This window comes from Emys orbicularis, chromosome 4 (genome assembly GCF_028017835.1).
Source record: "Emys orbicularis isolate rEmyOrb1 chromosome 4, rEmyOrb1.hap1, whole genome shotgun sequence".
In the NCBI taxonomy this organism is placed as follows: Eukaryota; Metazoa; Chordata; order Testudines; family Emydidae; genus Emys; species Emys orbicularis.
The window spans coordinates 141,296,663-141,358,217 of record NC_088686.1 but is presented as its reverse complement, the minus strand read 5'-3'; the positions used below and the strand labels follow the sequence as shown (position 1 = coordinate 141,358,217).

Here is a 61,555-nt window from a genome sequence, read left to right as displayed (position 1 = left end):
GGCCGACGTACCTCTTCCCTCCCTCTTCCCCCTCCCCCACCCGGCACTCTCCTCGGGCAGTGAGGAGAGCACGTAACTCGCTACAAAGCACAGCTGGTCCCAAGCTGCTAAGTTTAGATGTGAACTTTCCCTGAATTTGGGGAGAAAGGGAGCACGTTAGGAACTGGCGTTTGCTTAGCTCAGTAGAACCAGATCCCCGAATCTGGCCTGGGATCTCCCTTTAGCCCTACCCAGGGCGTGGTGTGTTTGGGGTGGGGTGCGCTGGGCAGTCAGCTTCCACTGGACCCCCAAATACTTTGCTAGGTGTGTGGTTTTGCACAAGCTTTTTCTTTTGCCTCAGATCTGTGGGGCCACATTCTCTGGTCTCCTCACAGTGTTTCCGCCAGCCAGGGACTGCTGTACCCCACAGCCTCCCCTGGCTCCCTGAGAACATGTAGCGAGTCTGCAGGAGACGCAGATGGAAAAGGTAGAACCCCTGCACTTTCCTTGGGGCTGCACTATTGTAGCCTAACTCCCTCCCCGCACATTCTCAGTGCCTGAGTCGTTCGTGCCCCGCACCTTCTTTATGCTGGCCTTGCTAGCAGAAAGGGGCCATAAGCCCCTGGCATACGGGAAGAGCACAACGGGGATCACAGCAGCAGCAGGGGTCACGCTGGCGGAACCAAAGCAATGGCCCTGGCTGTGCAGTGGGCCCGTAGGTCCAAGTGAGGGCACCTCTGCTTTGCACGGGTGGCTGGGACAGCCCCTGGCAGCGCTAGCATCGGGAATGTGGAGCTCAGTGAGAGCCAACCCGGGTATATCTCCGGGAGCTGGGAATCGCACTCCCAGTGTCATCATTGCCGGACACCAGCCCCCAAGCGCTGGGGAGCTATGCGGCCAGCACTGAACTTTGAGCCTTGTGCAGCAGCCGGGAGCACCCCCCGTTTTATTCTTGCAGAGGGTTAACCAGGGCAATATCCGCTCCTACTGCAGACCAGAGTCTACGATGGGTGCTATAACATGGCGGGGGAGGGTGTGCATTGCAAAATGGGCATGTTTCTCCCAGTTGGATGTCAAGCCAGCGTCCCACCTGCTGCTTAGTGGCTGGTTCGGCAAGGGTTAACCCTGCTCCCTTCATCGGGCCCACCGGCTGGCTGAGCACTCTGGCTGCATTCCCAACGTCAGCTCACGTTGTCAGGGCAGCCACAGACCGCTGGCGTAGGGCCCGTTCAGCCTGTTTGTCCCCGTGCCCTGCTCTGTCCTGCGCTTCGATACTTGTGGTTCAAATCTAGGATGATTGGTGTCACTGCAATTACCAGTGGTGTTAAACAGCTGTGCCTTCTGCCAGGAGAACGGGCGCGGAAGAACAAACCTCGCATCTTACCCTGCAAGAGCCAGTGTGTCCGGTGTTGTCTCAAATGGTGATAATAAAATGCTGCTACTGTCTGGATCTTAGTGGAAGGTGGCTCTTTAATAACTGACGTGGGACGGGAGTTACAGGACAGCAGAGGGCCTCTGTTTGCCGACAGTGACACCTGGGGGGGGTTGGTTTACAAAGAGGATGTCGATGTGGTGGTGGTTTGGATGTTCACCTGGGATGTTGGGGAAACAGGTTCAAATCCTTCCCTGTGTGTGTTGGGATGGTGCTGAGTAGCTGAAAACCTATTGAGCTGCTCAGACTAGGTAAGTAAGTGTGGTCAGGCCATGTGTGCCGTGCACAAGACAGAGTTGTGTCTTGAAAACGTTTTTGGCCAATGGCTCAGCTGCTCCACCAGCCAGCCCAGGGCACTCGAACCACACCGTAGGCCCGCTGCTCCGGGAGTAGGAATTTGAACCAGGCTCTATCACAGCCCACGCATGGGCCTTAACCAACAGACGAGAATCTTTTCTAAGCAGAGCCTCTCCATCTCTTCTGTTGAAGCTGTTGCACTTAGTAACCGTAGTTAACTGTGTTGGGCCAGTGGGCAAGCCTGAGCAGTTGACTCTCTTGCCGTGTGTGTGTGTGTGTGTGTGTGTGTGTGTGTGTACACACAATGTTGCCTGCAGTCTGGGGAGGCCTTGGTGCTGGACCCCTGGCGGTGCTCTCAGGCTCAGTATGTGTGTGCAGAGCTTTTTCTGTCACCTTAGACTTTTTCCAGCAGGCAGCACCATCCTTTCCAGAGGCTGGGATGCTCATCTAAGTCAGCTTAACTTCTGTCCCCAGAAAGAGAATGAAGCAAATAATTAAGAAATCAATTTGCAAGCACCTAGAAGATAATAAGGTGATAAATAACAGTCAGCTTGGATTTGTCAAGAACAAATCATGTCAGACCAACCTGATAGCTTGCTTTGACAGGGTAACAAGCCTTGTGGATGGGGTGAAGCGGTAGATGTGGTATATCTTGACTTTACTAAGGCTTTTGATACTGTCTCACATGATCTTCTCATAAACAAACTAGGGAAATACAACCTAGATGGAGCTACTATAAGGTGGTTGCATAACTGGTTGGAAAATTGTTCCTGAGAGTAGTTATCAGTGGTTCACAGTCATGCTGGAAGGGCATAATGAGTGGGGTCCCGCAGGGATTGGTTCTGGGTCCGGTTCTGTTCAATATCTTCATCAATGATTTAGATAATGGCATAGATCAGGGGTGGCCAACCTGTGGCTCTGGAGCCACATGTGGCTTTTCAGAAGTTAGTATGCGGCTCCTTGTATAGGCACCGACTCTGGGGCTGGAGCTACAGGCGCCAACTTTCCAATGTGCCAGGGGGTGCTCAGTGCTCAACCCCTGGCTCTGCCACAGGCCCTGCCCCTGCTCCACCCTTTCCCGCCCCCTCCCCTGAGCCTGCCGCGCCCTCGCTCCCCTCCAGAGCCTCCTGCACGCCACGGAACAGCTGATCTGGAGGGAGGGGGAGGTGCTGACCGGCAGGGCTGCCGGTGGGCGGGAGGTGCTGGAAGCGGGGTGCGGGGCGGAAGCTGATGGGGGGCTGCTGACATATTACTGTGGCTCTTTAGCAATGTACATTGGTAAATTCTGGCTCCTTCTCAGGCTCAGGTTGGCCACCCCTGGCATAGAGAGTACACTTATAAAGTTTGCGGACGATACCAAGCTGGGAGGGGTTGCAAGTGCTTTGGAGGATAGGATTAAAATTCAAAATGATCTGGACAAATTGGAGAAATGGTCTGAAGTAAATAGGATGAAATTCAATAAGGACAAACGCAAAGTACTCCACTTAGGAGGGAACAATCAGTTGCACACATACAAAATGGGAAATGACTGCCTATGAAGGAGTACTGTGGAAGGGGATCTGGGGCTCATAGTGGATCACAAGCTAAATATGAGTCAACAGTGTAACACTGTTGCAAAAAAACCAAACATCAGTCTGGGATGTATTAGCAGGAGTATTGTAAGCAAGACATGAGAAGTAATTCTTACGCTCTACTCTGCGCTGATTAGGCCTCAACTGGAGTATTGTGTCCAGTTCTGGGTGCCACATTTCAGGAAAGATGTGGACAAATTGGAGAAAGTCCAGAGAAGAGCAACAAAAATGATTAAAGGTCTAGAAAACATGACCTAGGAGGGAAGATTGAAAAAATTGGGTTTGCTTAGTCTGGAGAAGAGAAGACTGAGAGGGGACATGATAACAGTTTTCAAGTACATAAAAGGTTGTTACAAGGAGGAGGGAGAAAAATTGTTCCTCTTAACCTCTGAGGATAGGACAAGAAGCAATGGGCTTAAATTGCAGCAAGGGCGGTTTAGGCTGGGCATTGGGAAAAACTTCCTAATTGTCAGGGGGGTTAAGCACTGGAATAAATTTCCTAGGGAGGTTGTGAATCTCCATCATTGGGGATTTTTAAGAGCAGGTTGGACAAACACCTGTCAGGGGTGGTCTAGATAATACTTAGTCTTGCCACGAGTGCAGGGGACTGGAGTAGATGACCTCTCGAGGTCCCTTCCAGTCCTATGATTGTGTGATCTAGCAACACCATCAAATCACAGCCTCAAAACTGGACCTTCTCCCCTCCTTGGGTGCATAGCTTAACCACACCGCTTCAGTGGAACCCATAGGTAGGGGCCCTCCATCTCTCCTGTTGAAGCTGTTCCACTTCATATTTTTAACTAATTAACTATGCACTGGGCTAGAGAGAGAACAAAGGGAGAGCTGCTTGAGTGCCTTTCTAGCCCCCTGGTGGGGGTGTTTGCCTGGGGGGGTCAGTGAAGCAGGCTCTAATCCTTCCTATGTTGGTGGCTGTGTGCCCCCTTGGGTGCTGAGTGGCTGAAACGTGGGCTGTGTTCTCCAAGGGGGTCTGCTGTGCCTAAAATAGAGTTGCAGGTTATTAAAAATGTTTTAGTGCACAGCACTTCTGTCACACTTACACTCCAACCTGCCTGGTTAGGGACAAGCCCCCCACCATATCCTTCTGAGCATAGACTTGAACTAGGTTTTCCCACAGCCTATGTATGGGCCTTAACCAACACACTAGAGAGTCTTTCCTAGCTAAGGGCTCTCAATCTCTTCTGCTGAAGCTGCTCCACTGTGTAGCCATAGTTAACTATGTGTGGGGCCAGACAGCCAATCTCCGTAGATTACTCTAGCCCTGTGGTCTAAGCAGTCAGCTGAGCTGTATGAGTATCAGGTTCAAGTTCCTATCTTGGGTTTCTGCTGAAAACTGCCTATGGCCTTAGTACCAGAGCTGCCAGGATTCTCAAGCTAGGAATGTCTCTGCAAAGCTTTTTTGGCCCAGTACAAAATAGATGGTGCATTTGACTTTCCACAGCAAGCGCTGCCAGACCTCCAGTAACTAGCCACACTTTGAGGAAGGCCACCAACAAATGCTGGTTTGTGAGCAGCACCTCAAACCTGGGCTTCCCACACCCCAGGTGCACAGCCAACCACAGCTGGATTGTCTCAACCGTTCCTTGTGAAGGTGTTGCACTTTGTATTGAAATAATTAAATATGGATTGGGCCAGAGAGCAAAAAAAATGGTGTGGTGTTTGAGTGCCGCTGTAGCCCGGTGGTGTGGGTGTTTTGGGGAGGGGGAGTTCAATTCCTTTCACAGGTTTCCAGTGCTAAAGGTGCGTGTGTCCTGCTGGTGCTGAGTTCTGAGGAGCTAGCGAGCCTTTCAAACTAGGTAGGTATCTTTAGAGAATATTTGCTGTGTGCAAACTATGGTCACATAGTAGAAATGTTGTAGACAGCAGCACACTCCACCAGTCAGACAACAGGGGCAGATCCCCCACCACCACCTCTGAACCCCTTGAGAAGGGAACAGGGACTTGAATCAGGCTCTACCCTCATCCCACCATTGGGTCTTAACCAACAGGCTAGGGAATCTTTTCTAAGCAGAGCCTCTCAATCTCATCTGCTGAAGCTGTTGCACTTAGTAGCCATAGTTAACTATGTGTTGGGCCAGAGAGCACACTCTAGTTCTGTGGTGTGAGCACTCTGTTGGGCTGGCTGTCAGGTTCAAGTCTGTGCCTTGATAACTGGCGTTGGGTGTGTGAGGTTGTTGAGGCTTGCGGGAGGCTGGGCAGCGCTCTCACCTCTGGGTTCTGTGTGTAGAACTTTTCTTCCTGATGCAAAAGGGATGATGCCTTAGACTGTCCACAGTAGGCAGCACCACCCTGCCAGTACACTCACCAGGGAAAGCTACCACCACATCTCTGTCAGATCAGTCTCAAACTAGCATTTCCCACATCTTCAGGCCTATAGCCTAACCACAAGGCTACAGAGAAGCCACTAGTTAGCACCTCTCAAGCTCTCCTGTTGAAGCTGTTCCACTCTATCGTCATCACCAATTGACTATGTCTGGGACTAGAGATAGACAACAGGGCTAGTGCTTGAGTCCCTTTCTAGCCTGGTGGCTTGGGTGTTGGCCTGGGGTGTGTGTGAGGCAGGTTCAAATCCCACTTTGTGTTCCTAGCAGTGTAGCTGCACACATCTCCTGGGTGCTGAGTTACTCTTTGAAGAGGGAGTGCCCTCTAGTTTGCCTGTTGAAACTATTCCACTTATTAGCTGGGCCAAATAGGAACCCAGAAGCTGTGTCTAGTCAAGTGGATAGGCTGCCTACCAGGTGCATAGGAGACCTCTGTTCAAGTCCCTTAAACAGCTGGGAAATGTGGTGGTCCCCTTTGAAGAGGGAGCACCCTTAAGCTTTCCTGTTGAAACTGGTCCACTTTACTTAATTATTCATTGGGGCAGTCAAAGACCTAGGATCACTCTGTAGTCCAGTGGGTGGGTGCTTGCTTAAGAAGTGGGAGTTCCTTGAAATTTCTGGTTCAAATCCTGCCTTTGCCCCTTAAGAAGGGGTTGGAATGAGGACATCCTATCTCCCAGGTGACCAGTGAGGTGGGAAATTCCTGTTTAAGTCCCCTCTCCTTTGCAGGAGGCCCTTGTCTTCCAGGCAAAAGGAGGAGGCTTGAACAGGAGTCTCTCACCTCTTTGGGGGGAGCGGGGGGTTGGTGGGGTGGGAGGGAGGAGGGATGGTCCCTGGGATGTAGGAGGTCCTCGTTCCAGTCCCTTCATGGAGAACGCTGAAGTTGGATGATTCCATCTTTGCTGGATCTGACCCTAACTGGCCCCTCTATTCAGCCCTTTTAGGGTGACCATATTTCCCGATGCTGAATATGGGACACCTGGTAAAATTACTCTTATTCAAGCAAGTTCAACGGCAAACAAGCGTACAAATGTTCAAATTAACAACAAGTTGACTGAGCCCCAGTTTCAAAGAAATACTGTGTAGTTGGATTCTTTTTATTTCCCTTAGCTTTAAGGCTTTAGAGTTCACACGGGGAGGGGTGACACACACACCCTGCATCCTCGCTCTTTCTCTCACACACACACACACGGAGAGGTGTCACACATGCACTCCTGTACACCTCTCTCACATGGGGCACAAAGGGGTGACCAACCAACCAACCCTCCCCTCCCTGCCTAGCACGCTCTTCCCTCCATGCCTGGCTGGGCCCCCGGGACGGACCTGCCTCTCCTGATACCTGGCACCTTGTCTTCCCAAGGTAACACATGGGAGGCGGGGTGTGTGGTATGCAGGGTCACATGCCCCCCCAATTTCTGCCAGGATTCACACCAGAATGTAGCCAGCAGCAGCCTTTTGGCACTGTGCAGGAGGGAAAGGACAGTTTGGACTGACCAAGGGTATGTCTACACTGCAGAGTAAGCCCAGGGCTATAGAACTCAAGTTAGCAGACCCTGGATGGAACAGAAGCTGTGAAATGTAGGGACCCCTTTTGGAATCTTGGGGCAGCCGCCGGCCGTTGGGCACAGACTCACCCTGAAGGCTTCAGGTCGGACACCGGAGCTCTGGATCCTGTTGCGCCGGGCATCGAGCCGCACGACGCGGCCGGGCAATGCGGGCAGCGCCGTCAGCCTGTTCTCGGCGAGGATGAGCTCTTGCAGGGTGCTCAGCTGCCGGAAGGAGGCCTCGTCCACCCAGGAGATGAAGTTGCTAGTCAGGTCTATTCGCTTCAGCTTCTCTGATGGAGGAGAGGGGAGGGGAGGGGAGAGATTCCACCTTCACAAACGCTTGCCATCGCTCACAACGGTGCTGAGCAATAATTAGGGGCTAGGCCTGGCCAGAGCCCTAGGAGAAAAAGCCAGCACTCCAGCAAACAGAACTAGAATGAACCAGGTCCTCAGCTGGTGTAAATGAACACAGCTCCATTGAACTCAATGAAACGATGCCAGTCTATGCCAGCCAAGCCTAATCTCGCATCTAACACAACAGGCCAATAGCCTGACTATGGTGGCTGGATGCAGCTCCAATAGAAATGTGAAATACATTTATGTCTTTGTTATTATTATTCCTCCAAGGGCCAGATTTTCAAGCCCTCGGCATCCCCTCTCAGGGACAGGTTTCCAGAGGAGCTCAGCATCCATTTAAGGGCCAAAATCAGAGCAAGGTTTTCAAATATGCACAGCACCCAGCAGGTCCCATTTTAACAGAGCCCAGCCCCCACCCCCCACAACATGCACCTACTGTGTGGAGAGCCTCTGCGAGCCCCAGCTCACAGTTTTCTAGCTAGTCCTGCAATCTTAAAGCTCCATCTGCCTTGGCAGGGTGCATTTCATTGACTATCACCAGGTGCAATTCCTTCCTGCAGGGGAGAAGGGACTTTAAAGCCACAGGGCTCCTATTCCAGCCAGCCAAGGGGGAAGAATTGTGCAACACCACTGGCTTGCCTCTAGAGGGACCCGTTAGACGATCTCCAGAGCTGGGCAAAACCTAGCGAGTTTGCTTCACGGGGCATGAAGGGATGACTGTTTTCTCTGGGTTTTAACCTTGTGGTACAAAACTGCCACCCCCCACATTTTGAGTTCAAACAAGCATGGAAGGGAATGAAGTGCTGTAAACAGGGGCACCTGGCATGGCACTCATCGCACAGTCCTGCACTTACTCTAACCGGGATCTTTCATCTCCAACTTCTAGGAGCCCTGCCATGTTATGATGTTACAACCAGCGAGTTCTTGGCCCTTCCAGTTCCTAGAGCCGCCCAGGACTTGCTGTACCAGGACTTTAATAAAGAGCAGCATTGTTGCAGTGCAGTGTTAAGTGCTCCCATTCACCCTCCTGGGAACGGTCTGCTTTTGGCTCCCTGATTCTGCGCCAGGCTCTGTTGGGTATCATGGTTGGGTGGGGGCCATGTGTGCGAGATGCCGCCATGTCCCGGCCTGGCTCTTCCCCGCAGTGATGCCCTTACATGCCACTCAGCAGGAAGGCACAATGCAGGTCAGAGAGCTACAGCAGCGATAGACCTGAAATAGGCAGTGTCTAGGGTAGGCAGGCACCCAATCAGGGCTGTTCTTAAGCATATACAGCTGCGTAGGGCACCCGAAAATTTGGGGCACCCCTGGGTCTTAGTGTCTACCCCCTCCCGCACCCCACCTCGTCTCTTCCTATCCCTGTTCTAGGGTGACCAGACAGCAAGTGTGAAAAATCGGGACGGGGGTGGGGGGTAATAGGAGCCTATATAAGAAAAAGACCCAAAAATCGGGACTGTCCCTATAAAATCGGGACATCTGGTCACCCTACACTGTTCTGACCCTTCCTGCAGGCTCCCACCACAGCTGGCTGCTGCAGCCTGGTGAGTCTTCCTCCGGAGGGGATCTACCACTCCGAAACCTTCCTCCGGAGGGGATCTACCACTCTGAAACTTTCCTCCGGAGGGGATCTACCACTCTGAAACTTTCCTCCGGAGGGGATCTACCACTCTGAAACCTTCCTCCGGAGGGGATCTACCACTCCGAAACCTTCCTCCGGAGGGGATCTACCACTCCGAAACCTTCCTCCGGAGGGGATCTACCACTCCGAAACCTTCCTCCGGAGGGGATCTACCACTCCGAAACCTTCCTCCGGAGGGGATCTACCACTCCGAAACCTTCCTCCAGAGGGGATCTAGTACTTAGAAGTGAAAAAGCCTCCAGCCTGCCAGCCCTAGTAGGTCAACATTGAAACTGTTAAAGAGCCATTCAGGTGGTAATGAAGCCATCTAACAGACATTTGCCAACCCCCAGGTATATACTGTCAGTTTCTGAATTTACTGACACAAGCAGTTGTGTGTTACTGTAATATTTACTCAGAACATGTTAGTCTACAGGCCCTTAGTTTAAAATTTGCTTTAAAAATATTTCAGGCGTGTGTTGCTGAAGATTATAAAACCACATCACTAAAAAAAATCCTTGCATAGCTTTTTAGAGGCACAAGCTGAGTATTCATCTTTAGCCTTAACTGCTTGGATCTTCAGACGTATCGTTTTTTAAAATAAATCCTTCAAAAGACCACCCTTATTTAAAATATATGTGCGAGCCCGGGCTGCTGGCAGGCATAGGGGCACCAGTTTAATACTACTGCATAGGGCCCCATAAATCCTAAGGCCGGCCCTGCACCCAATCCCATTGAAATGCACTTAAGTTCCTTAGGCTCCTCTGAAGGACCCCCCCGCCAGCTGCAGTAGGTAACAGAGGGTTCCTAGACATGGCATGCTCCATGCAGCAGCAAAACCAGGCATGTCTTGCGTTCATACGGCGCCTTTCCTCTCCATGCCTGCCAAAGTGCGTGAACGGCTGTGAGCCAAGTTCAGTGGCGTTGGGTAAGGGGTGAAGGCAAGAGACACCAGGGCAAGTGGGTGTGTGTAAGGGAGGCTAACACTGTCTCATGGCAGCTCTTTGCGGACTCCAAGCTGATGTAATGTCTATGCTGCAGGGCCCTGGTGCACACGTCCTCAGTTTAGCCTCAGCCCTTATTTTGGCCCCGCTGATCAGCTCAGTGACGTCAGTGGGAGTTTTGCAGAGGACTCCAGCAAGAGCAGGGTTAGCCCCTGCACACTGGAACGACCGCACCGCTGCAGAAATGCAGCCACCCCCGTGAGGGAGCAGCCTGGCCTGGTCATCTGACACCCAGCAGCGAAACACAGCAGCACAGGGCAGGGAGTGAATTGAAGGCGAATGCCACGTGCAAGTGAACGTACAGGGACCAGGTCAGCTCCTCAGCTGGTGTCAATCCGCGTAGCTCTGTTAATGGCACTGGGATGCTGCTGACTGACGCCAGCGGAGACTCTGGCTCAGGACTTAGGGAAGCAGGGTGCCACGGATCTTTCCCAGTACCACTGCTTCACTCTGCCACAGCCTCTTGAAGCCAAGTACATTTGATAATGAAGCCTCACAACAACCCCTCTGTGAACATGATTATTACACAGGGGCAAGCTGAAGCAAGGAGAGGTTGATGTGACCTGCCCAAACCAGTATGGATCCATGTGTGTCCTACTGGCGCTGCGTTGCTCAGTGCCAGGATTTACTGAGGCTCTCAAATGAGGTAGGTGGATTCAGAGTGGGGCTGCTGTGCCCAAAATCTAGTTGTCTGGTAAAAATACTTTGGCAGCTGGAACATCTGCCACTCTTATGGCCTGGGAGGAAAGCACCCCCCCAACTCCAATGGGAGGGATTTGAACCAGCCACACTCTTAGGGTACGTCTACACCCAGCCGCTAGTTCGGCTGCTGGGGATCGAAGTTCCGAGTTCGATTTATCGCGTCTGGTCTGGACGCGATAAATCGAACCAGGAAGTGCTCGCCGTCGACTGCGGTACTCCAGCTCAACGAGAGGAGTACCGCGGAGTCGACGGGGAGCCTGCCTGCCGCGTGTGGACCGCGTCTGAACCGCGGTAAGTTCGAAGTAAGGTATGTCGAATTCAGCTACGTTATTCACGTAGCTGAATTTGCGTACCTTACTTCGACTTGGGGGGCAAGTGTAGACCAAGCCTTATAGTCCGGGGCTGGGCCTTAACCCACAAGCTAGAGCTTTCTCTTAGTGAAAATGCTCAATCGTTCCTGTTGAAGCTGTTGCACTTAGTAGCCATCGTTAACTATGTGTTGGGCCAGAGAGACACCTCAAGTAGGTCACTGTCTAGACCAGTGGTCAGTACGTTCAATTGGGCTAGCTAAGCCCCAGGTTCCAGTCCTGGTGTTCATTTCCCTGCAGGTGTGTGATGCTTCCCCATTAGACCTTGGTGGCAGGACTTTCAAGCTTAGGAGGCATTGCAGAGCTTTCTCTGCCCAGTACAAAATAGAGCTTTTTGCAGCAGCCAACCCCGCTCCTCCACCAAACAGCTCCAGGGATGGGACACTTGCCTTGGCTGGGGAACGCCCACCTGCACTCCCCTAATTTGGAGCAGGGCTTCACCCTGGGTCCCCCCCCCCGCAAAGCCTAACCAGGAGCCTATAGGGGACCCTCACATTCCTTGCGAAGCAGTGACACTTTGTGTGTAAATAACTAAATATGCCTGGGGCGACAGAAAGCAGCTGTGCTCCTCCTACACTACCCACAGGGTGGGCTAGGGCGTCCACCAGGGGGCAGCAACTGCTCCTGGTCCACTGTGTAATGGACGATGCACTGGGCTAGGTGCTTGCCTTGCCTGTGAGATTGATCGGGCCATTTCAGGTCCCTCCCCGTGTTTCGTTGTGTGTCCTGATTGTGCCAAGTTGCTCTGGGTTGAAGCCCTAGTGAGGCTCTCACCGGAAGGGTGTGTGTTCAGAGTGTGTCTGCCCTGCACAAAATACAGCTGCAGGTTAGCGTCTTTTTGTGGCCCACAGCTCAGCCTCTCCTCCACTCAGGTTCAAGTCCCTCCTTAAATGTCCACACATAGGAGTGTGCAGTGCCTGCTGTAGGGTGCCCACGGCCGGCAGGACTCTCACGCTAGGTGTGTACGTGTGCACAGAGCTTTTCTGCCTGTTCAAAAGAGAGCTGGACATTAGACTTTTTGCAGCCGGGTCCCTCACCTGAGCTGTGGGAAGCCTATGTTTGTATTCCTGCTTTGGACCAGGGACTTGAAGCCAGGTCCTCCACCTTTCAGCACAGAGCTCTAAGTACAAGGCTCCAGAGTAACCCAGAGCAAGGCCCCCTCAGTCCCTCCTGTTGAATGTGTTCCACTTGGTATTAAACAAACACATATACATATATTGGGGCAGAGAGAACATGAGAAACAGTTTGACTCTGTAGCCCTGTGGCTGGGGCCTCTCAGCTGTGAGGTATCTGAGTCAGGGTCAAGTCCGTGCCTAGGGATGTGTGAAGCCAGCTAGGGCTTGATGCTGCCGAACTCCCCAGGATTCTTGAGTTCGCTGTTTGCTGGTGGGGCCCACCACATAGGTGAGTGCATGGAGCTGACAGTAGGAGTTTTTAATGCACACACATCGATCTCTCCACCCCACACTTCAGGACACTCACCCGGGAGGATGGAAACCTCACCTCTGAATCCCTGATTTGGAGCAGAGCTCAAACCAAAGCCTCCTACATACTAGGGCCATGTACTAGCCATCAACCTTCATGATACTCCCCGTCCCTCAATCTTGCCTGTTTAATACACGATGGAACAGCTTTAACAAGGTAACATGTGTTGGGCTGGAGAGATTAACTGCCTCCCTAGCCCTACTGCTAAGGGTGCGTCAAGCCGCCTTCCTGACCCCACTGAGCTTCTTGGTGCCGGGGCTCTCACGCTAGGTGTTCAGAGCGCATCTACCATGCCGAGAATCCAGCTGGATGTTTGAATTCTTGTGTAGGCAGCTCCACGCCTCGTCCCAGCAGCTAGGCCCCTTTCCTTCAATGCGGGACACCGGCCTCCGAATCCCTGGTTTGGAGCTGGCGTTTTGTATGCAGGGAATTGGGGCAAGGAATGAAAGCTGACTCCTTCCGAGCCCCCAGAGAGTGCCCGAACCACTGGGCTAGAGCCGCCCTCTCTCTCGCTCTAGCCCAATAGAGCTTTTATTTATAAAAAGTGGAACAGTTTCCCCAGGAGAGGCCTACCCTGATTGCCCTAGCCCCGGTGATAGGGTTTCTCCTGAGAAGCGGGAAACCTAGGTTCAAAATCCCTGCTGCAAATCAGCCAGAGCAGGCATTGGGAAACAGGTCTCCCACCTCTCATGCAAGTGGCCTAACCACTGGGCAGGTGGCAATAGCAAGGTGGGCCTCTCTCTGCTCCTAGGGCACAGGCTGGGTCAGTCACACAACTCCAGGAGCCCGTTCATAGCTGAGAATCCCTGGGGGCTGGCGGTGGCTCTCCTTGGGCCAGCGTTAGGCACCTGCCCACCTTTGAGGCCCTGCCCCCCTCCTCCCTGTTTCCCGCAGGCTTAGCTCAGGGGCTCCCTGCGCAGCTTGCTGCTTTCTGAGAGTACCTTTCTGAGGAGCCTCACTCGCTCGCTTCATGGCCTTGGGGGGCCAGCTCAGGGCTGTGAATTCACAAGTCCCCTTTGTGAATCTTGCGCAAGGTCACCCAGCAGGCCAGCGGCAGAAAGAGGAATAGAGACTCAGGCCACAATTGTGAGAGTGGGCAACGCTGAATTTGGCCCCACTGAGAACAGCAGATATTACTTAGGAAGAGGTGGGTATGCCACCCTGCTTTTGGGGATGGGTGAGGAGCAGGGTCCACCTTTCCGCAAATTACTTCCTTTCCAAATAAAGACCTGCTGAGCCTGGTTCATAGGCCAGCAGCAGCAGCCAGGGCAAAGACCCTGGAGTGACTCAGCTCCACTCTGCCAAGGGACCAGAATTTCCACCGACATTTACATGCACGTAAAAAGCTTTAATACAAAGAGTGTTTCACACTGACACCTCCTCTGGGGCTCACACAGGCTGGGGCTAGTGCATTGCGTGTACCAGGGCTGCCATTCTTCCTTGCCAGTTCCCTATGTCTCCATAACCCCCCAATGTCTCCACAACCCCCCTACATCTCTACAACCTCCCTACCCACCTCCTCCCTAGCAGAGGCTCTTCATGCCTCCGCTGCCCTCTTTACCCATGCCAGACCCCTCCATTCTCCCTCTCATACCAGAGGATCTGTGCTTCCCCATCAACCTCCCACCCAAGCCAGGAGCTGTGTGTGTCCCTACACCTCTTTTCTCCCATACCAGGGTTCCCCCCCTTGCCTGGGATTATGTGGGACCCCATTCCCCCTTCTCCCTATACCAGGGTCCTGCATTCTCTCCCCCCTTTCCTCGCTGTTATTCCACACCGACTTCTCTTCAGCTGCTGCTTCTTCTATGCCATGTGGCTCACGAGTCCAAAACCAGACCAGTCCCCGCTCTCTCTCACCCCCAAAGAAAGACTTTTAAAGAAATCAGGCTGAGAAGCAGCTGGATTAATTGCCCACGGTGTGATGTAAAAACCAAGAGGAACACCACCCCCCCATGCCCAAGGGAATTAAACACTGGGTAACACCTTCCCCCACAGACACCCCTCCTTATCATTTGCTTTCATTTTTCAGACCCAGCTTGTGTTCCAGTCACACACTTACAAGCAGAAACAAGTGAAACTTAGTACTGTAAACAGCAGCAGTTCCCCCCCACTGCCACTAGAGGGCAGGGGGCCATAACGTTTGGTTTGCACACCCAGCACTGGGTTTCAAACTATGGGGCACGCCCCGGTGTGGGCGTGGGCAGAGCGCGAGGACCGATTCCGTTTATTAACAACCTCTCGGTGTCAAGTATCAGAGGGGTAGCCGTGTTAGTCTGAATCTGTAAAAAGCAACAGCAGCAACATGAATTTCCGAAGGGGGCCACAGCACAAAACGTTTGGGTTCCTCGGCTCCACTGCATCAGGCATCTGCTGCAGGGGACGGAAGCTCCCCCAATAGGGCCATCACATCCAGATGCTGGGCAGACCGGCGACATTTGGAGCAGACCCCTCTCAGATTCATCAGCACAAGGGCACCCTCGGAAACCCACTGCCACCCAAGGGGGCAGCAGGACACCAATTTCTCAGCCGGCGACCTGCGGTGAGCCTGCAGCCAGAGGCTTGATACGAGGGTGACGGGTGGGGAGAAAAGGAAAATGAGGTAGGCAGGCAAGAGGTAGGAAGAGCCAGGAGGAGACAGACTGCAGACAGGACTTTGCAATGATGTCACCTGTGCTGACCCATGAGGCTCTCTGTCCCGGATATTTACCAGCCAATGTCAGCTATGGAGCTCAGGGAGTCGAGACAGGTGCTTTTACAACCAAAGGTCGTGGGGTTGATCCTGGTGCTGACAACCAATCTAGACAAGGGGTGGAGGGGCGCAGTGAAGAGAGTGCTGAAAGTAAGACAAGCGAAGCCACAGCAGGAAAGAAAAAGCATTGGGAAGGACGAAAGTGAAGGAGAATGAGGGGGGGCGGGCAGGGAGGAAGAGAAGCTGCGTCCCTCTCCCCGACTGTGATCTGTTCCCCAAAGCAGAAGAGCCCAGATCTCTGCTCCAAAACAGCCTTTTTATTGTGCCAAGAGGGGGAAAACAAAAACAAAAACCCCACCGTTGTAAACAAGTATGTGAAATATACAGGTTAAGTTACTCATTGTCTTATTAACAAAATAAAGCTCTATCTATATTTACAGTGATAAAAAAAAACAGCTGGTCGCCTGGGCACATCTGGGGCAGATTTACAAAACGGGGGGTGATGCCTATTTCCAACGCATTCCTGCCTGTACAGTCCCCTTCCTCCCATCCCTTCCCCCCTAGCCCCACTAACCTGGACCCCAGGGGCTTGTCAAGGACACCACAGGAGGGACAGGGGTAATAAATAACAGAGAAAGGAACCCTTACAGGAGCTGAGCCCTGCCATGGAAAAGCCAGCACCGGCTGGGTGGGTGCTGAAGGGGCTATAGGGGTAGAGCAGATATGCCACCGGGCCTTTGAGGGGATCCTGAGGTTCAGCCTATATGCACACACACGTCCCCTCAGTTCCCAACAGTTCATTTTTGCCCCTAATCTGGGGACCACTATTCACTCTGTCTCGCATACATGCGCACCAGTTTCTGACATAGCAACCCGTGCTGCGCCTACCTCAGGGTGATGGGACCCCGTATCAATACAGAGGGTTACTAGACAGAACTCTAGAGAAGCCCTCCTTCTCCCAGCACTGCTGACCTGTGCAGTGTTTTAGGAAGGAGACACCTTGCTCAGCCTGGGGGTGCCTCCTGCCTGGAAGTTGTTGCACTGACATAGGAACAAGCAAAACAAACCACATGAGATTAGAGGTTGCGAGGAACCAAGACCAAGCCAGGAAAGGGGCCCATGCCCCAGGTCACAAGGGGAGTGCTGCGTATAGGTGACAGCAGTTGAAATAAGGACAGCAGCAGGTGAGAAAAGAAGAAGAAAGAGGGCCAGATCCTCAGCTGGTGTAAATCAGCAGAAGTCCATCGGCTTCAGTACAGCGATGCTGATTTAGATCATCTGAGGCTCTGGTGCACAGTTCTTAAACTAGATGCAAGATCGAGCCAACAAATCAGGTCAGCCGGTTGTTGCCATGTCTACCCCGGAGATTCAGGGACTCACCCCATTTAACCCAGGCCTGCCTGGGTCAGTAGTCGCTCCATACAGGAAACCAGTTACACCGAAGCAACCTTGGGCAGCTCTTCTCCACGGGCCGCGTGTTCCCTATCAAGCCCCCAGGCTGCACTCCTCTAGCAGCCACCAGCTGGGGCGCCAGTGTCCGGAGGTTTGTATGCAAAGCAAAACCCCCCTCCAATAACATGATCCGGACAACCTGAGGGGGAATCTTTGCACAGCAGCCAAGCAGCACTAAGGCCAGATCAGGGAAGGGGTGGAGAACATAAGCACCTGCAGAGGATCACCTCCCCTCGCCGCTATCCCCAGCACAGGCCAGGGGGACGTCCAGCAGCTCTCGCTGTTAGCAGCCACCTGACCTGCTGGGGTTCTTCACTCCCACTGCAGCCTGAGCCATGCTAGGGAAAGGAATCTGCAGGTGAGGAGGACCCCAGCTGTCAGAATGGACCTCTCCTTCCTGCAAGCCAGGACTAGCTCCCTGCCTGTGGGCTGTTGGCTTGTTTTGGATGCTGTTTTGGCTCCTGCCACCAGGGAGAGCCAGGGTCCCATGCTGGGACCTGGTTTCCAGCCCTGAGGCGTAGCCTGTACCATGCACACTCCACCCAGGAGGATTTGCTTGGGGAGGTGAAGGGAGCACAGCTGGCACGTTCGGTTGTGACAGTGGCTGGCAAAGTCTGTTGGCTCAAATGGATTTGCAAAGCTGTAGGAGACCCGCAAGAACAGCACAGGTGTAGTTGCCAACGGGGGGGAGCCGCAGGGGAATCCCAACCCAAGGGTCCCCGTCTGGTACAGGCACCGGTAGCCAATGCCGTGCCGCTGGGACAGGCTGGGGCTCCGTGCCCATCCCATGCCAGGAGCTGAGCCCCCTGCAGCAGAATGCCCCACCATGCCGCTGCAAGGAAACGGGCAGCAGCTTTATTTACAAACTGGGCCAGAGCTGTCAGGAGGATAAAAGGCTCCTCTGAGACCTTGGCTCTTACTCATGCTAGTCAAGAGCTAAAAACGGCTCCATGGGAATTTACTGGCAGGGTTCAGAGAGCAAGGGGGGGAACGAGAGAGAGAAAGAAAGGCCCGAGCGAAGGAGCGGGGGCGAGGGCGGGACGGGCTGGCACACGGACTGAATGAGGAACAAGTGTTCCACCCAGACATTTGCTTCGGAGAAATGAAAAGGCCCCAGAAAGCCTGGCTGAATGGTGGCGACTGTGTTGCTGCTGCTGCAGCCCCTGCAGCTGGCAGAGCCCCGAACAGGTGAGGATACTCCTCAGCTGGCTGCACAACAGGGCCGGGAGGGGGGGGGGGGGGGAGGGGGGGGGGGAGACAATGGACAAAGGTCTGCCCAGCCCCTGGGGTCTTTCCTTCTTTAACCCCTGCAGAGCCAGGGCTGCCAAGAGGCAAATGCATTTGTAATACTGGGGTGGGGGGCGGGTTACGTTTTCCAGCCCTTTTCCCCCATCTCCACATGTCCTGTTAGCTCAACGGCAGGAGAGTCTCGGGAGGCGTTTCCCATATGGGCTGTTTGTAGCTCACTTGGGACCCTCCACCAACTGCTCCGAGCCCCACGCTCCAAGCGGGCCTGGATCTGCAGCCCAGGAGGAGGTGGCGCCCGTCCCCACCGCAGTGAGGGACTCCGGATGGACCTTGGTGGCTAAGGATAAGAGGGAGTGGGAAGCCCACCCCTACCTGCATCTACTCTGTGCGGTGATTTCTCCCCCACCTTTCCCCAAAGGCCTGGCTCTCCGTGCACAACACAGCTCGGCCGAGGGGAGTTGGGCTCCTCCACATCCAACTAACCATGCAGCACCTCTCCCGCAAGCCAGTCTTGAAACCTCCTGTCGCTCACGCTGGCGAGAGGGCTGCACGGGAGGGAGCCAGTAACCCATGCCACTGCAACCTCCGGAGGGAGAAAGCTGGATTCCACAGGGGGCAGCTTCCGGATCCGCAGTGCAGTAGCTCCCCACATTCACAGCCCCACCATCCTAGATCTGCATCCCCTCCCCCTTTAGCTAGCTTTTACACGGCCTTGGGATTGCTCTGCCCCCATGCTGAGGGGCCAGGCACCTCCCACCTCTGTGCCACAAGGAAATATCCAGACGTCAGCTGGGTGGCCAGGACCCGCTCATGCCAAGCAGCATCCCCGTTGCTGCTTGGGTAGATGCACTGCACAGCGGAGCCGGCACCTCTTCTTTCCGGGCGTGCAAATGAGCCAAGGGCTGCCCCCATGCCGTGTGCGTTGGCACGCACACTTCCCATTGTCCCCCGCACACCACTATATCCGTCCAGCACAGCCCTGCATGCCAGGCCATTCGGGGGGCAGAGCTCTGCACGCAGAGGGATTCGCCAGCGACCCCCTGAGTCTAGTCACTTCCTAGATCAGGGAGCCATGCAGTGATGGCAGTTCTCCCCAAGCCCCCATTCCCACCTCCTCCCCACTCAGTCAGGTCTTCAGTTCCAGCCCCACGCGGGGGAACGCTGCAAAATCTGCTGCTGCAAAATCTGCTGCTGCTCCCCGCTTCACACACGCGCGCGCCCCACCCCACCCCCGCCCTCTGCTCAGTCCGTGAGCACCACCAGCTCCCCGTCGCTCTTGTCCTCGCCCTCGGAGTCCTCGTCCTCGCTGTACCGGTACATCTCGCCATCCGCCACCGAGTGCCCGTCCTCCCCGCCGTCACCCTCTTGCGACTTGAGGCTGCGCGTGTTGACGATGACGGGCATGTTGGGGTCCATGCTGCGGGGCAGGTAGTGCTCCACCAGCGGCGGCGCCAGCTGCATGCCCACCGGCCTCTGGTACAGGACATCCGATGAAGAGGCTTGCATCTGACTGCCCTGGGGCCTGCAAAGCAGGAGATCACAGTCACAGTCCCTGGGCATTAGAGCTGGTTGGGAAATGGACTCCCACCCTCCCTTGGAAAATTCCAATGAAAATGAAAACAAAAAAATTAGGCTTGTTGAAATTTTCACCAGAAGATTAGAGTTTTCAGTGGAAAAACCAAAACAGAAATACTTTGGCCAAACACAGAAATATTTCAATTAGGAAAGGCTGCCATGGTGTCTCACGGGAGTTGTAGTTCTGGTGTCTCATGACCCCATTTTCTTCTATAGGTTGGGCTCCCTGTTTGGACAATATCTGCCATGAGGCACCCTGGTCTCTCCTCATGGTGAGGGAGGCAATTGCCTCATGGGAGATGTAGTCCGGCTGAGGAGCCCAGCTCACAGGGGAAACTGAACTACATCTCCCATGAGGCACCATAGTGGCATTTTTGAACCAAAATATGTCAGTTTTCAAGTGTTCCGTTTTTTGACGAAAAATCCAAAATTTTCCTTGGAAAGCAGCAACTTTTCGTAAAAAATTTCACATAATTGAAAACTCTTATTTTCCATTAAAAACAGGTTTGAGGGGAAATTATTGACCAGCCTTACTGGGGATTCTCTCTTCCTTCTGGTCTTTCTGGCCCCCAGCCCCTTTGCAATATTGAATAACCGCCTTTTCTCTCAGCTACCGTATATACTGATAGATACAGTGCAATGAACTGGCTAGCATGTCTGTGTGCCACTACCCAATCAATACTGGATGGGCTCAGCTGTGTGTCATAGAACCCGTAACTGCTAATAGCTAATGGAGAGTCTCCTTTCCAACCAGTGGTGCTTCTAGGGTATGAGGATGTGGGGTTCCATCCTTACACTACACCCAAAATAAGTTCTTAGTGGCCAAAGTATGTAACACAATGATTACTGGGAGATCCTAAGGATCCCCATGCCCTGGACATATATTGACACAGCTAATCATGTCCTGCTGATCTAACCCCCACTGCGATTTCAACAGGATGCAGTATTGCTCTTCACTTCCTGTCCTAAACTTCTGCGCAGCACTGCTATGCCCTGTGTTCCACCCCAGCGTTCGTTGCAATTCAGCAGCTGGCAGCTACAGACAAAGGCACTTTTTCTGGGGGGGGGGAATGCAGACATACGGGGACCAAAAGAGATGGGAGCCTCACGCTATCAAGTAGCCCTGCCTGGTGTCTTGCCGTCTGTTCCTCATCAGCGCCTTGTACTCGCCCACGCGCAGCCGCTTCCCCTCCACGATGCAGGTGCGCTTTGGCCGCGGCTTGTATTTGTAGTCGGGATACTTCTCCAGGTGCTGCCGGCTCAGCCGGGCCTGCTCCTCATAATAGGGCTGCTTCTCTTGGTTCGTCATCGATTTCCACCGGGACCCTGGGAAGAGAGAACACAAGGCAGAGAGATTCACAGAACTGTTATGTTTGCCTTTTGAAGCTCCCCACCATCCGTGGCCATCACTAGGGACAAAATCCAGGTCCTCCAATGCCATAGCATGGGCCTCTAATATTCGAGCTGGAAGAATAACCATGTTAGCTGGTAGCAGTAGTAGGCTGTTATCCACTCAAGTGACCTGCCACTTGATGCAGCACAGATTTTGCAGCACAGTGTGTTACACCTTTAAAGCCCTCACTCCTGAAGCTGCACAGGCCAGGTGGAGCGGGGAAGGCATTAGATAAGGACTCTCACAATCTTCCCCAAACTACCAGAGCAGCAACAGGAGCAGCAGGGATATTTCTTCTCTCCACCTCTGAGCTTGAGCAACAACAAAGTGCCACACAGGATAAGCAATACTCCAGGAGTGCTCCCAATGCTTCATAAACATTAATGAAACCTCCCAATCCTCTTCAAAGGTAGGTCCATATCCCCCATTTTACAGATGGGGAAACCGAGGCACAGAGCTTCTGGAAAGTGATTTGCCCAAGGCTGCACAGTGAGTCTGTGTCAGAGCTTGGAAAAGAATCCAGGAGCCAGAATGCTTTAGCCTGCCACAGTATCAGTCCTTTCCTTAAAAACCCCTCGGCTAGTGGTCCAAGCAGCAGTCTGGGAGCAAGGCAGCCCAGGGTTCTATTCCCAAATCCCTCTAGAGCCTTAGGCAAGTCATAATTTTCCACTGCCCCAGTTTCTGCATCTGTAAAATGGAGAGAATACTTTGCACACAGCACTTCCCATCTGCGAGGTGCCTTGCACACTGCTGGCTCTGTAAAATTAACAGTGTATAATAAAGCATCTCCGCTTTCCTGGGAAGTTCCGAGTTTAGATAACCAACTAAATAAAATAAATAAATCCTTCTTTGGAGAAGGCTGCCATTAGGGATAAGGCACTGGGATGGAGACTCAGGAGATGGGGGTTCAATTCCTGGCTCTGCAACAGCCTCCACCTGTGACCTTGAGCACATCACTTAGGTCTTGTCTATGTGGGAAAGTTTTGCTGGTTATACCAGTATACTGTGGTTATACGAGTCTAACTCCCAAGTGGACACTTATTCCGGTATAAGAGTGGGTTTTTCCATTTAGCTTAAACCCATTCCTAACTAGCTTGAGTTAAACCAAAATAAGAGAATCCACACAGGACTTTGCACCAGTGTAACTGAATCCATTTAAATTAAACTGACGCAATTTTCCCATGTAGACAAGGCCTCAGTCAGGGTCTCTAGGAGCTACTGTGCTAACAATCCAATAGACGTTATGGAGGCAGGGGAAGAAAATGTCATTTGCCTACAACAACATCTGAAAACAAGAGGAGCCACCCAACTCAAGCGACTTGTGCAGGTCATTGTCCTTGATTGGCAGGTGCTGAGAGGTATGCCAAGCCTCAATGGGACAATGCAGTCACAGGGGACACAGGATATCAAGGGCACAGAGGAATGCAGGGCTATTCCACGGAGCCTGCTCCCATTTAAATGTGATTATCCAGGCCATTGTTAACAGCCAGTCCACCTGTCGTGAAAGAGAACGCCTCCCCCCGCCCTTCCCCGCCGCTGACCTTTCCGCGTCACCTCTCCGTCCTGCGCTTTTGATTCTTTTTCCTCACAAAAGGTATGGCAAGCAGGTGCTGCAGCTAAAATAGACAATCCTGCCATGTGACTCGAATTCCCCGGGCTCGCTGACCTTTATTGTCATCCCTGCCAAGGTCCAGGGCAGGCGGGGAAAAGAGGGGAGTGGTGCACAGAATGCAGGCCGGACAGAAAGGGAAGGTCACGCTCAACCAGCAAGTCTGGGGACGGAGCAGGAGGAGAGAAAAACCTCACTTTTGTCAGGGGAACGGGGCCTGCTCCCCAGAAAATTAATGGGGGCCTTTGGATCAGGCCTCAGGGTAAAAGTGGGTCAGTTCAGATACAAGACAGACCCCTGCTCAGAGCTAGACAAAATCAAACCTTACATCTGATGCCTCTTCTTTCTCCCTCCCCTTTGTCCCAGATGCTTTCATGTCCATCGTGCCACGGATGCTACGAATACACAGACATGCACAGCTAGCCTGCCCAGGAGCTTAGCTCTCACCTGCCGCACCGCGACCAAGTCTAAAGAATAAGGTCAGTGTAGGGGTTCCACGCTCCCGGCAAAGTACAGTCTCAGACTCGTCCTTTCTCTCCTGCCCCAGGAGCCCAGGGCACCACCTTCAATCACAGGAAGCAAGCAGGCCTTTTACACTCCACCCAGCTCTCCCTACTCCCACAACTGCCAGGGATTGGGGCAACAGCAAACTCTCCCTTCCAGTACAGCCATATGAACCTCACACTGTCCTGGAAGACTATTGTCTGTCCGGTCTAACCAATCCACAGCTGCAAGGCAGTGAAAAACAGCTGACAGCTAAGCCACTCACAGGAGACAGAACCCAGGTTCTATGGCTCCACAACCCCAGTCTGTCCCACTCAGTGGATGGAGCAACACACCCGCCAGCTGGAAAACACTCAAACCATCTCTACCTCTGCCTCTGCTCTTACATTTCATGTCAAAAAGCAATAGTAGGGTTCAAAAAGGATGGGTCCAGATCTCTGTTGCCTGTACAGTCATTTGCACAAGTGCAAACTGGGAGCTTTCCAATCCAAGTCCTTTGTACTGGTGTAAATTATGGTACAAGGCATAGGGCAAGGGAGAATTCAGCATAGCTCAGATCTGAAATATGCAGGAGAACAAGTGTTTTGGGAGTAGCCCCTAGTTGTGCAAACAGCATAGCACGGACGGTCTGTCACTCCGTATATTAGAGTAAAAAGCCTGCAAACGCATGTCACATTTGTTCAGATTACCAACCAATGGCATGGCATGTTTTACCCCAAGATCTCAAAGCACTTAAACCTAACACCCTCTCTGTGCAGTAGGGAAATATTATACCAATGGGAAACTGAGGCACAGGGGTGTTAAAACACTCCCATAGAAGTATCTTATGCATAGATCGCCAGGACCAGCCATGCATCCGGAAGATACACATGGACAACCACAGCTTGGGCAAGTACACCTCTACCCTGATATAACGCGACCCGCTATAACACGAATTCGGATATAACGCGGTAAAACAGTGCTCGGGGGAGGCGGGGCTGCGCACTCTGGTGGATCAAAGCAAGTTCGATATAACGCGGTTTCACCTATAACGCGGTAAGATTTTTTGGCTCCCAAGGACAGCGTTCTCTCGGGGTAGAGGTGTATCAGCTCCATGCCTCTGGTTACAAAGATACCCACCACTAGTCTTTTCCACCTCTGCTAAATGTGCAGAAATGAACACAGGCTGCCAAAACAAGAACCTCACCAGTTATTTAAAGCTACATAATTACATTAGCAGCCAGCACACCACAACCTGGCCGTTCCTGACACCCCCCCAAACGCTGTGGGTTGCCATAAGTAACAGATCAGATCCTAACATAGTGATTCTTCAGAGGGAGAAGCTTTGTTCATTTCAGAGCTGCTAAAAGGCGCAAGAGACCAAATTAAAAGCATGCACTGAGGGTAACCCACAAACCCCTGCATTGTGCTAATGCGCACTTGTTACTAACAGTCTGGATGGACTCCTCACAGACCACACCAGAGGCTTTAAATAGCAAGCCTACCGAAGCTAGGACAGAGCAATTCAACATGAGACCACGGCGCGGGGAGCACGGTGAGGTGAGGCCTTTGCAGAATGCTATAGCCCAGGGGGGTTGATACACGGAGCAGAAGAAAGGGTGTGAGGGTCTGACAGACACTCATGTGATATAAAATCTATATGAAATATTTACCCCCAACACTTAAAATTGTAAAACAAGACACGGTGACAGGAAAAGCTCAGAACTGAACCCTAATGTAGAGAGAGTCGTTACAATATTCTAGAAAGGTAAGATCTTATTGCTGTCACCTCTTAGTTGGTGACGGGCTCTGGGAGTCAGGACTCCTGGGTTCTGTCCCCAGCTCTGGGAGGAGAGTGTGGTTCAGAGCAGGGCACTGAGCGTCAGGACTCCTGGGTTCTATTTCCTAGCTCTGACAGTGTTATGATCTTGGGGAGGTCACTTAGGGGCTGACTGCTCTGAGATCCCTCTAACTTCAGCGGGATCAGACAGCAGCACCCAGCCCCTCTGCAGGTTGGATGAGTTTCCCCCCTCTGTGGAACAGGGTCAGGCTTAATGCACGTAAAGCGCTTTCAGATGTTCCGATGAAAGGCGCTGTAATGGCAAAATATTATTTGAATTAAAACTGAAGCGCACAGTGCCAGGTGTAAACAGGCCTGCGCTTCACCTCTGGATTTGTTGGGGAGGGGAGGTCACATCATGCTTATGCCACAAGTGCGATGAATTTGGTGGTATCAGACTACGCTCTCATAGACATTTCCCACACGCACGTCACAAGAATTGTCCCTGTTTGTCTCAGTCCAGGGGGAATTCTGCAGCTTCACAGCAGGGGAATGGCTGGCCAAGATTCGGGTGCATTGGCAGGGCAGCAGGCGTCTGGCTGGCCTGGAAGGAGATGCACTGGCAGAGCGGTTGGGGGACTCAGGACTGGACTAGCAGGGTTGGAGCAGATCGGGAATTAGGTACATGGGCAGAGCTGGGTGGGGGAAGTTTGCTTGTGCTATTAGCCCATCACTTTCATGAGCCCCATGCCATAGACCACCAGGGAAGAAGCTTCCTTTTATAGCTGCATTTGCACGGCCAGTTCTCTGACCCCTGGCCTCCCATCTGACTAGAGCCAGGATTTGATCTGGGTTCTGGTTTCTAGCCTGCGACACAGAGGATCATCTGAAAGAAGGAGTGGGGGAAGGAGGGAACATGGGTGGATAAAAATCAATGATTAAAAAAAAAAAAAACACAGATTTTTTTTATTTAAATCGGATTTTTTTGATAAAATGCTTTTTGAGGAAAAAACCTAATTAAAGATCATTTTAATTAAGATACATTATAGCTCAAAGATATCTCATCATGGAATAGGGATTATAAATTCTAATTCTATAGTATGCGACAATATATTCATGTAATGTTTAAGAAAAGTTTTGTAAATGAGTTCCAATAGGTCATGGATTAGGGACCCAAATTTATGGGGCTCCCGGGGCTTCTGTATAGATTATTTAGGTTAATCTTTCTATCTACCCAATGGGACTCAGTGCTTAGTCTAGAAGATACCATCAGAGATGCTTAATTTTGCAGTTCTCAAACTGTGGATTTGTGTCTCCAGAGATAACATGCGTGTTAACAGCAAAAATGTTTTTAAATAAATAAATAAATAAATTATACACAGAGGTGAGAAATAACAGACCTCAACCCTACTGTCCCTCTGCAAATTTGTGTACATGGAGTCAATACCTTACCTCTCTCTAAAAGTGCAAAATTTCAAAAAGTTTAATAAATAGAAGATTGTTGGGGGCGGAATAGATCTGGACCAGTAGAAGTCTGGAGATAAATGTGAGAAGGGAGGGACAGGCAGTAGAAACAAAAGTGAAATTGTTTGAGCGGCATATTCCAGAAGTCTTGAGGTCTTTCTGAGTGTAGTCTTCATTGATTTGAGATCTACCATACCATTCTCTCACTAGAAAGGAAAACCTATAATGGAAGCAGGCCGTAAAAGAGACCCAGTTTGGGAATAAAAACCATTCAAGAAATATATGTTTGCTGATGATGTTTTAAAGAAAGTCACACCAGTGAACTGGTAGAAATCACTTAAGCACTTGGATTCAGAGACTGTTGAAGTGATAATTTCACTTTTAACAGCAGCAGCTTCTTCTGCTGGTGTGGAAAGAATATTTTCTTCTTTTGGACTAATTCATTCCAAATTGAGAAATGGTTTGGGACCTGAAAAAGCAGGAAAGCTTGTTTTTCTTTTCCAGATTATGAACAAACAGGAAAAAGAGGGTGAAGATGACTGAGTTAGCTGCAGAAGCCAATATTTTAAGATTCTCATGTTGACCTGGCAGACATAGTAGATTTAATATTTTTTTTAATATTTCATTTAACTATTTTAGTTAAAAACAATTTTAACAAAAACAAACCTGATTTTAAAAAACTTGAATGTTTAATTAAATTCAAAAATTCATATGCTTGTTTTGTTAAGATATTATATGTTTGCTGTTGAAGAAAAGAATCCAAAATACATAACGTTGTTGTTTTAGTTAAAACAATTTAAATGTCTGTCTGGTGATGTTCCCCTCCTAATACAGCACAGCAAGAAAATCCTCCAAATATTAATGATTAGTGCTGAATTGGAGATAGTTCAGCTCCCAATGACTTCATAAATATCTGCTTCAATTACCTTTGGTAAATGAAATAACCAAACAATCATTCATTTTCTGATATAGCTGTAAAACTAATCTGAAAAGTTTTCAAAATTAATCACGTTAAAAATGTATAGTGTGTACCTTCTAAAAATGAAACCTACATCTATCTCTGAGTTGTGAAGAATATGTATTAAGGTTATAACAACCAACCAGAATGCACTTTTATGTAGAAAACCATGATTAAATCGAGTCTTCCTGACTAGTGATTTAAATCATGATTTAAATCAAATCCATCCTGGAGGGAACATTCGGGCTGCGGAGCTGAGATTACAATCCATCAACCAACGGGGCTGGGGGAAAGCCCAGCTGGTATGAGAAACATCCTGGGCTATCCTTCACCGTGGATCATTGTCAAAGTGAGCTAGACCCTAGCTGGCCAACACCTGCCATTCTGATTCCAGCTCGGACACCGGGGAAATAAAAGCCTGCTGCTCGCCATCATGTCCCACCACTGACCTCTCCACCAGGGAAGCTTTCCCCTCTGCAGTATTAGCTCATTCCCACAGCTCTAATGCTTCTCCACTAGTCAAATCATACCAGATACCAGTGCATCTCATTGGTGTCTTATCTCCCTCTCACCCCAGCTGAGACATGCTTAGATAAGCTCAGAAAAGATTAGATAAGGATGGACAGATAGCCTTGTCTTTTGAAGATTATCTCCTCACTACCAACCCTCTTTCCATAGCCAGGAACCACCCTGGGCTCTGAACCTCAGAGCTCACACGCTAAGCACATTTAGGCCTGGTTGATGGTTGGCATCAAGGGAAAGCACCAAGTGCTGCAGAAAATGGTGCAGCATGTGATGCTTTTCCCCGCAAAACAATGCACAGCCCCATGACCCAATGTGGTGCCAAGGGGCACTGTGCTGCTGGAGAGGCCGACTTTGGGGAGAGAAGCACAAAAGCGCGGTCCGGGCCAGTGAAGTGATATTGAGCACCAGCCTTTCCTTCCTCCTCTTGGTGCAGAATGGTTTGTTTTTATGGCCCTGCTGCTTTGCCGGTCAGTGCATCCATGTACCAGTTTGGAGGATCCAGACTCTTGCAACAAGCTGTCCCCGGAGAGAGGAGGGGGTTGCTTCTGTCATTTCAGCTTAGCTCAGAGCCCCTTGGCCAGCTGTAGGCTGCATGGCATTAGCAATAGACAGTGGCTGATGGCTGCATGGGTCAGCAAAACAGCTTGGCAGATTCCATGTCATTGGGAATAGCACAGCAGGGCAAGCCCACCCCACCCTCACTTGCTTGCGGGACACTCACCCAGGATCTTGCTGATACTGGAGTTGTGCATGTCCGGGAAGGCCTGCAAAATCTTCCGCCTCTCGTCCTTGGCCCACACCATGAAAGCATTCATGGGCCGCTTTATGTGGTTGTTGTTCCTGGACTCGGGGAAGTGTCGTGAGCCTGTTAGGGGCACAGCAAGGAAGAGCCAGTTAAAAGACAGGGAAAGGGAGGACCAAACACAAGATACAAAACGGTGACCAAGGTGATAAGAGTCTCCCCTGCAAGGGGGTTTTCCACATAAGAATAAGGGGCGCTTGATGGCGTAGGGATATGCTGCACTGGATTCTCACCATAGAGACTGAGGCTCAAATCCTTGGGAGCCTCCATTTTTAGCAGCCCAACGGGACAAATCCTGGGCTTGGTTTTCAAAGGCACGAGGAACCGGTTGCTTCCAGGTGGTGGGTTCTCAGACCCTCTGCAAAAATAAATCTCCCGTCTCTAGGACCCTGATTTTGCAAGCTGAGCACTTGCAGCTCCCCTTCACTTTTACTGGAGTTGCAGGTGCTCAGCACTTCTGAAAAGCAGGCCCTGGGTGTCTCCTGTCAGGCACTCAGAAGCTGGGGCATGCAAAGCTAACGGGCGCGTTGGGAAAGTCTGGCCTAAGGGAACTGGCTGGGTCTCAGCTCAGCCCCTAGTCGACGTGTAGCCCCTTTACCGTTAGGAAACGCTTAGCATCCACACCGAGGGGCCTCAGACGCACTGCGGGAGGGGGCCCAGACTAGAACAGCAAAGGGGAGCTGCCTGTCCGGACGGAGGTGCCGCAGCAGAGGTGGAGGTAAGAGCAGCGTGAACAGCCTGTCTGTACTGTGCACGTCTCGTGCCAGGACTTTTAGTCCATCACTTGCATTAGTCAAAGTCAGTCCACGCACAGGCACTCGGCCACCCCACTTGTGGGGCCAGAGACCCTCAAATGCTGGCTTCCCAAGCCATGGCCCATCCCTCAGGCCACCTGCCCGCCCGCTGGCTCTGTTGGACCAATCAAGAGCCAGGATTTGGCTGTAGCTGGCCAGCTGAGGACAAGAGCAGGGACTAGCTCCTGTCTATCATAAGCCCATCAGCAGCAGCTCCCGCACCCGTGGGCGTAGGGGCCATGCTGGCGGCGTTAGGGTGCAGCTCTGCTCCGTTGATTCTCTGTTGGCGTAGAGATCCCATGGTGCAGACCACCCCCAGAATCAAGGAGCCATAACCCGCTCCCTGATGGCCCCCGCCTCAATCTAGCTTTTTCTCATCGACTTTTTGCCACCCTTGTGGATGACACCCAGCTCCATCCACCTCCAGGACATCATTGTCTCCATAGTAACTAACGGGCTTTGACCAAAAGGATCACAAATTGACTTTTTTTTTTAAACGAAGATGAAACCAAGCAAAATAAAGTGGAATTAAGTGAACTATGCCATAGTGCAAGATGCCACGTTTCTACTGCCCCTTCTGAGCCCTCTGGGGGATGGCCCAGCCACAAGTGGTTAGTGTGGCCTTCCCTGGTTGCCTGCCTCCTCTCCTCATAGCTTCCCATGCCCTGGAGCATCACATGTTCACTCTGTATCGACAGCGCCATTTAAATACAGAAAGCGCTAATTTAGCTGTAACATTGAGCGTCCCCATCAGCTGGGGAGAACAGCAGAGCAGGGCTGCAGGAAGTCAACTGAGTGACCACAAATGAAATTCCCACCCATCTCAAATAAGCACTTCCCTTATATTAGGTCTTTGCTATTCTCTTCTGGCTGTTTATTTCAACTCATGTAGCGCAACCCAAAGAGAGACACGGGGCTAGGTAGCCAGGTCAAGAAAGAAGAAGGGGTGGGGGAAGAATGGAAAAGGAAAAAATAAGAGAAGAACAGAAGAAAAGAGAAGAAGGAAAAGTGATGCATTTTCTCCCACTCAGCCCAGCCCCAGGGAATCTCCCCTTCAATGGACGTCCAAAGTGCTTAGCACCTCTCAGGATCAGGCCCAGAGTTGGCTTTGGAGAAAGCCTCACACAGAGAATGTGTCCTTACCATCCATATCGCAGGTTAACATGGACTCGTCCAGTCTGTGCATGCACGTCTCCTCCATCCGCTCCTTCGTGGGTGAGGAATCCAAGCCCATTTGGTCCTGCAGGCCCGTGGAGAGCAGAAGTTACGGCCAGTTACCAACACAAGTCAGGTCACTGGTGGCAGAGTGACCGGCAATGAACCATCCCCCATGGGCTTCCAGCGCTTCCTCGTCTCATGGGCAGGCAATCCAGCTAGCAGCTCTTGGCTGGGTAACTCTGTCAGGCAAGGACTTCAGCCATGTGCACAACACAGGGACGAGTTTCAGACAGGATTGCCTGAGTTCTAGTGTGTGGTAGACAGTCCCTGAGATCCACTCCCCGGGTCTCCAGTATACACCACACTCAGCATCATCTACCTGGGAAGGATGCAATCCATTCCCAACCCCAGTGCCCTTATGGAAAAGGGACCTATATGCAGGGCCGGCTCCAGCATTTCTGCCGCCCCAAGCAAAAAAAAAAAAAAAAAAGCCGCGATCGGCGGTGGCAGTTCAGCGGCAGGTCCTTCGCTCCTAGAGGGAGTGAGGGACCTGCCGCCCCCGAATTGCCGCAGGTGCCGCCCCTCTCCCTTGGCCACCCCAAGCACCTGCTTGTTAAGCTGGTGCCTGGAGCCGGCCCTGCCTATATGGTATAACAGGAGAGACAACCAATAACACTTTGCAGAAACGCCTCGGAACCTCAATAGGGTTTCATAAGGGATGCGGTCCTTTCTCCAGAGGGTGTTTCTCAACCAACCTACAGAATGCTACAGCCTGGAGACAATTCTCCATTCAATTCTATAAGATGGTCTGAAGGAACCTATAGAAAAGGGATTTTCTATTACATTCTATAGGGCTCTTCCTAAGGCCCCCCCTTTATATCCATTCACAGCCTCCCCCTGAGAATCCTTGGTCTCTCTGGCTCCTCTCAGATCTCCCCATTCGATCAGGGACCAGCCCCTCGACACTCCCAGTCCCAGTGTCGCTCACCTTCCGGTAGGGATTATTCAGAGAGCTCTCCGTCGCCCCGCTGTGGCAGTGCAGGAGCTGCCGTGCATCCTGGAGCGCTTTAGTGATGGCGTCCCCCTCTCCCAGAAATCCTGAGGATAAACCACCCAGTGCAGAATATGTCACAGCCAGCACCTTGTCCTTGCATAGGCCCCATACCCCCAAGAAAGAAGGGGTTACTCCCAGCCACAGGAGCCATGCATCTAGCTAAGAGACAGCTAGAGCCTCTAGTTTCTTATTGCTGACACATTCCCTATTAGCATCGAGCAAGGGAAGCAGAGGGTTCAAATCAGAAAGCTTGGTCTCCCACTATTCCATCCGCACCACACAGGAGTCCAGCTACTCCACCCAGGGAGCCCTCCAGCCTTCCCCCCACAGCAATACTTCTTCCCTGTAGGTGGTTTTCTTCTTCCCCTGGGCGGGGAGCACATTTCTTCTTCCAACCTGGATCTCTCTTTGGGTGGGTGGGGTTTGAGAAGGCTGCCTAGGGACCCTTCCATCTCCCAGCACCAGCACAGACTCTCGGTTTCTCCCAAAAAGAGTCGCCCATCTTGCTTTCCCCAGAACCGTCCTGAACATCAGAGCAGGCAAGTCCCTGAACAATGGATCAGCTCCCATGGACTAGGGAGAGATTCTTCATCTCCCTCCTCCCCATGGGGAGAGAACTGCCAGGATCCCACGAGTGTGTTTCCTCTCTAAGCGACACACCCGAACGACAAAGCAGGCTGGGGATGAAGGCAAGGGACGCCCAGCAGAGAGCACGTCTGAGGATACCTACCCAGAGGCAGACTGGGAGGGCTGGACTGAAGGTCTCTCGTGACCCCGTGGTTAGGAGTATGGGATCGGCAGCTGCTCATCTTCAGGCTGGGTGAGCTGGAGGCACTGGAGAGCTCAGAGCTTTTGGGTTTGGCCGTTAGGTTCAGTGGCTGTGAAGACTCCTGGTGGGGGGGGGGGGGGAGAGACAGGGAGAAGGGAAGAGTGAGGCACATCCCTGGGTTACGCTGGGTCCCCAGGAGGACGGCAGATTCGGGACGGTACCTGCATCTGGAGGTGGCCTGAGCCGGCGGGTCTCTTCAGCGTCGGAGGGGGAGGGCTGTGCAGCAGCTGCATGGGGTACTCCACTGCAGAGAGGACAGCGAGAGGGAAGTTGGCGAATGAGGTCACAACAGGTGCTTCGCACGCAGCCTGCTGCCAGAACCAAAGGGCAGGTGGGATCTACTTAGGCCTTGTCTGTGCCTGGAACCGGCCCCGATTTCCAGCCCAGCACAGTGGCACTGCACGAGAGATTTGCACCGGGGGAGCTAACCCCTGCTAGAAACCAGCCTGCCATCGGGGCTAGTTCCAAGTGCAGACCAGGGGCTAGAGACCCATGGTATGGCAAGGATTCAAGTATATTACTATTATTTCTATTACGGTTGCACCTAGAGGTCCCAACTGACCTAGAGATGGGAAGGGCAGCGGCAGAGCGAGTTCCACACTCTGCATGTCACCACCCCGCCAGAGTGGCGCCACAGACCGCCAGCAGCGAGGTGGCCGGACCAGCTAATCCAGCAGCCATTCTGCGCTCAGCTGTCGGCTCACACAGAACCAGGGACTCTGCAGCCAGATTCAATGACAACAGGAAAGCCGGCTCGCATTGCCAGGGCTTTCAGGAGCGGTTTCACTCCCATCCGGATGGCCAGCCAGAGATGGGCCAAGGTGACCTCAGTCAGATCATCAGAAACCTGCCAGGGAAAGCGATTTGCCTCCCCACTGCTGGCCAAAAAAGGTCACAGTTTCTCCCCCCTCCACCCCAATCTCAGCTTTTTAGACAACTTTCCTCGGCTCTCCCTGAGCTTCCAAACCCCGAGATCGCTGCCCAAGGAACGGCAGGAAAGGGAGAATGCCCGGATTATGTAGAGGGTATTTCTGAGGGGAGGCCACGCTCCCACCCACACCTCTCCCCCTTTCTGCTCACCGCTGTCCCTTTCCCTGCCCCGATCCCCGCAATACTGTACCCCCTCTGCCTCCCTTACCTGGTTTGCAAGGGATGGGCTGGATGGGAAGCGCTAGCTGGGAGTCTGGGGTCACGGGGAGAGGCTGGTGGCTGGGAGGAAAGGCTGGAATCATGACATAGGGCATATTGACCTGCTGGAGAGAGAGAGAGACCAAATCACCTTTGCGGAACAGAGCGGCTAGGCCGCGGGGGGCTAATCCCCACTCACAATGGTAAAGGAGTTTCCTGTGCAGGCAAGAGCCAAGGTTGTGGGGTCAAGAGGAAGGGGGGGCGTTAGCCCTTCGAAGGGGGACCAGAGTATGGACTGCGCAAGGGGGCGGGGCTGGAAAGCTCCCCCTTACCTGGATCTGTTGCTGCAGCAGGTTAATCTTGTGCTGCTGCTGAATGAGCTGCTGCTGCTGCTTGGCAATCTGTCAGAGGGGGAAACAGCAATGATACGGTGGCTGGAAAACGCCGGCTAACCGAGCCTTCCAAGGGCCATTAGCCTGGCTTGCCTCCGAGGGGCTACGGGAGGGGCGCAAAGCACCGAGCTCTAGCAAAACAAGCCACAAACACAACTGGTCTGCGGAGACGCCAAAGACACAAGGGCAATGGAGGGCTCGGCGTCTCTGACGGGCGGGTTCACGGGACTGGCAGCATCCCACCGGTTAGAATGTATCCCCCATCCCCTCTGTGTGTGATCCACAGAAGTGGGGGAAAGCTACAGCTGCCGGCAAGGGGCCTGCGTCCATTTAACTCAAGGCGTAATGGTGCTGCACCAGTGCAACCGGCTGTGTGGATGCTCTAGTTTGGGTAGCTTAAGTCGAGCAGGTTTAAACTAAGCTAAAACGCACTGCTCTTTAACTGCACTGAGAGGGTCCACACAGGTCTTCGCACCGGTTTAACTCAATTGGGGTACGTCAGGGTGTAGACAAGGCCTTGGGCCTTTAGCTCAAGCTGTAGTACCTCAGGTTTAGAGCTGAAGGAACCAGTGATGACCAAGATGATGGTCAGGATCCTTCCACAGTGAAAGAGAAACACCCCAGCAAGCTCTCCCGTCCTGACTGATAGACGCACCCTGCCTCGCTACCCCAGAAGCCCTGTATCACCTGAACAAGGCAACCATCAGCCAAATCCAGGAGCAAGCTGTTTGGTACCTAGGGGTAGCCTCAAAAATTATCCCCTACCTTCCACCTGAGAAGAGTCCCTGGGCCAAGATGATCCCAGCTTGAAAGGACAGAATTATGGTAATATTTTTTTTTAAATCATGAGAAAACATAAAAAGGAGCCTTCAGCCATTTAAAAGCTACATTTGAACTTCCCTCTGGAGGAAATAGTATCAAAAGAGAGACAACAGCTGGGATAAAGGAAGGATTATTCACCCCATTTACAGATTGGGAAACTGAGGCACGGAGAGATGCAGTGACCCACGCAAGGTCATGCAGGGAGTCTGTGGCAGCGCCAGGAATTGAAGCCAAATCTCCTGAGTCCCAGCCCAGTGACTTACTCACAAAACCGTCCTTCCTGGCACATGTCCCAAGTTTCCACCTGAAATTAGCTTTTATCTAATTTCATAAAACATGAAACACTGCAGCTTCATGCCCTGGAATGGATCAAGCGCCGCAGCCCTGGTACTAACTGTTGCACTAGCCCCTGGGTGCTTCATTTAGCCTTAATTCGGAAAAAGTCAAAACATTTCCTCATTTTGTAAACTTTATATTTTATTCCCTGCTCGGTCCTCGTGCTCCACCCGGTTCTGAGGTGCGGCTCAAGTGGAGCCAAGACGGTGGGCAGCCCTACCAATGTGTGCTCGCTGGGCTGCCTGCCCTGGTTCTGAAACTCACCCCTAGGGATGGGAGACAGGGCAGGGGAAACAGATACCCCAGAGCACTGGCCGAATACCTGCTCCTGCTGCTGCCGAGCCAGCTCCATCTGCTGCTGCTGCTTCTCAAACAGCATGGCTGCCATGTTCTTCTGCTCCGAATGGGCCGTCAGAAGCTGGTCCCGCAAGGTGGAGAGCTGGTTGATCATGACAAGCAACTGCAGCTCCTTCTCCGCTAAGCTCTCCTGGGTTCCTGGGCCAAGCAAGTAACCAAACAGCAGAGGGTGGGTAAACAAGGGTTGGCGGCTTAATAGATGATACCCCAATTATTCTACAAGGCTTAGGGTACGTCTACACTGGTGTCAGAGGTGTGACATCAGCACATGTAGACATACTTGAGCTAGCTGTGAACTGGCTACCTTGGGTACCTGGGGCAGCACCAGACGTACAGTCCCATCCAGGACCCTGGGTATGTACTTGAGTGGCTAGCCCATGCTGTCACGGCTTCACTGCTATTGTTAATCAAAGCTAGCTGGGGTCAATACATGCTGCAGTCACACCTCGGACTGCAGCACAGACATACCCTTAAAGCAGCGGTTCTCAAACTGTGGGTCGGGACTCCAAAGTGGGTCGCGACCCTGTTTTAATGGGGTTGCCAGGGCTGGCATTAGACTTGCTGGGGCCAGGGCTAAAGCCTGGAGCCAAAGCCCAAGCCCCACCACCCAGGGCTGAAACTTGAGTGCTTCAGCCTTGGGTTGCGGGGCTCAAGTTACAGGCCCCCTGCCTGGGGCTAAAGCCTTGCTATTTGGTTCCCCCCCCGCCCCCCGCACCCTCATCAGGGCAGCAGGCTCGGGCTTTGGCCCCCCTCTCCTGGGGTCATGTAATTTTTGTTGTCAGAAGGGGATCGCAGTGCAATGAAGTTTGAGAACCCCTGCCTTACAGCAAGCAGAAAGCTTAGCTGGAACTTGGACACAAATTCTCTAGATACTTTATTGGCGGGGTTGCTTTGTATTTCATCCCTTTAGCATACGCTCCAGAGACTCACATAGTCGAGTTCTGACCAGATGAATATTCACTAGGACTGGTCAGATCTTTTCTCCAAAATTCCAATGAAAATCGTTACTGACATTTCCAATTTTGAGCAAAACCAAAAACGGGGGAGGGAGGATGTATGCAAAACTCACCCCCCATTCACACCCCCTTTTCATACACACAAGACAAAGGAGAAAAAGGGCAGGGGGCAGATGGAAAGGTAAGGGCACAGGAGGGGATGGTAGTTACTCTACTGCTCACCTTTCACCTCTTTGGATTCCATGGTGTTTCTACCCAGAAGCCTTTCTTTCCAGTCACTGGAGAGTAACTTCTCAATGGTTGGCATAACTGTCACCATAGGAGTGTACAAGGTGAGGCCAGAGAGATTGGAGAGAGACAGAAAGAGAGAAGTAGGAGAAACAATTTTAGTCATGGCCACTGATTGTCATCACTGTCTATGAGTAGGGCCCTACCAAATTCACAGACCATGAAATCTGGTGTCTTCCATGAAATCTTATCTTTTATGTTATTTTTATCCTACAATACAGATTTCACAGGGGAGACCAGCATTTCTCAAATTGGGGGTCACAACCCAAAAGGGGGTTGCGGGAGGGGGGTGTCACAAGGTTATTTTAGGGGGGAGGGGTCGCAGTATTGCCACCCTTACTTCTGTGCTGCCTTCAGAGCTGGGTGGCCAGAGAGCGGTGGCTACTGGCCAGGTGCCCAGATCTAAAGGCATCGCCCTGCCAGCATCAGCACAGAAGTAAGGGTAGCAATACCACAACCCCCCTACAATAAACTTGTGACACCCCCCCCCCTTTTGTGTCAGGATCCCTACAGTTACAACACCATGACATTTCAGATTTAAATAGCTGAAATCATGAAATTTACGATTTTGTAAATCCTATGACCATGACGTTGAGCAAAATGGACTGTGCATTTGATAGGGCCCTATCTATGAGGCTACATTGCTTATCACCAGTTCAGGATCTTGTTCAAAGTACGTTTATTTGTATATCTGTAGATCAGGGGGATTTCAATGGAGATGGATGTTCAGAAACCCTTCTTACCCTCTTTCAAGTTTCTGTTGAAATCTAACTTTTCCTGGCTGCTGACAGCAGGCTCAAACGCAGACCTCCTGGAATCTAACGCATTGCTCACAGGAGACCGGGATTCCTGCAATGTACAAAAAGTGACTCTCAGTTTCCCACCTATCACCACAAACCTCCAAAGGGGGAAGATTCACAGGTTCTAAGGACAGATTGGACCACTGCGAACGTCTAATCTCCTATGTAACACAGGCCAGAGAACCACATGCAGTAGCTCCTGTGATGCGGTGAAGCAGGGAGGAGAGAAAATACACTGAAGGGTATAAAATACCATCCCGAGCTCTGCTCTCCAAGAAATATCCCTGCACACTCCTGACATAGACCCTCTCAGAGGATCTCAAAGCACTTTACAAAGAAGCAGCTTCACAACCTTTCTAAAAGGCAGGCTACTCACAGATGGAGAAACCATGGGAGAGGTTGAGTACCTTACCCAGTCTCTAGGGAAGGGCCTGAGGCAATGTAAGGCCTCCTATTGTCCTTAATGGACTATTGAACAGGTCCTGGGAGAGTAGGAGAGGTAGGAACAGAGCCTAGGAGTGCTGGCTGGCATTTCCAAGGAGAAGTCAATGGGAATTGGGTGCCTAACTTCTCTGGGCTCCTTTGAAAAGCGCAGCCTGCCTCTGAGCTCTGACCACTAGGCAGCACTTCTCAACTGGAGACTCCTTACTCCTGACCGACGCCAGCCCCTTGAGCCTCTAATGCACTGAAGGCGACTTATTTTTTTTCATGCTGCAAACGCTTGTTTGCAATAGTTTTCAATTATTTATTTAGACTGCTATGCCTCTCTGCAAATGCGACCACCTCCGGGAAGGCAGGAATGGAAAGCAGCAGGGTCTGAGGCTATGCAAGCGGGAGTGGCTCAGCGGGGGAAAACCCAAGAGCAATTATAAAGGGAAAATGAAAGCATAGCTACAGGTTTCCCCAGAGGAACCGGAGCAGCTTCTAAGGCAGCACATCTGTGTGCTGCTACAGCGGGGCTGCTGGCTCTGTTCTGAAGGCCGTTGTTCAAATCCCAAGACGGACTCGATAATATCAGCAATGGACAGAAAGCCTGGGGGAGCCTCAAATTTCAGCTTTATTTCCTATCAATGAGGAGTAAATGCAGGCAGTGGACAGGATAACAACCATTTTCTCTTGCCTACCGACTACATTGCTGCATGGCCCAGGGGTCTACGTTGGAATGTGGCATTACCCTCTCAAGTTTAGGAGAACAAGTTGGCTTCTGTCTCCACCTACTGGCAGGAAAGGGTAAACCTCATAGTGCCGGACAGTGCAGAAAGGTGGGAAGAAAGATGGTTTAGTGGTTAGGGTGCTAGCCAGTAATTCAGGAGGCAGTCACACCTCTGACATACCCTTAATATGCTTGAAGACTTGGTAGGCCAAAGGAGCTTGGTTACCAGAGTGATGAGTGCATTAGAGATTCCTGGGTTAGACAGAAGAATTAAATAGACAGACCTGGGGTCAGCAGGTGCAACTGCATTCAAGGCACAGACTTATACCACATGGAATCCCATTGACTTCATAAATCAGCACCGAATTTGGCTCTATGGAACTGCACCTGCTTACAACAGGCTGGGATTGGGCCCTGTGAGTTGGGTGGGAAGTGGGAGACCCCAAGCCTGTAGGCAATGAGGAGAGAAGGGACCCAGGAGACTTAGGCCCACCTGTGGAAGAGTCCGGGGGTCAGCACACTCTCTCAGCGACAGCGGCACTCCATGCAAATCGCTGGAGTGGGGATCGGAGCCAGTGGGTGCTCCCTGGGGGGACTCATGGCAGCTATCTGTCTTCTCTTCCGTCTTGATGGTGCAGTTCACCATGTTCCCGGCTCCATCGAGTTCCAGGTGGGGAGAAACAGGGCTCCTCATGGACATCCTAGGGGAGGAGAGAGAGGTCAACATGGTGACAGGGTCAGAGTGGTTGTGCTGGCCATACAGCAACGGTACCCAAGTTCTGGACGCAGAACTGCTAGGAGCATGTTTCAAGAGGGAACCGCCCAGGAATAAATCAATCCGTGCCCCCTTCCTCCCAGCCTGTACATTCCAAGAGCTTGGGTCTCTGCACTGTTTAAATGCACGTTCAGCACTGTTGGCAGGAAGCTTGTCCCCACAGAGGGACATCTATGTAACTGTGTAACAGCTATTACTCCTTCCCTCTGGCTCCTAACAGACTACACTGCAGCACCCTTTTGCTCCCAATTCCTCCAACAGCCCTGCAGCACAGTCATCCGCCTGGAGCAAGCACGGGAACCCACTGGTTTCACTCTGTCTGGCTGGTTTGTGGTGCCACCAGGAGCGGGACAATGGTCTTGAGTTTTGCTGCCGTTTGCAAACCCCATTGTTTGTAGTTTCCTCAATGTTCCCTGCTGTGGGTACTGGCTCCAGAGACCAGAAGCTCCCAGGAGAACAAACCCAACCCCCATCCTGTGTGTGATGCCATGCGGTGATGTTGGTCTAGTAAAAACCAAAACACACAGAGTCATGGGATTTGGGGCCAAAACAAGCGCGTGAACTCCTGAAGAAACGACTGTACTTTGCATTTACCTAGCCGCTTTCTGGAAAGGATCCGGCACCACTTTATGAAGTCTCACAACCCGCCAGAGCACGAGTGAGAAGAACAGCGGTACCCATTGCATAGATGAGCAATCTGAGGTGCAACAAGTCATCGACAAAGCTGAAAACAGAGCCCGGGAGCTCTGGCTCCTATTCAGTATGGGTCAGAGGACAGGATACAAGGAGTCAGGAGACCCGGGCTCTGCACCCAAGCTCTACCACTGAGCTGCCCACAGTTATATAGAGAGTCGCTTTTCCCCCAGCTGTACATGAGAATGCTTCAACATGCTCTACAAAGATTCACTCATTATCTTCCACACGTACACCCCCAGGAAGTAGGCAAGTGTTCTTATCCCCACGTTCCAGATGAGGCTTGGACAGGTCAAGGGCCTGACTTTTCAAAAGGTGCTGGGTGCCCACAACTCCAGCGGAAGTCACGGGAGCTGCAGGGACTCAGCTCCTTTGAAGAACTGGGCCCAAGGTGACATGCCTAAGGATATGTTAAACCTGCAGGAGACCTGAGGAGCTCCTGGCTCCTGGTCTTGTGGCCAGACCAGCCTGTACATCTACAGAAAGGGCTCCCAACTACCAGACAGCAGCACCAAGAAAAGTCCCCAAAACACCAAAAGTCAGACATGTTTCCTGTTGAAAAGAGAAGGTAAAATACCAGTCCTACTCAAGTCAATGGCAAAGTTCCCATTGACTTCAACAAGGCCAGGATTTCAACCAGATTAATTAGAAAAAGCTTCTTTTACCACAAGAGTCTCTCTCCCTCTCTCTTGGAAGTCCCCAGACCAGGGTCCCTTGAACCCAGTCTCCTGTCTTTGCCACTAGCCAGTGCCAGCTGCTTCAGAGTAAGGTTTAAGAGCAGCCCGCCCAAAAGGAAGTTTTTTCCTAACTTCCATCAGCTGAAGTTTAGCTGGAGCCAGGCTAACCCCCACCCTTCATCCAAGTTTACTATAAAAGGTCAGATTCTCCAGAGGAACACTTGGCAAGCAGAACGCCAGGAGAGCCCTCTGCAGGTGCTCTGCTTAGGGGGTCAGGAAGCAGAAATAACCACAAAATATTACAAGGGATTTAAAAAAAAAATCCCATTTGCGCTGCAGCAGCTGCTTGTGGTGCCACAGGCCACAGAGTCAATGCTTCCAGGTGAATATACGACCATCTAGGATATCACCACTGCTGGTCTCATAAGCCAGGTATGAACCCAGTGCTCACTCGTTCTACCGAGGCAGAGTCCCAGAAAGGATTAGACACGTTTGTGGGGAAAGAGATCATCTACAACTGCTCTAGCAGGGATTTGTCTTATAAGGGCCACCAACCCTGATGCCCCAGAGCATGAATTGGTCAGCAGCAGGGGACCAGGAAAAAAATTACCCCTTCCCTCACCTCTCCCTCCAGAGGGAAATAATGAAAATATTGGGGCATTAAGGAGGGGATTTACACTCTCCCTGAAATATCCGACATAGGCCACTGTTGGGGACGGGATCCCAGGCTAGACAGATCACTGGGTCTTCTGCCACGGCAGGAGGAGGAATACTGGACTAAATGGACCATTAAGGTCTGTTGCTGCATGGCAGGTGGAGAGATACCAGAGTAGACAGACCATTGGGTCTGTTGTGGTGTGGCGGGTGCAGGGATACCAGACCAGACAGACCATTGGGTCTGTTGTGGCGCGGCAGGCGGAGGGATACCAGACCAGACAGACCGTTGGGTCTGTTGTGGTGCGGCAGGCGGAGGGATACCAGACCAGACGGATGGTTGGGTCTGTTGTGGCGCGGCAGGCGGAGGGATACCAGACCAGACGGATCATTGGGTCTGTTGTGGCGCAGCAGGCGGAAGGATACCAGACCAGACAGACCATTGGGTCTGTTGTGGTGCGGCAGGCGGAGGGATACCAGACCAGACGGATCATTGGGTCTGTTGTGGCGCAGCAGGCGGAAGGATACCAGACTAGACGGATTGTTGGGTCTGTTGTGGCACGGCAGGCGGAGGGATAGCAGACCAGACAGACCATTGGGTCTGTTGTGGCGCGGCAGGCGGAGGGATACCAGACCAGACGGATCGCTGGGTCTGTTGTGGCGCGGCAGGCGGAAGGATACCAGACCAGACAGACCATTGGGTCTGTTGTGGCACGGCAGGCGGAGGGATACCGGACCAGACGGACGGTTGGGTCTGTTGTGGCGTGGCAGGCGGAGGGATACCAGACCAGACGGACGGTTGGGTCTGTTGTGGCGCGGCAGGCGGAGGGATACCAGACCAGACGGATCATTGGGTCTGTTGTGACGCGTCAGGCGGAGGGATACCAGACCAGACAGACTGTTGGGTCTGTTGTGGCGCGGCAGGCAGCAGGACACTGGGCTGGACAAACGGCTAGTTATGCTCTGAAGTGGCAATGCTTACGTTCTAAAACATGACTTGATGGAGACCCCCAAAGACCCCATAGAAAGAACACGCACCTGGAATGATGCTGCACACTCCAGGCCATTTCAAGCCAAAGGAGGAGGGGAGTGGGGCCAGAGCAGCGGCTGCGCCGAGGCTCTGGGAGCTCTGGAAAAGCGCAGGGCAGCAATTACATAACAAACAAAGCCCAGCTCAAGCTGTGAATTAATCAAACCGCTGAAAATAAAACCTTCCTCTCAGGAACTTCAAACAAAAGAAACGAAAACAACAAGGCCGGCTGGGTAATGAAAAGCCAGTGCTCTGAATAGGGGACAAAAGGAAGTGGAACAATAGGGTGTTGGACAAAAGCAATAAAGTAAAGGGAAGTGTGACAGCTCAACAATGGGGCACTGTGCGCGCCAGAGTTTCTGATCTTAGCAGGGCTTTTTTATCTCAGTTCCCTGCCCTTCTCTGAACAAATCATTGCGCTTTCCAGGCTATTGGGTTTCCTTTTGGCTTGTACAGTAACTCCAGTCGGAGACCTACGTCTTTTAATTCTCATCCCTAGCACAGTCCTGCTTCTCTCTGGCCCCACAGCTCTCCTACCCTATCCCATCCCCAGAGACTGAACAGACTCATCCCCCGTGTGTTGGAGAGGAAGGTCCTGAGAGACTGATCAGGAGACTGATCAAGTGCCCCACACAAGGACCCGTGATAAAACACATCAATTGCATTCGCTAGACTTCAGCCATGGCAAAAATGAATGTGTCTGAGGACAGCTCAACGGAGGAGGATTTTAGCCTTTGGTAAGCCCCATCTAGACCATCCTTGATGAGGGAGGGTCTCTACCTGTCTGAGCCACTTTGGATCATGTTCACAGGTGTTGGCTTACACAGGTCAGGTAATCTCTAGACTCCTCATGACCACACCATCTCTTTGCTCTTAGCCTTCCCCAAGTTAGCTACGTTGACTTGCCTGCAACTGACTAGGATGGAGTCTTTCAGGTTAGACTTGCTCATCGGTGGCCATTAAAGATCCCATGGCATTTTCTGAGAGAGTAGGGATTGGCCCCAGTGTTCCAGGTGAAAATTCTCCCCACCTCCCAGTGGTGCAGCACAATGGGCATCTGTTGGTTTCTACCCCAGAAGGGGCTTCATTCCAACTGAGCTGTCACTCTGTGACACTCTGGAGTCCTTGAGGAGAAAGGTACAATTTAAATGCACATTATTAGTTAGCTCCTTTCTTCTTCGGCTCTCAGAGCAGGTCAATTAAGCCTCAAATCCTCTGTCCACCTCCCACGCTGTGGTTATTATTAGTCCTGTTTTACAGATAGGAAAACAAAGGCAGAGGAGTGTGGGCATTTAAGCAACTTGCCCAAGTTCACACAGCAAGGGTGAGGGAATAAAAGCCAGGAGTCCAACTCGCCATCCCTACTCTAACCACTAGACACCCTAACCGCTCCCTGCCTCTGAGAGCATTCCAGGGATGGTAAAGGAATCCAAACTCTGGGGTTTCCTTGCTTTCTGCTCATGCATGGTCAATGCACTGGTCCAGTCAGGTTACCTTACATCGGCACTAAGTGCCAAGCCAGTATCTCCTAGCATGGGGCAAGCGAGTGTTTCAGTGAGAACTCGAGGCCCCCGTCCATCCATCAGAGGGTATTTAGTGCGGTGCATGACCTGCTTCTTTAGGCTTTTAGCTAGAGAAAGAAACTCGGATGACAACATCCTGAAGGCCGCACAGGAAAAAACGATATTCTTTGAGACTAATGACCCCCGCTGAGTCTCTGGCGGATCTACACCACACGGGCACACTCAGCACTGATGGAAGCCTGTGACTCAATCACGTTCCCTGTAGTGCTTCTTGGGTTCACTTGCAGCTAAACCGCAAGCCACCCATTGCACGGGAGGATGGACGGGTCTTTGGTTAAGGGGCCAAGCTGGGACTCGGGAGAGCTGGGTTCCATGCCCTGTGCCCTTGGGCAAGTCACGTAGTCTCCTTGTGCCTCAGTTCCCCAGCAGGAGCATGGGTGGGTATAATAGCCCGGGGGGATGAGGATAAATACTCCAAAGACTGAGATTCCTGGATAATGGAGGCCATTTGCACCTTAGACTGATAGAAGTGGAAACTTTCCCAAGCCTGGAGAAGTTCCCGAGGGGGCCCCCTAGGCTCAGGCAGGAGCTGCACTGGCAGTGGATGCTTGCTTTGCCAGGGCCCATGATGCCGCAGTCCGGCTGAGAAAGAGATTCCACCCCCAGGGCTGTCAATCCAGCATCGATCCCCCCACCCCCACAAGATTCTCCTGTGCACACACACACACACACAGACTACAATTCATTTTCAGAAGCCCTTAACTAACCTACAAAGGTCAGCCTGAGAGAACTGGGATGGGATCATCTAGGCGACCTGCCCTGCGGATTCACAAGAGATCAGGAATGGAAATTAACTGAGCAAGGGGGAAAAAAAATATTCATGGTCTCATTCTAGCTCTTATTACTGCAAAAAACAAAAAAAAAACCCAGCAACCCTGCTCCATGCACAACCCCATTGTGCAGAGGAGAGGGGAGATAAAGACTAGCCTGTTCTTGTCACAGGTCTCTCTCCTTCTCACTGGTATGTAGCCCTGTAAGAGGGCTGCCTTGTCGCCTGGACAATGGGGGAACCAGGAACAATCGGTTTGTGGCGCAGTGAAAATGTATTCATTTTTAAAGAGCACACAAAAGGAAAGTTCCATTCCGCCAGCAGGTCAGATTTCCATTGTACTTAACCTTTCGGAGCCACTGGAAGTTTACTCTTAAAATGGGCTTGTTACTTTGATAAGTGTCTGTTTGAAAAGGGCCTCATTGTATTTTTATTATACAGTTTGCCGAACAGGAAAAAAAAAATAAAGAGAAAAGAAACCCAGTTATCTTGTTACAGGGCTTGTTCCACTAACAGGCCTCTTCTAACAGTCTCAGCTACTCTGCTCAAGAGGCTCTTCTGTTCAGCAGACAATGGGAACAGGAACAATTGGCTTGGCACATGGAAAATGTCTTCATGTAACAGATCTTCTCCTTTAATGATTCCTCTTTTGTGGTGGGGAGGGGAGTGAACTTAGTATCAGGGAAAGATGCCAGTCTGAAAGGCTGAAGTCTTCCACTCCCAATGGCAGGTCCAGAACCATGGCTTTTTTGGTGCTTGGCCTAGGAGGAATGACCTCTGATGGGTAGAGGAGAGTTTGGTCTACAGGGCCTGTAGTTCTTGGATACCCTGCCGAGAATCCTAACAAGAGCTGTTCCAAGGCTGAGTTTGTTTGGGTGATGTGGACACTTAATCATAGAATATCAGGTTTGGAAGGGACCTCAGGAGATCATCTAGTCCAACCCCCCGCTCAAAGCAGGACCAATCCCCAGACAGATTTTTACCCCATTTCCCTAAAAGGCCCCCTCAAGGATTGAACTCACAGCCCAATGCTCAAACCACTGAGCTATCCCTCCCTCCCTTATCCACTAGCAATGTATGGGGCCAGATCCTTCACTGGTATAAGCAGGCTGCCTCATTGCAGGGAGGAGGCCTAGGCGAGGAGTGTGCAGCTAAACCCCTCCTTAGCATGGTGAGGATCATACTTAATCCCATGTCAGCTCAGACACGCGGCTGGGCCTTGTGACTCACCCCTGCTCCGTGCAGAGGGCTAGAGCGGGTGCTTCACATCAGCTCATGCAGCCCTCACTTGCACGGCAGCGCCATGCCCTCCTAGAGATGATCTCAGCAACCCCGTGGTGGGAGAGCTTTGGGAGACACCCCCAACGACTGCCTGTCTCCAATGGCTCGCTGCGTCGACTCCCTAGGGAATTTCTCCCCTTCAGGCCCGTATGCTCGTTGACGTCAGTGGAGTAGGCTGAGGAGCTGGCTCCATACGATCAAGGACTGAAAGATCTTGGGATGGTGATAAAATTTCCCAACAGTAGCTGTGCGGTTTTTCTTTCTGAATTATTATTTCTATATGGCACATCCTGCAATTCTCCCCCTGGGTTGTGCCACCCTTCCTGGCTAAAACTTGATCCTATCTCTCCTGTTTATTCTGTAACAGGATGGCTCAAAATGCCAGGGCAGACTCGTTAACAATATCCACCCCTGGACTAGCACCACATGAACTTTTGGAGGCCTTGTATTCAGGGAGTAGCAAACTTCACTGGGACCAGGGCCTTCACCAAAGCTACTCTGTGGCCATATATGGAGTTTCTCTCTGTAGTTACTGGTCAGCAAATGTTCACTTGCTTGCATTAAGACCGGCTTGGCTCAGCTACACAGGACGGGGCCTCACACAGACCTGGTTAGAAGTAGGCCCAGGATGTTCTTGTTCCAGCAGGGAAAAGAGGGTGGTGCATGATTGCTGCCCTTCTTCTTCATCCCCTGGGTAAAACACACTCTTGCTGATTGCCTGGTGTGAAATGCTCTGCTGACACTAGTGCTGGCTACAAGACTCTCTTATTCCTGTTCACAGGCACATGATGAAACCAGCGTGGTGAATAGAAATCTCCAGATTTCTGCCCCAGACACCTAGGCAGAGACTGGAGGGTGATTTCCAGCCTCACTTCAGCTGAGGCACTGAACCATGTGATAAGACCAGGGAGACTGTGTCCCACACAATGTTTCCTGTGATTGCAGGGAGTTAAGCTGTCTCTCCCTAAGTGACATAAAATAAAACCCGTTGAGGAGGAAGAGAAGCAGGGTTGGGTGGGACAATGTAATAAAAGAACTTCAGTGGATACTTCCATGTCTATTGCACCTTTCCACTGGAGGGTCTCCAAGTGCAACAGATCCCGTGTGCTGGCCAAGGAGTGCCTCACAGTGGCAATACAACAGCACCGAACCATGGGGACAAATGCTGCTCTTAACTCGTAAAATGGGTCAAATGTTTCCCATTATTTATCCCACAGGAAAAACAACTGGCAATGAAAGAAACGGGCCTTTGAGCGTCCAGCCCCAGTAGGTCCGACGTGGTCTTGCCAAGAGGATGTTCCATGGAGAAGCTGTGTGCTTTGGCAGCACACGCAGAAACATCTGAGGAGCTTCCAAACCACATGTGTTCGAGGAGAGGTCAGTCAAGGCAACTACGCACCTGCATCAAGTGCTATGGGGTGGGACGGAATGAAGGACATAGTCTAGCAAGGCATCTAAGAGCAGTTGGGCCCTTCCGCTCCCTGCAGCAGAGAGGATATGCTCCCAAGTGCTTGTTCGAGTCCTACTGCAGCGAACATGGTTCTGGCTGCAGCGTGCATGGAGAGAATGGCGCATGCACACACACTATCTCCGAGACAGGACAATACATTCCAGCGATGTCCAGCTTCCCCAACCATGCACAGGAGTTTCTGCAGCTAACTCAGAAGGGAATGCACCACGCTCATTGAGGCTAATTGGGCCTTTTGAAACCCAGCTTTAAAAAAAAAAATGGGGGGAGTTGGGAGGGGGAAGAAAGCCACATCCAAGCAAACCCTCTCAAACAGCCAAAGCACAGGATGAGCAATAAAAAGGCTCCAATTAGAGGCAATCACAGCTATTTGTTACCCTGGCAATTCCAGCCCTCCGTGTCTCAGAAAGAGAGGACAAGTAAGTACTCTGCTATGCCAACTGGTTCCAGTATTGTTTGAGGTTAAAAATAACTCCCTTCTCTGGCAACTGTAGTGCTCTCAACTAGGTGCTAAACCTACACCAAGGGGACTTGATTTGAAAGGGCTCTTGCAACGGCCGAAGATGGGGAGAGCCTCGGAACAGTGAAGGCCGGGAGTCGGCATGTGATGCTAGCTCCCCTCGGTAACTCACGTGGAGCCTGGTTTTTAAAAGAGCTCAGGGCCTAATCTGCCAACTCAGCGCCCGCAACCGGGGCCAGATTTTCAAAAGAGTTCAGCATCCCGTGTGCACAGGTCTTCTTATTCAGGTGCCCAAAAGGGAGCCACGTTGTTCTGATATCAAATGAAAGGGATACTACTTACCTACCGCTGCAAAGAAGCTGGTCATTCACACTTCAAGAGACTCGGATGGAAGGGGTTAACCATGCAAAATATTATACCCCCCCCAAAAAAAAAGAAAGAAAGAAAAAAGGCAAAAAAAAGTTCAAAGCAAGAGCTGGGCGGGGGGAGCTGAGCTGGGTGGGAGAATCCTCTTTAGAGCATGTTCTTTATTAAAATGGTTTAAGAGCCTGACCCAAAACCCAATGGAGTCAAAGGCTACACCTAGATGGCCCAGCCACGCGGCTAACAGGGCCATGTAGACGTCGCACGGCCTACGGGGTGTGAACCACAGTGTGAGTTGACGTGCGGTGCTTTAACTGCCCCGTGTGGACACTGCTGGTGTGACCTAAAAGGTACCTAGTTCACGTTAACGTAGTCCTGTTTCAACTAGGGTGACCAGACAGCAAGTGTGAAAAATCGGGATGGGGGTGGGGGGTAATAGGAGCCTATATAAGAAAAAGACCCAAAAATCGGGACTGTCCCTATAAAATCGGGACATCTGGTCACCCTAGTTTCAACCCCTGTAGTCCAAACTGAGGGGCCATGTAGACACAACCTTTGACTCCACTGGGTTTTAGACCAGCCCTTGAGAATTCAACAGGCTCACGCATCAGGCCCTGGATGCTTTCACTCTGCTCTGTTCTCTATTTACTCTCCTCTGAAAGGCCGCAGTCTCCAGAGCCAGTGGACCAAAAGAGTTACCTAGTCTTGCCCAGTGCTCCTCCATGCATCAACACTTTCAGGAGAAGGGCAGTCAGTCATTCCTGGATAAAGCACAACACCAAGCCCTTTCCAGATGATAGCAATTGTTCCCCATACATAACGGCCGTCTGCCGAAAGGGAATCGGATGGCTCTGGGGATTGGCATTGGCATAGGGAAAAGGCACTTCTCACCTCTGGACACTGGGTCAAATCCAGCCCAGGTTTGCATTGAAAATGACGAATGATTAGATACCCCTATGACCCCTGATTCCTGAAACCACTCAACTTGGAAGTGCCAGTTCCTGATGGAAAATACATCTATCAGATCCTTCCCAGAGCTGCAGTGTTCATCCTGAGAGAGCTAGAGTCTCCTCCACTTGGAGACAAGCCAGAACTGAAATCCTGGTTTGGTGTAGCAGAGCACTGGGGAAAATCACAGCTCTAGAGAGGGCCCTGCTGGGGAAACCCTCAGGCACAAGGATGAGCCCTTGGAAATCAAAAAGCCCCAGGAGCAAACTCCACAGCTGGGGAACTGCTCCCATGGACACCCTGCCCGCAGTCCCTGCTACAGCCCAGCCAAAGCACCATGGCCCTCACATAGGAGGGACTTTTGCAAGGTACTTTTGCTACCATGTGTCAAGGCAGAGAGAAATACAAATATATTCCTGCATTTGAGCAGGGTACCTAGTGAGCTCCCTACATGAGCCCACCCCCAATCCTGACAACCAGGTTATAAACGCAGTAGCTGCAGGATCCTCCCTCCAGCAGCAACTCCTACCATGGAAGACCAGGACGGCAGTCGCCACAGGCAGTGAAAACCTAAGTGTCAGTCTCCCTCACCCTCCCGTGTTGCATAACACCCATCTCCCCATCTGCACACCGCACAGTTAACACTAAGCGCCACGGGGTGGCTGTAAAATACCAGCGGTCTTTGCACATTCCACGCTGCAAAAGCTGCAGCCTACATGCACCCTCGAGACAGGGGAGAGAGAGGAAAAAATAAGAACACACATACATTTCTTCTTCCAAACACAACTCGAGGAATCCCTGCTGGCCACAAGAGGAGACAATAGCACATATCCTGCCAGGCAAACATATTGCTTTCCTGCTAGACTTGGAATGTCCTTTCAGGGCATTTTGCAACCATTTCCACCCAGCATAGCTTAATAAGCAAAAGAATAGACAGCTTCCCTCTGACACCCATCCCTCACACCCACAGAGGGGATATAACATCCCCGGACTCTGGAGAAGTACCCATCATTTTATTGCAAGTCTTGCAATGTTTTGCTTAGATCCCCAGCTGCCGGAGTCATGTGATTACATTCATTTAAAGGAAAAGGAAGTTTCTAGCCCATGTGGTTGCAGAGAAATTCTCCAACAGCAGAAGGCAAATAAAAAGAACCCAAAGTTTATATACATATTAAATCTCATGATGTTTATATAAATCTCGTGATTTCGGGGAGCGTGACCTCCTGATTTTTGAGCACTTGGGACTGGCAATTCTGAGTTCTGATTTTAGACTCCCTGGAACAGGCCCATCTATCTGTATGGTACTTATATCTCTAGCAAGGTTAGAGTAAATTACAATCTTTGGTGAAAACAGCAGAGACCTCAAAGACTTAGCAAGCAGGGTTCTGTGTTTTATAGACCCGAGACCTTGTAAGACTGAATTATGGACCCTGGTAGGACATTACATAGATAGGCCCATTCAGAAATATACATCAACCACTACTAAGCATGCTCGGGGGTTAATTTCCAATCAACAGGAGACTCCGTACTGAGAAAAGTCATAGGTGGCAGACTGGACAGATCTGTGTTCTGTAGAGAGCAGGCTGTGGCCATCCATCTGTGACTGAGCAGAGGCTGCTGTCTCTCACAACACACACTCAGAGCGCAGACAGAGCTAGCTGCCTCCAGCATTGGTCTGCAGCCAGTCACTGGAATCTAGGGAAGCATTTGTTAGCTCCAAACAATGGAGAGCACATTCCATGGGTCACTGCAGTAATCCAAAGATGGAAGGCAGGAGTTGGATGGGGAGAGAACAGGAACAGTGCATAGATGGGTAACTGTAACCAGAGACAGCTGAGAAGATGACATGGGGCTACCCCATCCAAAATAGCTTTAGACTGAGGATCAACAGCCCAGCAATCTCATCAGCTGGCTTTGCAAAATTTTGGCCCAAAGTAGCAACCACCTCATGGAATCATTTCCCCTCTCCCACAAGTCAAACCTCAGCAAAGCTGAGCACAATTCCTTAGCCAGGTCATGGTGCAAGGCTACCCCCGAGTTATAACGCAGTCTGAATTTGTTGCTGAAGCAGGGTTGCATTTCCAGTAGGGCCAGTCAATGAAATGTGAAATTTTGAAATGGAAAAAAGGGGACACATTTCACCAAAAAAAATCCACAAAAGATTTTTTTTTTTGGACCCACTCCAGTTCACAACGCAGACAATGAGACACAAGGACTTCAGGCAACTGGCCACAGCCTTTGGTTTGCATCCATGGCAATTTACAAACAAGGCTTTGCCCATTGGAGGACTCCCATATTGTGGAGACAGTCTATTAAAGCATACAGTCCCATCCTTCCTGCACGCCCAGGATGGAAGTCCCTCATCCACCTTTAAAAAGATGCTAAACCAATTCTGTAACAAACCAGTAGACACACAGACCACACGTGCCAGCTAATCCACACACATCAGGAACAGAACCAACCTACAACTCCAAGAACACAGGCCTTCACCACTGGAAGGGAAAATCTCTACCCACTGTTGGTAGGAGGAGTAGGGCTTTTATTCTCTGTGTCGGATTCAATCTCTCATATGCTCACGTATCATCTTCGTAACCCTGGGTATTATAGCAATAGAAGCCTCTTGCATTTATTTACCTGGAACTGGACTCTTCACTGCAATGAACCGGTCAGCCTTAAAACACACACAGACGCCTCGCATTTAAAACCTTACACTGGCACCTGTGTGATCCAGAAGGGAAAACCACCCCATCTGCTTTCATGAAAAGCCACCAGGTAAGGAGGTTGCTGGAGATGCTGCAAATTCAGCACCGGGAAGAAGGAAGGTAGGGAAGCGATGGTAGCGTTCCAGCACGTATGGCGACAACTGTGTCTTCGCAGCCAGCTAGGCCCTGCCTTTGGCAAGATGGTGCCCAGGGCAAATCAGAATTTGGCAGCCCCCCCCCAAAATGGCAAGTGAGAAAATATTCACTGCCAGTTCCAACATTAGCCACTTGTTGTTCTGCTGCCTAGTTCAAAAGACCCCCTAAGGCAGACCTACAGCTCGGGATCTGCATCCATGTCTCTTCTCAGCTGGCACTTTAGGGAACTCTCTGCCTGCACCTGCCTTAGGAAACCTGCTGTTCTTTGCATAAAACCTCCCACCCTGAAAAATCCCACACTACTTTACAGCTATAGGCCTGATCCTGCCAGGGGCTGAGCACTCGGGCCCCGATCCAGCATGCTTGACTTCAAGCACATGAATATCCTGAGGACTTCAGCACTCCAGCACCAGTGGATACAGCAGCAATGACAGGCAGCAGCCTGGGGGCGGGGGGGAGTGTACTCCCCCAACGGTGTGAACAGGATTGTGTGCAGCAGCCCGTGCAGGGGAAGGAAGAGCAGTTTTGGCTGGGACCTGACTCTTGGGAAGGACCATACAGAACAGACAGGTCTCTTCCCAAACCTCCACCAACTGCACGGAGCACCAGTTATCTCCCCAAGAAGGGGAAACTCTGCCAGAATCTGAACCCGTGGTTCCAGAGAGCCTGCATATTTCCAGCCTGAGCCATCCCCCTGGCCTCACTCCCTGAATGCAACAGGCTCCCCTGTCCAGTCCGGTGAAACAGAATCATACCAAAACGTGTTAGCAACGAGTCCCCTTTCAGCCACCCCCATGCACCTGCTAAAACTTTCCGACAGGGTCAGATGGAAACAGCCATGCTTTGCTTCAGTGCAAATGTCACCGAGACTCAAGGGAAAACAGACTAAGGAAGATGCACTGACTGTATTCAGGGACCTTCCCCCCTGCCATTCCTGCCCTCTCCTGAGAAGTGGCCGTACTATGGAATAGCCTATCTGTCCTAGGTACTTGCATGGTCCCTATTAGTGGCTTACAGTCTTCAGTGTATTGGGCCTCATGACACTGCTGTAAGGAAAGGCACTACCGGTATCCCCCTTTCATAGATGGGGAACTAAGGCACAGTTAGACTAAGTGACTTCCTCACAGTCACACAGGAAATCTGTGGTAGAGCAGAGAACTCAACCCCGGTCTCTCAAAGTCTTCCATGAGCACCCTACCCGCTGGGGCGTCCTCCCTCTCTAATGAACCTTTCTAAGAATCACTTAGGGAGGAATCTGCATTTCTCGTCCGTTGCCGTGTACCCCTTTATTCACCCAGCGTCGATCTGTTTCCCCTATTTGCCCACGTACTTCCTCCCAATGAGGAGGAAATGGGTCACAAACGTTGATGGGAAGGAATAGTCCCTTGGCCTCTTCTCAAGGGGGAGGAGGTGTTGTTTCCATCACTTAGTCAGTGGCATGTTCGAATGCACTTTGGAAAAGAGCACGGTTTCCCCCACCCATTCAGAGGCCAAGACTGAAACACTGGAAAATAGGAACAGCCAACATTGAAACAATTAAATAATTCAGAGGTGGGACTTAATCAATACCGCAGACCTGGGGAGGGGGAAAAATCAGGTCAGTCACTAAGTTAAATTAAGTGTTTGCAGGATAGGGAGAAAAATTAATTATGGGATTTCTACAGATGTGAGGTAAAGGAGCTGGGAGGAGCTGGGGGAAGACTGACCAATAAGCTTTAGCATATGTCTGCACTGCAATAAAAGATCCACTTGGCATGGCCCCGGCTGACCCGGGTCAGCTGACTAGGGCTTGCGGGGCTAAAAATTGCAGCATCAATGTTTGGACTTGGGCTGGAGTCCGGATTCTGAAACCCCACAATGGGGATGGGTCTTGGAGCCCAGGATCCAGCCCGATCCCCAACGTCTACACAGCAGTTTTGTATTTGAGGCAGACATACTCTCAGTGACATTTTCTGTACCATCATCAGCATCACTACGTATTTAGAGCCAAATACTGCTCTTGCTTACTCCAGTGTAAATCCAGACTAACTCCGCTGAAATCTCCTGGGCAGATCCTCAGCTGCTGTAAATTCACCCAGTTCCATGGTATAAATTGTCATAGCTGCACGGAGCTAAGATCGCTTACACCAGCTCAAGATTTTCCCCTTGGATTTATGCCATTGTGATACAGCAGAATCTGGCCCTTAAAGAGAAGAATTAATGTCTTAGAATATGCAAGTCCTATTTTTCAAACAGGTGTGCGGAATATTTTCTCTCATTCCTACCTACCCAAATTCAAACATCAAATAGTGTTTGCGCCCACCTTTCCTCCCCAACTCTGTGGTACAATGTGGAATAAGCTTGTCTCTCCCGCCAACAGAAGTTGGTCCAATAAAAGTTATTACCTAACCCACCTTGTCTATTTAATTTCCTTTCCACTTCCTACACTGAGCCGGGGGTGGAGGGAGAAGGAGAAAAGGGAAAGAACAGATGGGGCAACCCTCACATTTCCAATTTGAGTCGATAGGAAAATTTTCAGTTTGAAACAAAATTTTCACGTTCACTCATTTCATCGAAAAATTCTGCTTTTTTTTTTGTTTGTTTGTGGGAAATACCATTTTTCAACCCGCTGTGCACCTGTCTATGTGACACTGAATCTATTCCTTCTTCAGTAAAAAGATGAGTCCTATTTTTTTTAATACAAAGAAAATAGTAAATAAAGAGAAGGGTGGGAAACACAGAAATCACAGAAATTCAGAGTTGGAAGGGACCTCAAGAGGTCATCTACTCCATCCGCCTACATTGAGACAGGATTAAGTACACCCTAGACCATCTGTGACTGATATTTGTCTAACCTATTCTTAAAAACTTCCAATGACAGTAACCTGTGGACTCACACAACCCATTTCAAGCTCATTTAAGGTTCTTTTTCAGGACACAAATTCCACAAACTAGGGTTTAAACAAAGAAAAATTAGAATAAATGGCATTTTTCCTTCATATGCTATCTACCTGCTTTCACCTCTGGAAAGCCACCATTTACCAATTTAGAAGCCTGGTTCCATGAAGGTGCTAAGATCGGATTGAAAAAAAAATTGACAAAAAATTTTCAGTGAAAAGGAAATGATTTTTTTTTGGCAAAAAGCATTGTTTTGTTGTAAAACTTTGAAGGAAATTAACATTTTTGTGAACATATTTTCCCCCCCAATTTTCAACAAATGATTCAATTTGAACATTTTTGTTCTGTTTCAACTTGAAAAAGTGGTGTTGCATTTCATTCTTTGCAACTTTCCCCCTCTCCCTTTTCCCCCCACCGAGAAGGGGAGAAAAAAAACCCAAAACTGAAAGTTACAACAAAGCAAAAAATGTCATTTCTCCAAAAAAAATCCTCGAAAACATTTTGAACGAACCAAATTTTTTTCCGTTGCGTCCCACGTTTTTCAAGGGAAATATCTGCCATTTTCAAGCAGCCCCAGTGCTGAGCGCCTCCTGCAGCGTGAAACTACTTCCAGTGGCAATGGAGGGCACCCAGCATGTATAGGGCGACGTCCTGGCCCCATTCAAGTCAATGGGAGTTTTGTCACTGATTTCAACGGGGCTGGGATTTCACCCTCAGCATGTTACAGATTGGACCCTAAATGAGGAGATTGCTGGCCTATGCAAACCAGAATCCATTTTACACTCCATGTGCTCTTTACCAGCATTCAGCAGGACGACGTATTGGGGTCCTAGGTGGTGGTAACAATCAAGATTCTTTCCAAAGCCAACATCTCCACGCAGATTTTCATTGCAGTAAAAGCAGACCTTGACACAGCACATGTGACTGTTTTACAATCCGTGTACTGCCAAGGTATCTTGGATTGTAAAGCATGTGAATTTCACTTACATTGGGATCCAGTTACACAGAACTCAGATCTAGTGACTGCGGTGTCGGCAACTCTTTCAATTTTATCGCAAGTCTTGCAATTTTCAGTGTTTTTCCTCAAAGCCCCAGCTGCTGGAATCAAGGCATTGCATAAGAATCTCAGCTTTTTTTTTTTTTTTTTTTAAATAAGTTTCTAGCCCTTGTAGTTACAGAGAAAAGCTAGAAAACATGAAGCAAGTTTGACATAAAGGCTGAAAAAAACAGAAGGCCAATAAGACGAGCCCATTATTTATTATTTTTAAAAATCTCACAAGGTTTAAGCCAATCTCATGATTTTTGAATGTTCGGTGTTGGCAATACAGAAACTGCGATGCTACTTAAAGATGGAAGCCCCTGCTTAGACTTAGGGCTTGTCTACACAGGGAACCTCAGGAATGTTTAATTCATTTCAAAAATGAATTAAGCTAAACCGAATTAAGGTCACTTCAATGCCGAATAAGAGCACCCAGGACCGGCTCCAGGGTTTTTGCCGCCCCAAGCGGCGGGGGGGGGGAAAAAAGTCGCAATCGCAATCGGCGGCACTCCAGCGCAGCTCCACCATGCCGCTTTCTTCTTCGGCAGGAATTCGGCGGCAGGTGCTTCCCTCCGAGAGGGACCCGCCGCCGAATTGCCGCCGAACAGCCCGATGTGCCACCCCCGCCCCTTGGCCGCCCCAAGCACCTGCTTGCTGGGCTGGTGCCTGGAGCCGGCCCTGAGAGCACCCACACAGGAGTTTAAATGCAGTTTAACGAATCCACTTTAAATTCACATCTCTATTTAATTCGGATTAATTTTCCTGAGTGACTGTGTAATCAAGCCCTCAGCACAGAATAAAATCATCCACATGGAGGGTGGTGAGGAATATCTACTGTGCTTTAAATTCACACCCTAGCTATTTCGCACTAACTTCCCTGTGTAGCCAAGAATGACTTTGCTGCAAGAGGTTTCCCTGTACAAAAGAGCCATAAGACAACAAACAAAAAGCAAGCTATTTTTGGTGTCACACTTGTGCAATGTTTTTATAAAATCTGTCTGAAGAATTCAAGCAAATCCACCCACAGGCCAGATCCCTCAACTGGTGTAAACTGGCGCAGCTCCACTGACTTAAGGGGTAGGACCCAGACTTTCCTTTACTGGGACTGAGTGATGGACCGGTTTTAAGAAGAGGAAAATTTAGGCTTAACATCAGGCAAAGCTCCCTGACACTGAGATTTATTCAGCTGTGGAATGATCTCATGAGGAAAGTGATGAAGCTCCTCATTGAAAATTGGACAATGCCCTGAGGAATACACCACAAGGAACAGCCTTGTGCTGACTCTACATATAGTGAGGTGACCTAATTGGTCTTTTCCAACTCCTAGCTTTATGATTAAACAATCAGCTTGTTTCTTTTGGCCATGAAGATGCCTTCGTAACGACAAGAACTTAAGACGTCACTCAAATCGGTCAAGTGACAACTTTGGATTTAGTAAATGTCCAGAGATGTTTTACCAAGAGAAGGCTATGTAAAAAATTTACAACTTCTTGTTACATAATGGCAAGAGATAACTCTTTATATTAAGGGTACATCTATGCAGAGTTAGTACGTGAATAAGGATGTTTTAATATATGGTTATTCAGTTGCTAGCATCCAACAGATTAATGGTTTGCTTATAGCTATGGATTGTAACTATCTGTAATACCCGCAACTGATATAACCAGCTGTAACACTTACTACCCATGTCTGTAACATGTTTATAATACCTATTAATTGTTTATTAACCCTTTATTATAAGTGTGACCTTGCCATATAGTAAAGCTAACCTTTAATTAGCGCAGATTCCATTAGTTTTTAGGGACACGGTGTTAGCTGTATTTAGCGGAAACACCATAAATCTTCGAGGGGGAAGGGGAAGAATGCACCAAATCTAGGTATGCTCTTCCAAAAAGAATTGTCAATTGAAAACCCCAAAATGCTATGGATGAATTCTAGACGGATTGCCAAGCCCTGTGCTAAAGAGCTAATCGGGGAATTAGCTCTAGAGTCTGTCTTTTTCTCCCCACCCCATGATGAAAAAATTACAGAAAGGAAAGAGGGTCATGATCAAACGTAGCTGAAAAATCTTGGGAAGTGGAGAGGGGAAAATTGAGAGGAAGGAGGAATTATTAAATGAGAAGATATTTAAAAATTGAAGTAAATAATGCAATCTAAAACGTGAACGGATAGATGAATAATCTATTCTACCTGTGTAATTGTAAAATTCTCTCTCCCAGCCCCTCATTCTTTTCAAAGCCTTGGAACAGATGCTCAGCTTGTGTGAACTGGCGTAGCTCCCTTCCCGTCAATGATTATAACTAGACCTGTTCAGAAATGGTTTGGTTTTTTGTGGGGAGGGAGTTAGTGTTCTTGAAAGTTTGTGTGGAAAAATTTGATGTTTTCATGGAAAAAACCGCATTTTTAAATTTTCAAAACCCACGTCGCTAAGTCCGTCCTTCTCCTGGTCCCATTCCCAGCCTCAATGCAAAACAGGAAAATGTGTGCGCGCGGGGGAATTACAAGGAAAAAGAAGAGGAGAGGGGAAAACTGAAAATACATAGCCAGCAACACAGCTTTCTTTTTTCTCTGTCGAAGTTTTTGTTAAAAAAAAAAATCCGCACCATTTTGGGGGTTTTGAAAAAAAATCCTTTTTTGGGTCAAAAAATGGTTAGATTGAAAAAAAATTCCCTAGCTCTAATTATTGCTGAATATTTATATTGCAGTAGCACTTGGAATCTCAGCCAAGGCAGAGTCCATTGTGCTAGGCACTGTACATACACACAGGAAATGACATTCCCTGCCTTAAAGATTGCAGCTTACGCCAGCTGGGGATCATCATCTGGCCTTTGAGCTTCCCCAAAACTAACATGTACTTAAAATTCTCCCTCCCTATATATTCCCCCAGCTGCAATTCTGCCAACATTTTCACCTGGCATCATCACTCAGAAAGTTTAATCAATTTACAGTTGGCTGATCATCTATAAGAAAGAAATAAAAAAAACCACCGAACAATACCATATGCATCCCACAGAACTGAAGTGGGTCAGGGCCGCCGGAAGGAAAAAAAGACAAACAACAAACAAAAACAACTTACCTAACAGTTGCGGCAAGGTCCGGAAAGGTGAATGGCTTCTGACAATGAAACACGCTGTGACGAAGGCGCAGAACGGGAGACTGAAAGCTATTATTGCCCACCCTTGTTTTCGTCAACTGTTTCCTGTACCCCCACCCGAAAGCAGCCCTCAGACTTATCTAAAAGCACAATCTTGGTATTTTTTTGTGTGCGCAATTCTACACACTCAGCATTTCCAGACAAACCGAGGTTCTTGTTTGACTCGAGCGGTTCATAAACAATACTTTCCTATCTGAAAAAGGGGCCGAGATATCAGACCCTTCTCCTCCCCTGGGCACTGGAGGAAAGAGACTAATCTCGGGTAGATTGTCATCTCTTCCCACATACCTTTAAGGACAGAAAGGTACAGAGAGGGGTAGCTATTTCTAATTGCTTTTTTTGCAAGTAGTCAGCTGCGTGGGACACCACATCAGGTGAAGCTTGCAGCACAGCTATAAACCAAACACTGTTGCTATTTCAGTTCCGCTCTAAAATGACCTGAATCTATTGCAGAAATTATCACTGGAAGAGACCTAGAAAATCACTCAGACCATAAAGCCAAGGCAGGAGTGTTTCCAAGGCTATTCGTGTCCAGTCTAGTTTTGAAGTGTCTCATGCAATGAGCCTTCCACCATTTCTACTGGAAGACTTTCCATAGAAAGTCATCGTGGGCCAGTGGTTGAAGCAAACTCAGAGACAGCAGTTCTGGGTTCTATTCCCGGCTTTGCCCCTAATCTGTTGCATGACCCTGGGCCAGTCACTTCCCCTCTCTGTGACTCATTTTCCCAAAGGGGATATCATTCACCTACCTCACTGGGGTGTTGTGAAGTTCTAAGGATGAGATCCATAACTGTTGAAAGTCTGCATAGCTCCACTGAAGTTGATGGAATTACTCTACACTGAGCGACACCAGCTCGGATCTGGCCTTAACGAAGCTCAGATGAAAGGTGCTACACATCTATTATCAATACAACAGATTTCACTATTAGGATAGGCACCCCAAATTTTCTTTTTCTTAATTTCCTCCTGTTAGCTCGTGTTAGACTGTACATCCCCTTCTTAAACCACTTTAAACAGCCTTGCTCCTTCCTTGCTGCTGCTGGCATCAGAGAACCTCAGAGAGAGGTCTCAGTAGAACAACACCTGACACCTAGTGCCATTTCAGCAGCCACAAAGAGTAGGCACCACCTCTCTGGCAGAACACTTTCCTCACAGCATAAAGGCAGCCTGTGCTGCTGTGGTTTGTGGGGTAGGCACTGCTGAGACATGTGCACTATGGGACTCTGTCAACACTCCCGTGTCAACCTTGCTCTACTGCAGGAGACAGTGGGCTTGATTCTCCTCTGTGGAGTTAAACTGGTATCTAGAGTGCAGTGCCAGGCCCCCCATATATAACTTACAAGACCAATTGACAACGATCAGTCATATTCAAGGGGAGTGCTCTCCTCCAGAGAAGGTTCTGTTGTTCTTTCCTTGTTTAAGCGTTTGGGCATAGGACTGGTGAAAGTGAGGTACGGTGAAAGTACAGCCACTGAACATGGGTAACTTCTGTGCAAGCTTCCTGAACACAAGCTCATACCCTTTCTTGCCAGTGCACTACCCCAGCCCTGCACCTCACCTCCTCTTCCATGCCTGGTTCTACCTCTTGAGCAGAGGTAGAGCCTCTTGGACAATTTAGACGCACACAGTGGTGGGTAGCAATGTTAGCAAACATGAATCAGCAAGACAATAGCTGAGACCACACTAAGTCAGTTGGTGACCTCCATCATCAACCTCCTCGTAGCCTTTTCACAACACTTCACGGCTTCCATTTCATGTGACAGGAAGACCACTCTTTTCAGAAGTGGCCACTGATTTTTTTGACACCTCCATTTGTTGAGTACCCAACTTCCTACGCCTTGAACCGGATTCCAAGAGCTGAGCACCCTCTGAAAACTAGACCCAAGGTTTCACAAGTTGGGCACCTAAACCAGGGGCTACGTCTGAGAATTTGTCTGCATGCTCTTCCACCTTTTCCTACCTTACGGCACTCGGACCACTGCTGTCCCCAGAAGTACCCAGGTTTGCAAAGCACCTTGGAAGGTTTAAAGGGCTCTGGAAACATTCCCAAACTGCAATTCAAAAAGCAGAGTGTTAGACAGCTTACCCACAAGCAGCGAGACAGAGACCCTGAAAGCCAAGTTCATCCTCGACAGTTGCCGTAAGCAGAAAATGCCACCGTTCTGAGATGGCTGTGCACAAA

The 61,555-nt window shown here is 50.5% G+C and overlaps 1 protein-coding gene across 1 annotated transcript; it reads right to left on the bottom strand.

The window, feature by feature from the left end:
- Positions 1–19,330: 19,330 nt before the first annotated feature.
- SOX13 (SRY-box transcription factor 13) lies at positions 19,331–60,176 on the bottom strand. Its single transcript, XM_065403870.1, has 14 exons — positions 60,123–60,176; positions 39,238–39,445; positions 37,535–37,640; positions 36,726–36,812; positions 35,513–35,685; positions 33,973–34,041; positions 33,651–33,765; positions 32,674–32,756; positions 32,414–32,573; positions 31,618–31,727; positions 30,615–30,711; positions 28,597–28,740; positions 20,773–20,989; positions 19,331–19,610 (listed from the first exon to the last, which is right to left on the bottom strand). The coding sequence occupies exons 2-14, from the start codon at positions 39,442–39,444 to the stop codon at positions 19,331–19,333; spliced, it is 1,848 nt and encodes a 615-aa protein (XP_065259942.1). The 5' UTR covers position 39,445; positions 60,123–60,176.
- Between the last annotated feature and the right edge of the window lie 1,379 nt (positions 60,177–61,555).

Coding starts and splice junctions, on each gene's coding strand:
- SOX13 (XM_065403870.1), bottom strand. CDS start 39,444: ATGTCCATGAGGAGCCCTGTTTCTCCCCACCTGGAACTCGATGGAGCC. Junction 36,813..37,534: donor CAACAGAAACTTGAAAGAGG/GTAAGAAGGGTT, acceptor CTATGGTGACAG/TTATGCCAACCATTGAGAAG. Junction 35,686..36,725: donor GGAATCCAAAGAGGTGAAAG/GTGAGCAGTAGA, acceptor TGCTTGGCCCAG/GAACCCAGGAGAGCTTAGCG.